At 51.9% G+C, this 51,010-nt stretch overlaps 2 protein-coding genes across 2 annotated transcripts in view; one reads left to right on the top strand and one right to left on the bottom strand.

The window, feature by feature from the left end:
* Window positions 1-4,578, top strand: part of PSME3IP1 (proteasome activator subunit 3 interacting protein 1) — a 17,226-nt gene extending 12,648 nt beyond the window's left edge. Inside the window, exon 6 of the mRNA XM_007947395.2 lies at window positions 4,361-4,578. Coding sequence (XP_007945586.1) covers window positions 4,361-4,578 — 218 coding nt within the window. The remainder of the gene's footprint in view (window positions 1-4,360) is intronic.
* Window positions 4,579-12,077: 7,499 nt separating this feature from the next.
* On the bottom strand, window positions 12,078-47,996 carry CPNE2 (copine 2). The gene is made up of 15 exons (XM_007947379.2): window positions 47,817-47,996; window positions 44,204-44,383; window positions 42,266-42,340; window positions 39,320-39,391; window positions 38,158-38,241; window positions 37,794-37,883; window positions 36,538-36,636; window positions 35,906-35,992; window positions 33,901-33,960; window positions 32,727-32,860; window positions 30,519-30,573; window positions 23,554-23,605; window positions 21,868-22,001; window positions 13,123-13,359; window positions 12,078-12,185 (listed from the first exon to the last, which is right to left on the bottom strand). Exons 1-15 carry the CDS (start codon window positions 47,994-47,996, stop codon window positions 12,078-12,080), a joined length of 1,647 nt encoding a protein of 548 aa, XP_007945570.2.
* Between the last annotated feature and the right edge of the window lie 3,014 nt (window positions 47,997-51,010).

The raw sequence follows: 51,010 nt of genomic DNA, 5'->3' as shown, positions 1-51,010 counted from the left end.
CTTTGATTTCCCTTTCTTGCCTTATGGCCCTGGCTAGGACTTCCAGTACAATGTTGAATAGAAGTGGTGATAGCGGGCATCCTTGTCTAGTTTCTTCTGCAGTTTTTAACACATGTGAAAACTAGGAAACCCACTGCCATCCAATTGATTCTGACTCATAGCAACCCCGTAGGACAGAGTAGAACTACTCCCTAGGGTTTCCAAGGCTGTAAATTTTTATAGAAGCCGACTGTGTCACATCTTTCTCCCGTGGAGCTGCCAATGGGTTTAAACTACCAACCTTTTGGTTGGCAGCTGAGCACTTTAGCCACTATGCCACCAGGATTCTTTTTAAATACATATACAGTTTAGTTTATACCTCCTCAGCTAGAATACTTTGAGGCAAACTCCAGATACCAACATCAAATTGTTTGATCCATAATTCTTTCCTTCCATTCTTGCAGCAGATACTGGGCAAGAAATAACTTTCTTTGCCAGGTACTAAGGCCCTCCTAGGAGCTCTGGTAGCATAGTGGCTAAGGCATTTGCCTGCCAACCAGATGGCTGGTGGTTCAAACCCACCAGCCACTCCTCGGAAGGAAGGTTGGGCAATCCTACTTCCGTAGTGATACTGCCTTGGAAACCCAAGGAGGGGTCGCTATGAGTCGGGTTTGACTCGATGGCACATAACAACAACAACAAGAAGGCCCTCCTAGGAACTCTTCGTAGCATAATGCCTAAGGCACTTGACTGCTAACCAGAAGGCTGGCGGTTCAAACCCACCAGCCACTCCTTGGAAGGAAGATGGGGCAATCTACTTCCGTAGTGATACTGCCTCGGAAACTCAAGGAGGGGTCGCTCTGAGTCAGGTACGGCTCGATGGCACATAACAACAGCAAGACCCTCCAAGAATAATGCCCCCATAACTTGTGTCAGAGTCTTTTTGTTTTAGCAGTAGAAAGATTGTCACCATGGTCCCCCAGAAAATAGTTCCGTGGCTCTGGTGGGGGATTCAGCCTTCTCCCAGTGAGGGCTCTGGACCGTAGCTCTGAGCAGAGCCAGTGAATGCACACATCGGTCCCTTCCACTCCCAAGTCACACATTTGTCTGAATCTCAAGAACACTTTCCCTTGTTAGTAGTTTCCGGTATTAATTTGGTGTGGCAGTGTGGGCCTGCACGTGCAGAAGAACACTTTCCCTTGTTAGTAGTTTCCGGTGTGATAGTAATTTGGTATGACTGTGGGACTGCACATGCAGAAATTGGCAGGAAACTTTTCCAAGTGACTGAGATCAGAGAGCACCGTTTTGTTCTCTCTGGCCAATTAACTGTTTTTGGAATGAAACTGGTCAGAAATGCAGTCCTTTTTCTTTCTTGAAACCTCCTAGATAATTGGGAGATTTGGGCTTTGCCTTAAAGTCTGCTGATGGTTCAGTGGTCCAGATTCCTTGGTTGCATTTTTTGGCTGGCTTCTATCCCCTCTCTTAGGTCAACTCTCGTCCTCTGTAAGTGCTCTGGACTTTAGTCACCTTTTCTGTCTAAGTAGATCCTAAAATGCACCTTTGAAATACTCGATACAATGATATACCTTGCTGATCAGCTTCACATAAATTGTCTAACTGATCTATACCTTATAAGCTGTCAGTTTTTAAAAAAACAACCAAGTTTTCCAACAAAATACTGCAAGTACCATTCTGTATTCTTAAAAATACAGTGTTCAAGTAATGAATGATATACAGTTTGATGTAAAACCCCCAAATTTTAAAAGAGCCCTAAATTTTCATTCCTCCAAAATTAGCTATTTGTAGTGAAACTCTTTGTAAATATCTTTTACACATTTTCCTATGTTGTCATACGTTGAGGATACTGACTTTCTTTGTGCTGAGCGTGCTGGTAATGGAATGGTGAAGAAGAAGGGGCCCTTGCCATCAAGGGCCTTATGGTTAGTTAAGTAGAGACATGGAGCCCCTCTGACATGGCGATTGCCAAGTCTTCTGTACCCTCTTAGCTTTAAGGGATGCACTTGGGACTCTAGAACTATGTGGGGCTGACCTCCCTAGTTTAAGAGGCCCAGCGTGCTTTTTGAACTTTTGCATTTAGCTTTTTTTTTTTTTTTTAATTGTCTGGATGGGTAGTATATGCATGTACTAGAAAATCCAAAAGGACCGGAAGAACGTGGAGAAAAAAGTAAGTCCCCTCGGTTCCCTGACTAACCAGTTTCTTTTCCCCGTTATTACCAGTTTCTTTCTTTTTTTTCCCCCCAGATGTTGTCATGTGTATGCATAGGCATTTTCCCTACCCACGTATTATAACTCAGACACGCTGTTCTGCCCCTTGCCCTTTTCATTTAGCAAAGTCTCCTGGAGATCTTTCAGTATCAATACATACGCAGCTGGTTCATTCTTTTTAATGATAGTTGTCCATGATTTAGCTAACTCACTGCTTTTGAGTCGGTCCCAACTCATACTGACCCCTTCTTAGGTTTCTCAGGTGGTATCTATGGAAGTAGATTGCCCAGTCTTCCTTCCGAGGAGTGGCTGGTAGGTTTGAACCGCTAGCCTTCTGGTTAGCAGTCAAGTGCCTTAGGTACTACATCACCAGAGCTCCTGTGATTTAGCTAGTCTTCTGTTAGTAGACATTTAGGTTATTGCCAGTTTTTCAGAGCTGCTATACACAGTGCTGCAGTGACTAGTCTCATATGAACACCATCTGAAAGTCCGGAGGACATTGCCAAAGTGCCCTCCACCCCCAGCCACAGAATAAAGACGCCGGTCCTTTGGGTTTTCTCTCCTTATATATTACATTTATTCTCCTATGTTTAAAACTTGTTTTTCTTTTTCTGTGAACTGTTTGCATCTTCTGTCCACTTTTCTATTCAGCTGTTGTCTTTTTTTAAAACAGATTTGGAAGAACTCTTTGTATCCAAAAGAAATTAGCTTTTTTGATACTCATTACCAATGCTTGCCTGTGCTGTCTTGGGGCCTCGTTATGTTGTCTCTGCAGTCACTCTCTGCTCTGGTTACGTTTCTTTGTCTCTGCGTTTTGATGTTGCTTAACTTTGGCAGCTGCTTTCTGTCTTATCAGAACTTCCTGTGAAGACAAGCAGATACACTGAGCTCCTGAAGTCTATGTACTGGCCTTTTGATACCTCTTTTAACTTCTTAGTGGTATTTTTTGCTTACTCTTGATTGATACACTTGTGTATTCTTTTCACATTTAGTTTTGTCTGGATAAGTGAGGTGTTAGTGAATCTAAGGCAAAACCTTAGAAGGCAATGTGCTTGTCACCCTGAGGCAGTGAGCTTTGAATGCCCGTCTTCCCTTGCTGTAAGCACTGGTATCATTTTAGTACATTAGCTTTTGATTCAGGTTTATTTTAACATTTTCTGCTCATAAGTGGCCTATAACCTTAGTTAAATCGTTTAACCTCCTTAGTCAAATGGCAATAATGCCTGTCATAACAGGTTATTATAATGATTAAATGAGGTTGGAAATGTGTAGAGGGAAGAAGGAAGGGCAGAGTAGAGTTGTGAAATTTTCCCTGATATTTAGGCCCTGCATTGTTTACATCGAGGCTTTTTCTGCTGTTGATGTGGCAGAGTAACTGGGTTTCCCAGGGTGAAAAGTGCCCCAGCTCCTTGTTTACATTCTGCATGGTCTTGCTGTGCTGGCTGACAGTGGTTCCAGCACCCTCAATTGCAAAAGAATACAGCTGCAGGTAAAGGTTGTGTTAAATTGTTTCTGACTTCCTATCTCTGCCATCAGGGAAGGCAGCTTTTCTTAGTAAAGAGTGTGACTTCTGTGTCTGACATTCGGCCTTGAGAATGTATCGGTGCTGGCTGGCATGTTGGTCAATACATCTGAAGTGGTAAATTGTGCTGAGAACTGCATAGGATAGAGTTGCTAACATTACTCATGTCTTTTTTCCTGTGGTTTTGTCCCTGCTGTTGAGAGCGTATGGAAGCCCTTTTATCTCCCTGTGTTTGTTTCCTGCTCCCTGCTCTGGGAGTGGGTACGGAACGGTGTTAGTTCTCCCTGTAATACTGTGACTGTTTGAGTACGGGGAATTCAAACTGTGACAGGCTACACTCCAAGGCAGTTTGTCCTCCATTTCAGAAATGATAGAGGGCAAGAGAGTACAGTAGGCCTTGGGTTAAGTCCTGGTTTTGTCTCTTTATCTTGAGTAAGTCATTTTACCTGCTGGAGCCTGGTTCCTTCCTTAGGTTCCCAGTCTGTAAAATGAGGATGACAACAGCATAGGGTTGTTATGAGCCTTCTATGGGCTTCTGTGGGTACAGGCATTAGCACAGGGCTTGGCCCGTGGTAAATGCACCATATACCTTGAAAGGGTGATGATATAAAAATCCTTCCTCCTCTTTTGCAGAGGCCCCATCCTGTCTGTCTCTTGGAAGCACCTCCCTGAGCGGCCCCTCCATCCACTGCCCCTCCGCTGCAGTCTGTATTGGCATCCTCCCAGGCTTGGGCGCCTACTCTGGGAGCAGTGACTCGGAATCCAGCTCAGACAGTGAAGGCACCATCAATGCCACCGGGAAGATCGTTTCCTCTATCTTCCGAACCAACACCTTCCTCGAGGCCCCCTAGCTTCTCTGTCCTGACCACAGGTGACTTCTCCCCAGGAGTAGATTGGACGGTTTATTCTGCCTACAGGCATTACCTCCCTCAACAAAACTCCTTTGCCTGCTCCCTGTGCATCCCATGACATCTCTAACCCAATCTAAAATGTGCTGGAATCCACTTGTGGCCCAGATTTGTGTTTGGTTTCTCTTTCCACTCCAGTGCAGATGGCCAAACCTGTCCCACGTCTCTTCACTCACTGATGTGGCAGGGTGAGGGGCAGGCCCAGCAGAAATGCCACTAAAAATGCCCTGGAAGCAGAGACACCACCAGCTGGCTTGCTAAGGGTTTTGGTTTTATTGCTTGCTTTCTTTTTCCTTTCCCAGAGGCACAAAAAGGCCAGAGCGGTTATTGGGCAGGTATGACCACGTGGTTAGTTACACTGGGATTGCAGAGTGTGCAGGGGATGAGAACTGACCCAGGTGATGAAATGGAGCACTCCCCGGGAACTAACCATTCCTGACGCTGTGTGACTGAGTAGAGATGGTGAACTGTTTCTGCAGGGGTGCTGCTTAACATTTGCCCTTCACTGTGACTATTTTCCTTGTTCTTGGCCATCCTTCTCCTCCCTCCACCTAATCCCATCACTGTGGCCGATGGAGAAGGACTGGTTACAAGCCTGCTTCCATTGTCTAACACCTTTGCTCTGCCTGGCAAATTGTTTTGTTTTGTTTTTTTTAAATAAAGGATTTAGTTTAAGACTCTAAACTTTAGAAGAAAAATACATAGGCCTTATTTAGTCATGGCCAGAGGTCAGAACTGCAGGCGGATGTGCTGACAAGATGACTTGTTTATGGTGGCTCTTGGAATCCTCAGATTGCAAACCAGTGGGAAACACCTGCATATTCTGACTGTGCTCTGTACTCTGCCGAGACCCTTCTCTGTTTGGTACACAGTATAGTTAGAGCTTTTAACTATGGCTAAAGCTATTTCTAGCCTAAAAGTACTGCCCTAGTCCTTTCCTCTGCTCTTACCTGCTGTCCCTACAGCCCTGTTTCCTACCCGAACAGGGCAGCTCTGCGGCTCTGAGCAGCCAAGACCTAGAGGTACTGCTCCATCTCTTTGTCTAGTCCTCCAGGGATACAAAGGAGCACTGGTGGCACTGTGGTTAAAGCTTTGGGCTGCTAACCAAAAGATCGGTGGTTCAAATCTATTTTCCACTCCATGGGAGAAAGATGAGGCAGTCTGCTTCTGTAAAGATTTACAACCTTGGAAACCCTATAGGGCAGTTCATTCTATCCTATAGCAGCACAATGAGTCAGAATCGACCCAAAGGCAGTGATTTGACAAGGATACAGGGGCTCATCCCTTTGATTATAATAGAGGGAGGGAGGGAGGGAGAAACGGCATGGAGGCCTCAAGGACAGAGGTAGGCGTGGACTTAAAAACAAATCTACAGACTCCCCCTCCTTCAGGAAAATGAACCTGTAACCACTCTTTTCTAACCTGGTTTCTACATCAATTGTTTCTACTTCCTGGAGTGTGAGACTGAGAGAGACACACACAGAATGTGTTGACACTGTGATGCTGGCAGGCAGAGAAGCTACTCAGTTCTAACGTGGGCAGAGAGGCCCCTGGATCTCATCCAGCCTACTCCTTTTCCCCTTCAATGCAGTGACATTCTTGTGCCCGTTGGCAGATGGTGACTTCCCTTCACCCATAACTGATGGCTTGTGAATTCTTCCTCCTTTTCAGAACGACTCTGTGCTAATTGTTCCTGACTGTCAGTACAGGCACGTCAGCTCCAGCCTAACAAACAAGACGTTTAGGTGACTGTGTAGGCACCTTCTGCTTCCCTGCCTCATTGTTCCTGTGACTGTGCTGTCATTATTCCAGCACGTACCAAAGCAACCTCAGAGCATTTCAGGAGGCAGACCAAGTGATCAAAGTCACCATCATTATGGGGTTTGACTTTGAAGAGGCCATTACTGTATCTGGTGGCCATTGTGGATGCTAGAAGAAGGTGACAGAGGGCTGAAGGGATTAAAAATATACATTAACTTGAAAGCTAATAAACCTGTTGGAGAACAAGATCTTGTTTTTCCTATGCTGAGTTCACTCTCCAGCTGCTAAAACATGTAAATTTTGTTGAGAAGGTTAGGACTCTTTGGGCTGAAATTCTGGTTTTTGGTGTCTTGGGAGAGATTGAAAATCACTAGTAATTCTTTCATAGTATTCTGTTGTATCCATTAGTGAAGAGCCCTGAGACAGTGATCCAGTTTCTGTAGAAACCATTAATAGCAAAGCAGGATCTGCTCTGACCAAGAGATAAGCAGCCTTGGAAAACATCCAGCATAGACCTTGTGGTTCAAATCCAAAGGATAGAAGAACAGGGATAGAATGAAGCACTGCTTTAAACCATAAAATGGAGCACGCCTGCCTTAATGAATAATCGGGACTCTATAGCTAGGTCAGAAAGGATCAAAATCAAGTTTGGGAGTTTCTTTAAACCTGCTTATAACTCTTGAACTGTGCTAGAGAGCAAGCTAGTGTATAAAGAGTTCTATTGCCAGTTCTACGTGGGGTGGAGTATCCAGCTTGTATCACCTACCTTCAAGCCATTTCCTGCTAGCCATCTCCCTCTGGCCCTGTTACCTGTCAGCATGGGGAGAATGGGAGCAAGACAATCATAGCATCCATTTTTCCATCTGTTGAAAGCAGAGAGGCTGATGTGACTGGACCCAAAGAGGAGACTGTTTATTTATATGTGTTTATATGTGTCTTCCCTGGACTCCGGGACCCAGAAAAAAGGGAACTAGTTCCTGAAATCTAGCGAGTAGGAGACTTCAGCTATTTTCTGCAACATTCTAGACTGAGAGTCAGGAGCTTCTAACTCTAGGCTGGTCCCCTGCATCCTCAATTCTTTGATTCTCTAGAATTAAGAATTAGCTCTTTAGAATTTATTGCTACCTTCTTTCCACCCAAGTGAGAAGTTTTGTTTCCTTAAGACCTTCCCATTGCTTTGGCTTCTCCTCCCCAGGAACTGTGCCCAGTTCTGTCTTCCTTGGATCTTCCATAATGGTTATGAGCTTACAGTTAATAGCTCTTATCACTCTAGCAAGGTCCTTAACTTCTCTGGCTGTCAGTTTCTTCCTCAGTGAATAAGAATAACAGCGCCTGCTTCCTAACAAGGTAAAAGGTAATCTAGATTGTAGTTACTTGGTGTGGTATCTAGCAGTAAATGGTAGGGAGGCTCATTAGTAAGCATCAGGCCTCATCCTGTTTTGGGGTGGGGTGTCCAGAGCTTCCATTAGTGGTAGTTTATGGAATCCTATTGGCATTCCCCAGTTGCAGCTAGAACACTGGCATGATGAAGGGTCGGATTTGGTCGCCAAGGCTCGCAACTACCAGCTTCTGCTGTATGCTTTCCGCTTAGCTAAATGTTAATTGGTTAGGCACACCCGGTTCCTTGGCTCGGGTGGCCTAGCCGTGGGTATGTAGCTCAGCTGTTGGCTTACACCCCTCCAGAAAAACAAAAAAGGAGAGCTCAGTGGCAGTGCTGAGTCCAATCATTTGGACTTGGGTGTTTTCTTGATTTCCTGGCATGCACAGCCACTTACACATAGCAGCATGGAATGTAAGTTCTGCTCAGTGGGAGGCTAGAATCTTGGCAACACTTTAGTAGTCACAGGTTGGACACAAGAAGCCAGTCCCATATTCATGCCTTAGTGATGCTGCTAGGCTGGCATTCTGCTCCTCTACCTGCTGGAGCACTTGTTAGGGAGGAGGAAGTTTTGATTTACAGCAACCACAGGCAGAACAGGCCTTCAGCATTGGAGCTTTGCAGAAGAGACAGGCAGAAAAACCCAGAGAGCTAGCCCTCCTTCCCGAGCTGTGTTCCTTACGTCAGTTTGTTTCATTCATGAGCATATACCGAGGGCCTGCTGTGTAGGTGCCCGCCCGTCTGGGCCACTTGCTGAGTGTAGCATGGACTTCGGTGTATTTCCTTCTGAGGGAAGTCCTGGCGAGCAACCCTTGTCTACGTTGTGCAGAGGAAATTGAAATTCCTGGTGGTTCAGTGACTTGCCGGAGGTTGCACAACCAGGTGGCAGAACCAGAATTTGAATTTCAGCCTTTAACACTATGCCTGCCTTTCTGTGGGTCAATGAAGCTCTTAAACAAATGCCAGTGCCCAGCCCTTGGTGGCAGGATTCAGAGGTGAAGGAGTCCGATTTCCCACTTCACTTTTCAACTTGCCATCTGTGTACATGAGTAAAGTATCAGCACCAAACGTATCCCAGATGTGGACTTTTGTTTTTCAAGTGGCCCTTGGCAGGAGTTTAGGGGGTTGTCAGTCTCTTAGCCTTTTACTCCCTGAACTTTAACAGACATGAACAGGCATAAAAAAAGATGGCCGAATACCAGCTTTACTTCTCAGAGTAAAGAGCTCCCTAGTAAAGCTGCATTGGTCCTGAGACGCATGCTTCTTTACCCTGTGAATTGCAGCCAGCTAGGCATAAAGGGCCAATGACTGGCCACCCAGTCTCAGGCAGAGAAGGGGGCACAGAGAACACAAATGGCTTGATCTGCTCACCACATGAATCCTGCAGTTGGGGACCACCACACTTGAAGTACATTGTCCCCAAGAGTGCCAGCATTTGGGATGGACCCTCAGTGCAAAGTAGAAATGCTGCCTTACCATGGCCCAGTAGGTTTCATCGATATGGAAAGTTACTCCCATAGAGAGTTAGGGGGAGGGGGAGAGATGGCTGCCTGAAAAGTGGTCACCTCAATATGCTTTTTAGTCCCTTGGGGACTAAGGAGGGACTGTAGGGCTGGGAGAAGGCTCTTCTCCTGTTTAGGGGGGCTCTTGTGAATCAGAGTAGCCCTAGTGGTGCAGTGGTTTAAAGTGCTAGGCTGCTAACCTAAAGGACAGTGGTTTGAATCCACCAGCCACTTGAAGAGAGAAAGATTTACAACCTTGGAAACCCTCTGGGGGCAGTTCTGCTCTGTCCTGTAGGATCACGATGAGTCAGAATTAAATCAGTGGCAGTGGGTTGGGTTTGCTTTGGTGAATCTGAACTTCACAGATTTTTCCCATGCTAGGGTGGGTACAAAATTACCTGGGTGTGACACCCAGCTAGACTGTTCTGGTTACCTAGTACTACTCTGACAAGAATATACCACAAATGGGATGGCCTTAACAAACAGGAGTTTATTCTTACAATTTGGAGGCTTTAAGTCCAAGTTCAAAGTGCCAGCTCTAGGAGCTGAGTGAAAGCCCCTCAACTTTGGGGTCCAGCTCTGCTTCCTCCTCCCGACCCACTGGAGCTAGAGGCATTTCTGAAGTCCCAAGGTTGACAAGTAAAGGCACAGTCCCGATGTTACCAAACCACACGGCAGGCCATTAACTTAAGTCCGTTGTAAGTCCCAGGGTTGGCAGAGCATGGCAGGCTGCTGAGCAACAACACAGCTACATGTGTGCCAAAGGCTAGAGACCGTGCCCAAAGCTTCTCCTTATACACAGGAAGCAGACCACATACCCAAAGGCAGCTACTCAGCTGCTCACAGTAGATTCCACCATGGAGTTGATTACCAGTGTCATCATGGGGAATACTACATCCAGCTGCCCAGCCACTCAACCAGGACTAGCCAAGTTGACACACAAACATAACCATCACATAGGCCTACTTGAACTACAGAGGGCGAGGATACACAGGCAGTCTTGTGCTCACAGTTTGACTGATACCATTGCAGCTGGCCTGAGCAAGGGCTTGGCACAAAGCAAAGGAGACAGATGTGCTAGTCCCTGGGTTCCACCCATGTTGCCAGGCTGGCCAGGGGGTGGGGAGCTGTGCTTTTGTGACGGACCCTCCACAAATCAGGGCCATCCTATGTCCCTCTCCACTGAAGGGAAGGGGGCCCTGAAGCATATTTCTTCTGACTTGTGGTGGTCACAGGATCAGCAGAGGCGCTGGAAGCTCAGGAGGAAGCGCTTTGACCCCCCCGCCAGATAAGCTGAGCTCGCTGGGCACCTGGTAGGGCTTGCCTGGTGTGCTGCCCACTTCTAGCAGGCCGGTAGGAGGAATGCTGACCTGGGAGAGCAGGTCGAGATTGCTGAATTCCCAGTTCCAGTAGTAAGGAATGGCCAATCCATTAGCAGCTTGAGCAGGGCCAGGGGCTGCACTGGAACAAGCGTGGGCCCTGGAGTCAGCCAGACTTGGAAATGAATTCTGGCTCTGCCCCTAACTTGATTAGCTTCTCGGTGCTTGTTTTCTCATCTCTGAGTGGTCAAAATAAGGAGCTGTGGGAGGGCTTATGAAGATAACACATGTAAAGCACTTAATGCAGTGTCGGAAACGTAGTTCTTCATGTAAATGTTAGCTGTTAACTGGTCACACATAAGCCGAATGGGCTGACTGGAACCTCAAGGAGGAGATGCATGAAAGAGGTATTATGTAGAAGGAGAGAGGGAACTGGGGGGACCACTGGTGTTTCAGAGTGGTCCTCTGCCTGGTTTCATGGTGTTGGGCCTGCACCTGGAGAGGGGGATGAGGTAGAAGCTAACAGGCTGCTGTCAGCAGGGATCCCGGAATATGGAGCCAAAGCAGGGCTACTTAGGATCCCAGAGCCAAAGAGGCTTCCACACACCACAGGCCATAGGGAGTACCCCAATGCCTGCGAGACCTGGAGGAGCAAAGGGGGGCAGCACTGCTGTCCTTTGGGGTGCCACAGGATGGAGTGTGGACCAGGAGGGTGGGACCGTGAGGCTGGGCTTGAGTCCCCCGGGGTTGGCAGGTAGGGCCTCCCACAAATCCTGGTGTGAAGTGTGGGGTGTGCAGGGACCCTAGGAGACCTACGAATGGTGGGGACCAGCGCATTCCACCAGGGCATATACAGTACACTAGGTTCTGTGCAGTGCATGTCCCCAAGTGGTGACATCACCTCACAGGCTGGCTGGGGGCAAGGGGTTTTCATGCTTCATATTCTTTCCCAGTCTTCCTGGGATCAGTGAGTCCCACTGGGTCCCAGCTGAGGAAGGAGCTGACACGGGGACATCTGAAACTCCTGTATTACCCTGAGTAGAACCAACAGAATATGGTCACAGTATAAGAAACCAGAGCAGGAATGAGGTGGAGGCTACAATACAATAGACGTACCAGGACACCTTCCAGAGTCTGCAGCTAGTTATGTGGAAAAAGCCAGCTATGATTGTAAAAATTTTATTCTCTTTAATAACAATAATAATTCCACGAAAATTATACAAAGTACATTCATTACTTAAGAGTGGTGGGGTGGGGAGAGGAGGAGAGGAAGCCAGTCTGGCCTGGAAGCATCTTGGTTGACTCCAACAAAGGAAGCCCAGCTGGGCTGGGGGAGGTTGGGGGTGGAGGTCCAGTTGTAAAAAATAAAAACGTAGATCGGTAAAAAAAAGGCCACCCACGAGGAAGCAGGGTGAACGTGCATGTTCCTGGGGGAGGGAGGGTGGCTCAGGCGGCATGCTGCTGCTGGGCACAGGCTGGCGCTCAGGCGAGCTCCGAGTTGGTGGGGGGCAGGTTTTTATGCTTGAAATACTGCACGACTTGTTGGGGCAGTTCCGCCAGCACGGCTTTGGCCAAGGTCTCCTTTGCCGCCTGCAGGGGGGATGTGAGGTGGAAAGAGGAGAGAATAGGGATTAATGGTGGGAACCTGTGAGGGGCACCATGCCTACAGAAGGTGTCCTTGGAGGACAGGATCAGAGCTGAGGGCCAGGCTGTCTAAAACCAGCAGCCCTCATCCCAGTCCCTGCCTGAAATGCCCCCATTAGCAGTGTCTGCCTTGTGGTTAAGTGTAACTCTTACCTTGAGCACTAGAGAAGTCTGGAGCAACACTGAAGGATGGATTTGTCTGTGGGAGGCTTTTCAGGGAAGACAGTGAGGTGAGCCGCACAGCCCACTCATGTGGCAAACAGGGACCGAGCACCTCCTCGCCCGGTGGAAAATGGCTGGGGATGTGGAGCTGCATGGTATGTGTCCCATGCAGGACGGAGTGACCAGTGACCAGCATTTGTCCCCAAGAAGCTAATGCCCCAGAGGAGGGGCTCAACCCACCACAGGCACAGCTGTGAACACCATTGAGTACAAAACAGTGGGGTCACTCTCACTGGGACTGACTCCCCGAATCAGCCACAAGGGGCCTTGAGCAATCCTGACAGCCTCCATGGACACCATCGCTGGGGCCTCAGGGATCATAGTCAGGGGAGCTGAGGGTGAAAGAGCCTAGGAATGGGCCACACAATCCCAAGACTTCATCCTTGACTATCATCTCTGGTGGATGGGATCTTTCCTTGTCCCCATGTTAGTCAAAGGAGCTCTGGTGGCACAGTGCCTAAGGCATTTGACTACTAACCAGATGGTTGGTGGTTCAAACCTACCAGCTGCTTGGCAGAAGGAAGATGGGGCACTCTACTTCCGTAAAGATTTACCATCTCAGAAGCCCAATGGGGTGTTGGTGTAATTTTTTTTTTTTTTTTTTGGCGCCAGTCAAGAACGGTCCCTACCCCACCCACTGCCCGTCTTGGCCCATACTCACGTTTCGGAACTCTCGAAAGGGCACAAACTGCACAATGTCGCGGGCTGCCTCCTCACCCGTGTGGGAGCGCAGCGTGCGGCTGTCCCCGTCCAGGAACTCCATGGCAGCGAAGTCGGCATTGCCCACGCCCACAATGATGATGGACATGGGCAGCTTGGAGGCCTGCACCACGGCGTGCCGTGTCTCCTCCATGTCACTAATGACACCGTCCGTAATGATGAGGAGGATGAAGTACTGCTGCAGGGAGAGGGTCAGATGGGTACTCAGCAGGGTCCTGAGGTCCTGGCACCCTCCCTCCCTCATGCCTCTAAAACCTCTCTGACCCCTGGGAGGAGGGCAGCTCTTCTCCAGCTGCAGCCAAATCCCAGCCACCTCCCTGGGCAGGCTGCTCCCTGGGTCTTCTGTCATTGCAGGACTTGCATCTGTCTGAACACTGCCCTGGTCACAGCCTAGGACACATACTGCCTCTTGCTCCTTCCTTAAGTGTCATCTTAGACTCCCTGGGATCCTGGAAGCCCTGGACGCAGGGCCTGGCTCTGCCAGTCACTGCACTGTCAGACTCTGGGCAACTCACTTAACTTAATGGGCCTGAGTTTCTTCACCTGCACAGCGGGAGCTAGGGCACCCATCTCATGAACAGCTAATGAACCTGATTTGTGGCAGCAGGTCCCTGATAGGCTCACCACTGGTGAAGGAAGACACAGCCTGGCTGCTGAATACCAGCTGCCCCCTTTCGGCTGCACCTGGGCATGAATACCTATGTTCCACTCCCTACCCTGAGACACCAACCCCTACGGGAGCTAAGAGCAGGTCCTCTGGGCCAGTGTGTCTGGAGTGTGGGACTGTGCAGGTAAACAAGCAGATGTGGGGTCATAAACCAGATAGCACTGAGCCCCACTGAGTCACAGCATTTGTTTTGCAATGTTCTTTCAGTTCTAAGAACCGTCTGCCCAGGAGTCTTAGTTGCTGCTCATGAAAACAAAACTCACTGCCGTCAAGTCAGATCCAATTCATAGAGACCCCTCCTTAGGCTTACGAGGCGGTATCTCTACAGAAGTAGATCGCCCAATCTTCTTTCCAAGAAGTGGCTGGTGGGTTTGAACCACCAGTCTTCTGGTTAGGAGTCAGATAAATGCCTTAGGCACTATGCCACCAGAGCTCCCTAACTGCTGCTAAACCCACTGCTTTCGAGTCGGATCCAACTCATAGTGACCCTTCCTTGGGATTCCAAGGTGGTATCACTATGGAAATAGATTGACCAACCTTCCTTCCAAGGAGTGGCTGGTGGGTTTGAACAGCCAGCCTTCTGGTTAGCAGTCAGATGCCTTAGGCACCTACTTCCTGGTTAGCAGTCAGATGCCTTAGGCACCTACTTCCTTTAACAAAGACAGCAGGCAGGAAGCTCAGAACTTCAGAAACAATAGTCTAGCTAGACTTTAATACATTGTACAGTTTTTGTTGTGTTTATTTTTATTGTTACCCTCTACGGCAGATGATATTGACTTTTCACTTGCACTAGAATATAAAGTTTCCTTCATAAAATCTATTTAAGTGAAAAAACACTGAATAATTAGTATGGGTGATACATGGATGTGGTATGATCTGTGAAGGTGGGGCGGTGAATGAACGAAGTTCCAGAAAGCCATTCCACGGTCCCTGGAGCCCCAACTTCCAAGCAGCTAAGATTTAACTTTTAACCCAGCTCTGCCATAGCACCTTCTGGCTTCTTTTTTAGGGAACTCAATTTTCCCTATCCATAAAATAAACTTGGATACGTTTATTTGTGGCTTTTGTTCTCAAGTCTGACTTCTTGATTCTCAGAAGAAATTAGGGTCGAGATGACTCCAAGGCCCTGGAGCCAAGGAGGGCAGCACTCAGCCAGACCCCAGCCCACCCTCTTATCCAGCAAAGCCATTTGCTCCCTGAGGGCAGGGCCCCCAGAGTGCCTTGCTCCCTTACCCGTACCCCATGCACAGACTGGAAGAAAGGAGCCAGGTAGGCCACTTGGAGGCACGCACCCTGCCATCCTAACCCCCGGCTCCAGGCAGTGGTGATCCAGCTCCTGCTCTGTGCCTTTAAGAGGCCAATCCTTTGGCTGGGGATACCTGTTGCCATGGTGATGGCAGCCTGACTCCCCACAGTGGAGAGCTGTTGCTGCCAGCCCCCCATCCCTGAGGTGAGGAAAGCCTCAGAAGCCCATCTAGACTCTTGTTCCCCACAGTGTTCCACCATTTTTCCAGCACCCCTTAGCCCCACCACCACCTCACCAGAAATAGTCCAGGGCAGTATTTCTGGGGCACCTAGGCTGCCAGGTGGGAGGGCACTGAGAGGCCTGGCAATAAGGAAAGAAAGACCGCTTGGCCTTGGTTTCAGATGCCCCCCCACCACTTGGTGGGTGGGGCTTGACTTCCAGCTCCTTCAGCTCAGACACATAGCCAACTCAGATATGTGGCTCCCCAACCCATGCTCTCCACAGGGCTCTCCTGTTTTTATCAGCCACACATCTGGATTAGGAGACTTCCTGGAGGCCTGGCCTCCTGGCTTATCCTTGCAACCTCCTCCCGACGGAGATGGGGAAGTCAAGACAGGGCTGGGAGTCCTTAGTGACACACAGTGACAGTATCCACACAGATACTACCTGTCACCCCCACATTGTGATTCCTGCTTTAAAGATGAAGGGATGGGCTCAGACAGATGAAGTGACTTGCTCAAGGCCCCATAGCTGGGAACTGGCACTGTCTAGATCAGACCAAGTCTGGTGGACTCGGAAGTTTGGGCTCTCTCCACAATATCCCATCTCTCTCCCAGTAGCATCAGTGGCCTGCACTTATCTCCCCAACAAAGAAAGATGTGGTGGAAGAGGCTTCCTACCCCCTTTCACCCAGCACCCCAGTGTCCAAGGGCTTGAATGAACAGGACAGCAGCCCAGGTGTGGTCTGAGAACCACTGCACTGGACTTCAGCCTTCACTCCTGTGTGCCAGCCCGCCATCCACAATGCCCACACCCAGGTGTCTGGCTCCAGCCTCTGCCCACTGGGGCCAAAGGGCCAGCAGCCTGGACCAGCCTTTCAGGAGAAGTGTAGTTGGCCTGTCCTGAGCTTCTTGCCCAGCCTGGCAGAGCTGGGGCTGTCCAGGAGCTTTCAAGGTCCAGTACAACCCCTGGGCCCACCCTCCCACGCAAGGCAAACCAGAGGGAAGGCCGTGGAAGGGGAGAATGGAGGCAGAACAGGGTGGGAGAGGTAGAAGGGTGCTCCAGACTCTGCAGACCTGCACACAGGCCTGACTCCCCACAGTCTGCCCTACCCCAGGCTTTCCCACCTCCACGTCTTGCTTTCCTTCCATTCCTTCTGCTCGGCATACCTTCCCAGCCATAATTCCAAGATCCACCTTAGCATCCCATCCTTCCTCCCAGGCAAAGCGCAGCTCTCCCCAGCCCTCAACGCTGCTTCCCCTCCCAGTCATTGTCTCTGGGGAGGGCTCCTTGGGACGCTTTCTCACCCTACCTCCTGCACTCTCCTCAGGGTTCTCCTCTCCAGCTCTCTGCACCTCACAGGCCCATCACAGGGCATGGCATCCTGCCGGTGCTCCAGAGACACAGGCCAATCACAGTCTATTGGATCCCAAATCCATGCTCCCAACACGTCCACGATGGAGGATCTATCTCTTGCCTTTACCCAAAGGTTCTTCAGGTTTCTAGGGCTTTAAATAGCCACTTCCCCTAATGCATTTACTGTGATTTATGAGAAACTGACTTTCCACAACAGTTCCAGGCAGAGTCCAGGGCAGCGGCACTCACCCCCAGCTTGTTTCTGAGAAATTGGCTGCTGAGGGCTCTGGAGGACACAGTGGGATTTCCAGGGTGTCAGCTGCTTCCCCAGCTCCCCTTTCACTGGGACAGAGCCTCTCAGGTGGCCAACCAGGAATGGACCATGGATGGAGGGAAGGATGGACGCCCCATGGTGGAAAGCCAGGCATTTCCTGCTTAATGCCTGTCAGGGGTTCCCAAATGCCTCCTGGAGAAAATTCAGACTCATCGGTGGCCTCCAGGGCCCTGTGGGACCCAGTCTACCTTTTCAAACTCACCTACCCACGACTTGAAGGAGCCCTGGTGGCACAGCAGTTAAGCAGTTGGCTGCTAACCAAAAGGTCGGCAGTTTAAACCCACCAGCTGCTCCATGAAAGAAAGATGTGGCCGTCTGCTCGTCACAATTAAGCTTTGTTAACCCTATGGGAGGGAGCTCTGGTAGCATAGTGGCTAAGACACTTGCCTGCTAACCAGACGGCTGGCGGTTCAAACCCACCAGCCACTCCTCGGAAGGAAGGTTGGGCAATCCTACTTCCGTAGTGATAACTGCCTCGGAAACCCAAGGAGGGGTCGCTATGAGTCGGGGCCGACTCGACGGCACATAACAACAACAACAACAACAACAACCCTATGGGACAGTTCTACTCTGTCCAGTAGGGTTGTTATGAGCCAGAATCCACTCAGCAGCAACGGCTGCAGGCAGTCCTTCAGTTACTTGCACTCACCATGCCTTCAGGCCGTTGCATCTACTGCTCTCTGTTCTGGAAAACACACACGTACCCTTTGTGAGGCTAACTCATAAGCACCCTGCAAGTCTTAGCATGGGCTTCACTTTCCAAGAAGCTGTTCCTGACAACCCCCATCTGAGTTGTTGTTAGGTGCCACTGAGTCGGTTTTCAACTCATAGAGACTCTGGGTGACAGATCAGAACTTCCCATAGGGTTTTCCAAGCTGTACTTCTTTATGGGAGAAGATCACCAGCTCTTCCTCCCGTGGAACTGCTGAGTGGGTTCAAACAACCAACCTCTCAGCAGCCAAGTGCTTAACCATTGTGCCCCCAGGGCTGGGCTAGGCATCCGGCGCCCGACTTTCTGATCCTGGGCTCTCCTTATCACAGGCTTAGTCGTGGTGCATCGCTGCTGCTCTGCCTGGTCTGGCTCCCCCTAGACTGTCAGCTCTGGAAGGCAGAGCCTGTCTCTGGTTCATCAGGGTCTCCCTGGTGCAACACGCTCGAACGGGAGCGTTGCAGGCACGCCTGGAGATGCTTTGCACCACCTGCTCTCCATTTCCTGTATGTGGGTGTGCATGTATCTGTGCCTGTGTCTGGGGACAATGAGGGTGAAGCCATACCTAATATTCTCCAGAGAGCAACTCAACAAAAGCACCAGCTAGTCCACTAATTGTTCCCCTTTGCCTTGGACCTCAATGTCTCAGCACCAGCAAATGCTGGCCCAAGACGTGTCCTTAGACTCAACAGCCAACATTTCTCGAGTGCTCTGTGTGCCAGGGACCATGCAGAGCAATTTACATGCCTGTCTGGTTGGATGCTCACAAGGCTTCTAGAAGGCAGGCACTATTTCCATCATTCCCATTGGACCGGTAAGGAAACTAAGGCTCAGAGAGCTTAAGTGACCCGTTCCAGGGCACACGGCCAGGAAATGGGGGAGCTGGGATTTGAACCAGGTGCTAAGACTCCTGAACCTGTGGCTGAGCCACCAGGTAACCCCACCTCTCTCACCTTTGGGGTCCTGGGAGACAGGGATAATGCAAAGGTTGGAGGCAGAGACGTGGTTGTATCGGTTGTTGGACTTCAGAACAGGGGGGGCTGATCGAGATCCCCCAACCTCACCCCTGAAGCCTCGATCATGCAGCTGGGGTGGGTGGCAGAGTTGGGGTCACCAAAGCAGCTTCCCAAGCGTATGGAAGCCAGGAAGAGGCCACTTCACCCAGGTTAGGAGGACCAGGTCAAGACAAAGTGCCAGGGCTGTCAAGAGGCCAGGACTCGACAGATCTTACTTGAGTCTCAGGTCTGTGTACCCTTGAGAAGGGGCCAGGTTCTTCCCTCTGAGGACCTGCAACAGCTTTCTCCAAAACACAGGCACCCTTCCTAGCCCCTGCTCCGCCCCAGGCCTGGGGTCTACCTCTCCCCAGGACCCCATCTCTGGCCCAAGGTTGTCCCCTGCTCCGGACTCCGCAGGTGCAGGAAGTGAAAAAGCACAGCCCCAATGCTGGGTTCTGCTCCTCCTATACCCGCCTCCCCCCAGTTCCTATCCCCTACCCTGTGCTTTTTTCCCTTAAACAAAAACCAGACCTTTTTTCCATCCCTTTGAAAGCCAGCCTCAGATGGATAATAGACCGAGCAGGACAATGGCAGGCTAGCATCCAAGATCCAAGCGGGCGCTCCAGCTGAAGAACTGTCTCTCTCTCTCATCCCACCCCCTTCAGGAATTAAAGAAGAAAAAAGTCCCTCCCAGTTACTGCCCCATTCAGCTGGTCCCAGACCCTCCCAGGGCCCCTGGAGCTTTTAAGACTCCCATTTCATAAGAAGGCTCGGAACTCACTGCCGGGCCGGGCCTACAGCAGTGATGACCAGCACCCCCTCCTTCCCTGCTGATCCTCTGCCACACTGCCCTTCTCCTGCTCACCCCCATTCAGTGCCTTGAATGTGCTGTGCCTCAGCCTGGGATGATCTTCCCTGACATCTGCTGGCCTGTCCTGCCTTACCCTTCAGGCCTCTTTGGGTGCTGCGTTAGCTCACTTAATCCTAATACCACTTGCTCAAGGTAGGGCCGAGTGTACCGATGAGGAAACTGGCCCCAGAGGTTCAGTGGTTTGCCCAAGACACACAGTGAGGAAGGGGCGAGGGCACCCGGTGGCTTGGCTCCAGGGCTCCTGCCCCAGCCTGAGCGTCATTGGCCTCCTGAACATGCAGAACATGCCCTGCCCCTCCCCCGGCTGGTCCTTGGCTCCTCGTCTCTCTCTTTCTCGTAACTTCACCTCCCTGGTGACCAGGTGTTCCCTTCTCTGGGTGGTCCCAATGGTGCCCTGACTGAGGCACCTCCTCACACCTCCAGAGCCTCACATGGTGCTCGGCCCAGGGTAGGTGCCATCTTGAATGCACCCATTACTAGAGCACGTCTGAGCACCTGCCACACACCAGGCCTGGGCGAGGCAGAAGGTATGATGGTGAACACCCAGTTCTGGCCCCGTGGGGCTGAGAGTAGGGGTCATGATATATAAGGAAACACGTAGGATGTGAACGAGACATTCCCAACTGTCACCAGAGTCAAGACAGAAGTAAGCAGACAAAGCAGGGGCAGAGGGGCAATCTCCTTCCGATGGGTGGTCAAGAAAGGCCACCCTGAGAGGTGGCATTAGAGCTTGGCACTGAGGGGCTGCTGGCAATCGCCATGCGTGTGGAGAGTCTGGGGAGACTCTTCAGGCAGTGTGAGCAGCAAGGGCAAAGACCCCATGGAACAAGGTTGGTGTGTTTGAGGGACAGGATGGAGGATGGAGGTGGGGTGGTGGGATCTTCCTAAGTGAGGGGAGGGGAGGGGCGGGGGAGAGAGGGAGAGGAGGGGCCTGGGAGGACTTAGTCTGAAAGTGGAGGGGTTTCAGTAGGAAGTCATGGGATCTGATATTTACTGTCAAAAGGACTCCTCCGTGGGAGGAGGATTACACCAGAGGGGGCACAGTGGCCGCAGGAACCCAGTGAGGGGTGGCTGCAGTGTCCAGTGAGGCACAGTGGTGGCTGTGACTATGGGGAAGCAGACGCATTCAGGATAACACTTTGGAGGTAGAGTGAGAAGAGCAGTGTGGGAAGGACTTCCACTGAAACGCAGCCCCTCTTCCCTTTCAGCCAAGGTGGCGGCTGGGGGCAGGGCTTGTCACGTGCACGCACACTCCCAGGGAGCTGTGGCCAGGTGGCAATGGAACCCGACCTCCTCAGTCCCAGTCCAGCATGGGTCAGGCCCCTAGGGCTGGATTCCAGCCACAGCTGAAGGCTGCGCAGTGGAACTGGGGAGAAGGGTGGGGAAGTCCCACCCTTCGCAGACACTCAGGCTCCTGAGTTGCTTGCCACTCACGGATTTCTACCAGGCTTCTCGTTTCCTGACTGGCCTGTTCAGTCAAGCCCAGTCTGGAGTCCAGAGTCAGGGTGAGAAGACAGAGGGGATGTCAGAGAACATGTAGAGAGAGAGTCACTGTCCCAGGACAGGGGGGAAGATTCCTCAACCCTCCTTGTAGAGCCAGGTAGGGAGGGTCACGGTTAGACAGCAGAGGAGGTGGGCTAGGTGACCTTTAGTGACCCGGACACTGGCCCCAGGTCCTCCCTGTGGAGTCAGCCTAGAGCTGGGAAGGGAGAAGGGGTAAGGACCAGGATAGGAGACACCCAGGATAGTCATTTGCCATACATCCCAGAGGCCTTGCAGCACCGTGGCCTTGACAGTCTCAGGCCGATGTCCCATTCCTTCTGGCCTTCTCACTTCACATGCCCCCTGTCTCATTGCTGAGCACAGGGCAGGGCCAGACAGTTCTGCAGCCCTCAGCAGGGCGGCCTGAGGTAGGGGCTGCTCTAACTGTAGCTAGGTGGCCCAGAAGGTCAGCTTTAGGACCACAGGTATCACCTCTTCTTGACTCTGAGGAGACTTCTCCCATGGATCACAGTCCTATTTCCTGCTGACCATGAACAAAATTGCTGTGTCCTTCTCAAGTCTGTGTTCCAGGAAGCAAAGCTGAGTCCGTCCAACCCCTTCATGATACTCGCAGGTAAACTGAGGCCCAGGAAGCGATAGGGATATCAGAGCAAGCAGAAGGCAGAGAACCCTGCTGCCCAGACTCATGAGGGGTGGGGTGGGGTATAAAGGACAGACCTCGGTCTACACTCCCCGGACAGCCAGGCCTGGCCCTCCTCATGCCCACACTTGTGGCCACCTACTCACCGTGGCTGTCTGCTGCTGTGTGGCCTGGGCCGCAAACCGGGCCACGTGGTTGACAATGGGCGAAAAATTGGTGGGACCGTAGAAACGGATGTGGGGCAGGCAAGCTGAGTACGCCTGGGCAATGCCATCCACACCTGTCTCAGGGAGAAGAGTTAGGGTCAGCCCAGTCCCACTGACCCATGGCCTCAATGAGGTCACACTAGCCCTACCCCCACTCATCTAAACTGTTGACAAAGCATCTACTTCCTGCTCACCCAAAATGCCCCTCCCATGGCCAGGGTGGGCACCATGAGAGTGAGACATCCCAGACTGCAGGGACAGAGTAGCATAAAGCAAACGGCTCTGAATTTCCAGCCAGCCAGACCTGAGTTCGAATTCTGCCTTTGCCACTGCTTAGCTTGGGGCAAGTTGTTACTCCTTCTGAGTCTGAGTTTCCTTGTCTGTCTGTGGGGCAGATATTTCCTACTCTTGGGCAGCGGGCAGGAGGGAGATCCAGCAGGCCCTTCACTGAGAAGGGGCTTGCAAAGCCTGCAGTGATGCTTTGGGCCCATAGGGGGCTCCAGGAGGCCTGTTCTGGACACTTCTTACCAGCGTGATGTGGGATTAAGTGAGATGCTTATACAGCCCCTGCACACTGCTCTCTGTAAATAAACAGCTGCCATCATGAGAAAAGGAGATCCCCACTGCCCTATGGTCCTGCCCAGAAGGGCTCTGGCCAGGATAGTCAACCAGCCAGAAGCTGGACACAAAGTCTCTGGATCCCTGCTCCAAACCAGACAGCCCCCACTAGGAGCACAGGCCACACCTCCAGCTGACTGACGCCCAGGTCTCTGGGTCACAGCATCATTTGGGGACTCCAGGGGAGGCTGATACACTCTCAAGCCAAATCCTAGGCAATCCTCAAAGGCCAAAACAGACCCAGAGGGGCAGGGGCCTGTTCGTGGTCTCATCGTGGGGGGGCTCCCCTCCTCTAGGCGCAACTGGATCCCCCTCCCCTCCTCCAATAGTTTCTGAATTGTTCCTAGGAAGCTCAGAAATTCACTCAGGCCTGGGGCTAGGGGTGAGGCAGATGCCACTCCTACTTCCCAGTCACTCCCCCACCCAACCCCAGGCAACCCTCAGTCCTTCCAGACAAGCAAGGAAGGCTCTTCGTGGAGGGAGGAGAGCAGGGTGAGATGGGGTAGAGCTGTGCTCCTCCCAGTCTCCTTGCAGGACAGGGTTGTTGTTGTTGTTGTTGTTATGTGCCATCGTCATTGAGTCTCCCCGACTCATAGCGACCCCTCCTTGGGTTTCCGAGGCAGTATCACTACGGAAGTAGGGCAGACATGTAACGGTGGAGCCCTCACCACCTCCTTTCTACACATGGCTTCCTGCCCTTCTCACCAGATCATGCCTTGAGGTGAGCTAAACAGGTATCATTCCTCCCTAAGGCAGGTAAGGAGGCAAAGGCCCAGAGAGGAGCAGTGACCTCCTCAAGGTCCCACAGCCAGGAAAGGGCGCTGAGCCCAGGGCTGTCTGGCTTCAAACTCTAGCTCTTCCCCACCTGTCATTTTGAGAAGGTGTGAGGAAGAAAGGAGGGGAGAAAGGGACAGACACCTGCACTTCCCTGTTTCATCCTCACACACCTGGGGAGATAGCCGGGTGTGGTGCAAACCTAGGGCAGGTGCAGGTAGGCTTGACACTCACCTGAGCAGAAGGGGTTGGTGGGGTTGAAGTTGATGGCAAACTCATGGGAGACCTGAAATACAGAGAAAATGCTGAGCTGGCAGCTTCCTGTCCCCAAACCTGGGCCAGGCCCTCCCCCTGCCAGGAAAGGTCTCTCTCTGAGGGGATATGGCTTTTTCCCCTGGTTTGGGCTATTACACATCTCCTTTCACCCCACTGTGGGGTTGACCACATGGAGAGAGGCTGCCATCCTCAGTTCGTAGTGGGGAAAACAGAAACCTCCCACATCACCCTCATTTCTCCTGGGAATCCAGGGCTGTCTATGCCTCTGCCCAGTTCAGCATCCTCTGTCATCCTGAGTGGGACAGAGGTGCCTCTGAGGGCAGTGGATTCAAGGAGTCCTTGGAATGGCCCCTCTGTCACTGTCACAGAGGCCCCTTTCTTTGTGTCTTGAAGGCTTTTCCCACTTTAATCATAGACAGACATGCTAGGAAGGAAGCCCACCTCATGCTAGCTATGCACATGAGGGGTTAGTGGCCACTCGTCCAGAAGGGGGATCAGGAAGAGTCATGGTGGGGGGCTGTCACAGTCCCCCAGGGATTGGCCCTGCCTCTCTGCCTCTAGGCCCAGTGCCCCAGCCCAGGTGGATACCAAAGTCCAGTTTCATTTCACACACTCCAGATGCTCTGGGCCAAGAGCAGTTGGTTGATGATGTTCACCTGGCCCTGGGAACACAGAGGGGCCAATAACAAAACCCAGGGCCTCAGAAGAGGCCAGAGCTCTCAGACAGGGACTCAGACAGCTTTCCCCGTCCCTCCCTCACAGTCTAAAATCCCCACCCAGACCCCTTCCCTACCGCATGCCATGCCCCGTGTCAGAGCTCTGCAGGCATCGCCCCACTCCTTCCTCCTAACAACCCCATGTGGAGGGCCTGGTATCACCCTATTTTACAGACGAGGAAACCGACACTTGGGATGGACTGGGATATTCCCAGCATCTCAGTAGAACCGAGGCCGCCAGGGCTCCAGCTGCATGAACCCACTGACTTCAGAAGGTGCTCCTCTCTCAAAGCTCTAGGTACAGAGTGGAGGGGAGACAGCTGCAGACCTCAGCAGCTGTGGGGGAGCTTCAGCCTGGGCACAAACAATCCCAGACAGACCCTTTAGCTCTGAGATGCTACAATGGGGGTGCTAGAAGGCCCTACCAAGTCCCAAAGAACAAACAGGCCCAGGGAAAGCATATGCCAAAGCCACACAGCAGACCAGGCCTGAGAGCCCCCGGCCTCTGGAGCCTCACCAGGGGCTGGACCACTGGCCTTCCTGAGCCCCCCTGGGCAGGGGTGTGACTTAGTCACAGATGTTTACTCCAACACTGCCCAGGGCCTATGGGGCAGGGGTGGGGGGAGAGAGACCCAGCCTGCCCTGTGCCTATTTGCCAGGAGGGAGAGTTTGCAGAATAGGGTTTTCTGCCTTTGCTGTGTCAGTCCCAGCATGCAGCCGGTCCTCTGATGTCCCTCCTGGGACTATCCCTTCCCAGGGGTCCCCTTCACTCTGTCCCCCAGTCTGGGCTCCAGGTGTGGGGGACAGAGGTCCTCGTTGCCATGGATACCTGATGAGCCTCTATAGAGATTAAGAGGGGGGCTTGTATGGAGGGGGTTAAGAGAGGAAATGGTTGCCAAGGAAACAGGCCTCCCTTGGACCAACGACTTCCCACAAAATCAGATTTTGGAAGAGTTGAGAGACTGAGGGGGAAACGCCCCTCTTGAGAGATAGGGATAAATATCCTGCTATCTCAGCCCCCAGCCTCATCTCCCCTCTCTATGGGGGGGTGGGCCTGGCCTGGTGGTCAGGTGGGTGGGGTTCTGAGAGGTGATCCATCCACCCCAGAGGCCCGTGAGGTCACCTCCTCCAGCAGTTCCACTGCACAGGTGGAAAAACAGGTTCAGAAAGGGCGTGGGAGTATCCCAGTCACATGAGTGAAACACAGCCCTGGAGGTGGGGGAGAAGCTGTCCTTGATGCCCCTGGAGGGTCTGTCTGGGATTGTTTGTGCCCAGGCTGAAGCTCCCCCACAGCTGCTGAGGTCTGCAGCTGTCTCCCCTCCACTCTGTACCTAGAGCTTTGAGAGAGGAGCACCTTCTGAAGTCAGTGGGTTCATGCAGCTGGAGCCCTGGCGGCCTCGGTTCTACTGAGATGCTGGGAATATCCCCTCACATGCTCCCCTGCCCTGGTTTGCCAGAGAAACACCAGTAAACATAGCTAGTTCCTGGCAGCCACACCAAGCTGATTAGGGGCCCCTGGGGACCAGCTGGCCACAGGTCTTTGTCCTAGGGACCTCCTGCTGCCTCTGATTATCACTGGCCAAGTTTACCCTGCCTGGCCCACCCCAACCCCACAGTCAGTGAGTTACTAAGACTCTGCTCCCTGCAGCCCTGGCCAAGGCGAGGGCAGTGGAGGGAGGCATGAAGAGAACTGCAGGGAACTCCGAGTCTTCTCTGAGCCTCAGTTTTCCCATCTGTAAAGTGGGGTAGTCGTAAGCAGTGTTCTCCCTGCCCAGACATTTGCACAATTGTTGCTTCTTTCATGCTTCTGAACATGGGTCATGGCATCTGACAAACTTCATCTGACAAACTCATCACTAAGGTCCCAGCCTTCATGCCATCTCTCCAGGAGGAAAGGAGGGGAGAAGGCCCTATCAAGGCAAGGGTGTTCTGTGGGCTCACCTGGCCCAGCCCTGAGGGCAGGTAGCAGGCTCCTTCCAGCTCCTTCCCACCAGCTCTGCACCCTCAGCCAGCACCTCGTTTGCTCAGGCCGCTGAGCTGAGCCCCAAATACAGGGCTGACAAGCACATCTGCCTCTGTGCTAGGTGCTGGGACACAGCAAGAAGTCAGGGAGCCCAGGGAGGGACATGCAGCAAGGAAACCAACAGGCAAGTAACTGGAATGGCCTTTCTCAATTGGTCAAGTGACTCCTACAAAATGACTGGGAGGGACTATGCAAATAAGGTGTTTGTGGCCCACCAAGGAGACTGGACAGCCTGCTAAGAATGCAAATAAGGTTCTTGAAACCCTAATGGGGCGAGACCCGTTTTGCCACCCCAGAGGCAGCAAGGGGAGACCCTGCTACAATCAAGGAGAGCCAAGAGTGGAGCACATCCTTTGGACCCATGGTTCCTGTGCTGAGAACCTTGTAGGCCCCGGAGCTAGAGAGAGCGAGAGAGCTGTACCACCAGTGACCGCACGAGACAGCGAGAAGGAGTAGTGGAGAACGGCGGGAGCAGAACCCGAAGACTGGCGTGAAATGGCACGGTGGGCTTCCCAGCCTGCGAACCAAGGTGGGTATAGTGGGCATGGTGACCCCCGGAGCAAGAGAGAGCTGAGCTCCTTCAGGCCAAGGCCTCTGGGCACTTACTGGCAGAGCTGAAGAATTCTCTAACACTTGCCTGAGCAGGGGCCGAGGGCCAAAGAGAAGTCTGCCTATGGGCACAGCTGAGAAGAAACGATGCTACCAAAGACCTGTATCCTGAGTCTGAACTGTAACCTGTTACTTCCTGAATAAGCCCCATAATCTTGAGTGTGGTCTGTGAGTCGTGGCCACTGGAATGAATTACTGAATCTATCAGAGGAGTCAAGAATGCTGTGGGAGGGATGGCGGCATCAAAACTGGCACAAAGGTTGGAAGGGTAGAGGTACGTTTGACCCCCACCCACAGGAATGAGCCATGGGCTGGAGCTAACGGTGATTCTTCCCCCGCCGTGTGCAGTTAGAGGAGGTCTGACACCCATTTTCACAGTAACTGATCAGAAAGCTCTGGGAGTTAAGTACAAGTCCATGGGGCCGGGAGGAAGGGCAGGCAAGGCCTCCAAAGGGTGAGCTCTCAGCTGAGAAGCTGCGGTTGGAGAGTCAGGGAAAGCGAGCAACAGGTAGCAGGAGGCCACAGGCCAGGCTCAGGAGTGCAGAGCACAAGGAAGAGACTGGTGGCAGGGAGGGGTTGGGGTGCCAGCAGATCAGGTTCCCAGGACAGGGCAGGTTGGACGGAGCACGTGCCCGTCCCCAGCTCGGTCCAGCATCCCTCCTGGCACCGCCCAGTGCTGCAGCCTGGCCAGCCCCAGCCTCCCCAGAGTTGCCCTGTGACATTTCCAAGGAGGCTTTTGCACAAGAAAACATCTCATTCAGTGAGTTCTTTGAAAGCTGGCTGGTGTCCTAGCAACAGGCTCACACTGGGCCTGACCTCACCAGCCTGCCCTGCCCCCCAGAGTGGCATCACTGTGTCTGCCCAGAGCCCCAGCGTTGGTCCTGTAGGACCCTGCCCACACCATCCGATGGCTGCGATGCTCACCTCTCCCAGCCTGGGCCCAGAGCCACTCTCTGGGAATCTATGTGAACCCTGCCTCCCCAGAGAGGCCAGGAGAGGAGGCTCACCCTGGAAACAGTACGGGGGCACAGCCAGACAGACTAGAGGTGAGAGAGACATGCAGACTCGAGCCCTCTGTGCCTGTACCCCCACCAGCTGCTTCTTAGGGAGGCAGCAGACCCTGAGCATAAACTTTAAATCCACCTGCCCAGGTTGGAACCCAGGCTGCCGGCTATAGCATAACCTTGGGCAAGTCCTTCAAGGCTCTGAGCCTTGGCTGTTTTTCATTTTCACCTGTAAAATGGGACGACCTTCCCTGCCTCGTGGAGCCTCCGTGCCTCACTGACTTTTCTCACCACCGCCCCATTGGGCTCCTCCAGCTTCTTGGCTGCTGCCCTGGGGGCCTCAGGGATGCCGGTACCAAATACTCACTCTCTAGGCCACCAAACCACCCCACGGGCGTCCGCTCCTCATGCCCCTGGATTATGGGTGGAGACCGCCCTTTTCCTGCACCAGGCCTCTCCCCAGCCATACCTCAGGGGCCCCCACTCATCCATAAAAAGCCAGTTGCCCTGTGCTCCATCCGGCTTCCAATGGCGATCAGAGGTCGACTGCCAGGCCTTTCCTCCAAGGCCTCTCTGGATGGACTCAAACCCAAACCTCTAACTTTGTGGTTAGCAGCTGAGCATGCTGTTTGCAACACCCAGAGTCTCTACACTCATCAAAGAGTCATAGATGACTCTTTTCACCTTGACCTCTCTCTTCTGGCTTCTTCCCATCATCTTTTGACCTGCCTAACATGCCTTCTCCCCTTTCCCACAGCCAAGGATTGTCCACACCTCCACATCCCACTTCCTCCCCTCTTGCTTCCTCCTTAGCATCTTACCTCCACTCACTCCCCCACATCCCACTATAATGAATCTCACTGTTGTTGTTATGTGCCACTCGAGTCAGACCACACTCATAGCAACCCCTCATTGGGTTTCTGAGGCACTATTACTATGGAAGTAGATTGCCCAACCTTCCTTCCGAGGAGTGGCTGGTGGGTTTGAACCGCCAGCCTTCTGGTTAGCAGTCAAGTCCCTTTAGGCACTACTACCAGAGCTCCTATGAGTCTCAATAGGGCCAGTGAAGTGAATAGTCACTTCCCAGGCCACACCCCACCCAGCCTGCAGGCAGCCTGGATTCTGCTCACTCCTTCTCACTGAAACTACTCCTCAGCTTCCCGACTGGTGGGAATTAAGCAAAGCTGCTAAAGCAGGTGGAGCTGTGTCCAGCACATTCTAAGGGCCCAATAAATTGGTTTGTTTTCCAAGGGCTTCCACTCTGCCCCTCTCTCTCGGTTCCTCCCCTACCCTGGGTACTGGGCTCAGTTGACGCGTCTTTTGCCCAGCTCTTACACGTGGAGGTTTCTCATTCCACTCACCTCCCTGGTGATCCAGCCCACCCAGAGTCTGCACCCTAGCCCTGGCCAAGGAGGCCATCCCTACCCCTTGAGCTCCTGACCCATGGACACCTGGACCTCCCACCTACCTCACCATCCCCCTGCCCAGCCCACCTTCATCCTCTTCTTCACCTCGGTACAGTACATGGCACCATCCCACACCAATGCCTAGCTGGAAATCTGGGTGCATACTTGGCCCACATCCACTTGGTCACCCAGCCAGTCCTAGCTACTGCCCAAGTCTTCCTGCCATTGTCTCTGCTCTCCACACCACCTCCTCCAACTGGGCCATGGTAGCTCTCGCCTGCAGCCTATGGTCTCCTCCTTGGGGTTCCTCAGCCTCCATCCTGCCTTCCCTCCACCCTGGGCAGTCTCCACTCTGAAGCCAGACACCCAGCGTACACCCTGCAGTGGCTCCCCACTCTGCTTTAATATGCTTTTGAGCCCCTGCATGGCTGGCCCCAACCCTCCAGTTCCATCTCTCTCCATCCCACCGATCTTCAGTGGGGGCCTAGTCATCCCGTTTTCCTTCAGTTCCTCAAGCTCACCCTGCTTCCTTTCTCTCCCAGCCTTTGTTTGCACAGGCTGTTCTCTCTGTCCTCTTCCTCTCTCCCCCAGCCACTCTGCAAACTCCCACTTATCCTTCCCATCTCCGCTTAACCTCACCTCTTCCAGAAAGCCTTCCTTGATGCCCACAAGCTGGGCTGGGCTCCCCCAGGTCCTGTTGCCTCCATCTCAGCACTGATGGTACACTGCCTGTTTTTAGGGTTTCCAGATAAAATACAGGATGCCCAGCTGAATTTGTAGTTCAGAGAAACAACAAATACTATTTTAGTATAAGTATGTCCCATGCAATATTTGGGACATACTTAGACTAAACAATAATTCATTCTTTCTCTAAAATTCCAATTTAACTTGGTGTCCTATATTTTATTTGCTAAATCTGGTGACCTTACTTGTCTTCCCCACCTGATACAGGTTACAGGTGGCAGAGGCTGTAACTCTTTTACCTCTTATTACACCTCAGTGCCTACGTGAGGTTCAGCAGGAGAAAGGAGCAGGGGTTTGGGGTAAACACAGAGAAAGCAGGGTAATTGAGCCTCCAGCCCAAGATCTTTGCAAAGTGGATTGTGGAGAGGCCACATACAAATCCTAACGTCTCAACCAAGAGGCACGAGTCTGCATCACTTACCTTCCAGTCTGGAGGTAACTGGGCTCCAAACCCCAGAGCTGGAAACATCTTATCACTAATCAGAGAGAAGAGAAAAACATACCATGAGACAACTGGACAGGGGCCTCCACCTGCCCATCTTGACCTCTTCCAACCTCCTACCCAGGGGTGAGCCTACTGCCTTGTATACTTCAAAGAAGAGACAGCTCACCACCTCTGGAAGAGGCCTCGTTAGAATGATCTACTGAACCCACACTTATCTCCAGTCTACAACTGTGGCAGACACTGCTAATCAACCACAGCACTTCTATCTAGTAGGTCTGGGTGACAGCTTCTAGATCCTTCTCAACCCAGGCCCTGGACAACCAATACAGCACAGTGTCATGATGGAAGATGGAGTGTACTAACTGTTGCTCAACCTCCCATTTTATAGCTGGGGAAAACTCTACTAAAATGAGAAGCCTGGTGTGGCATTCAAGGCCCTTCAGTACTGGGCCTCAGGACCACTTGCTGTTCCCCAAATGCACAGGGCACCTTCACATCTCAAATCTGTTGTGCCCTCTCCAGTCTTCTCCCCCTGCAAAACTCCTACTCATACTCTGAGGCCCAATTCAAATGGCCCCTTCTCTCTGTGAGTTTCCCTGGTATCCCAGAATGCCTCTCTCTTGTGCTCCCATAGCTCCTGCCTCACATGGAAACTGGTCACAGAGCTCCAGTGATTTCTTCCCTATCTTCCCCATCGACTGGGAGCTTCCTGAGGGCCGAGGGTTTGTCTCATTTCTTGATTTCTTCAGCATATATTTATTGCGGATCCCTCTGGCTGCTGTGTGAAGAACAAACTGTCAGGGGCCAGAGTAGAGGCAGGGATACCAGTGAGGAGGCTACTGGAATAATCTAGGTAGCAGGTGATGGTTCAAACTGGGATGGTAGCAGTCAGGGTAGGGAGAAGAGATTGAATTCAAGTGTCATTTGCAAAGATTTTCAGAGAAAGAGGATGTGGGATATGAAAAAACAAACGAAGTGGAGGTTTGGGAGTGAGTGGTGGTGCCTCACTGAGATGTGACAGAGGAGCAGGACGGGATTTGAGGAGCTCTGGTGGCATAGTGCCTAAGGCACTTGACTGCTAAGCAGAAGGCTGGCAGTTCAAACCCACTAGCCACTCCTCGGAACGAAGTTTGGGCAATCTACTTCCATAGTGATACTGCCTGGGAAACCCAAGGAGGGGTCGCTATGAGTCGGGGCCGACTCGACGACACGTAACAACAACAACAACAGCGTTCCTGTGGCCCTGCTAAGTCTGAACGTCCATCAGAAGGCTGCATACAAGATCCTCTGGGGCAGCAAAACCAGGCTCCTCCACTCGACCGCCCAGATGGGAGGCTTCCACCTCCCTTGCTGTGAGCACCATATTTCTCTTGATGTGACCTGTGGTCACAGTCACCCTTTAAGCCCTGAGTCCCCTTGGAGTCAGGCTGGCCCTCAGCCCTCCTGTCGGAAGGTCGGGTACACACAAGGATGATTCTTGAGCTGCCCTTGTCCTTGCCAAGTCAGCACCTGACGTGCGGGCCTCCTGGTGGTCCTGACCATTGATCTGGGGACCCACCAAGCGCCATCTGTGACAATGAGCCCTCAAGTGGGTTCTGGATCCCCCAAGGCTCCCTGGACTTGGCATTTGGCCCATCCTATTGGTGGCCACACTTGCTCTACTCTCTGTATGGCTTTCCTTCACTGACCCTCCACAGTCCCACCCCACCCAACAATCCCCAGAAACAAGATCCATGGAAGGCAGGGTTGACACATACTGATTGTTTCTTAGAAGTTCTCAAAGGAGTGAGGCTTTTGGGCCACTTAGTGCTGGGCCCAGGAATCAGAGGGTCTGGGTTCCAGTTCCCCTGACCTGTGTGACTGGACAAAGTCTCCACCCCCAACCCAGACCTCCATTTCCTCAGCTCTTTTTAAAAGGGGAGGTTGTAGTAATAGCATCTTCCATCCTGCCTCACTGCCTTAGTGGTGACTTGGTTACTGGGTGGAGAAGGCCCCAAGTTGAGTCAATAGGGAAGAGCACAGCAATCAATTAGCAGTGTCTGCCACAGATGCAGAAAGGGGGCACAACCATATGCATGCCACACACTGACCCTTCCTGGATATGATGATCTTTGGGTCCCTTCATGCTTTGCAAGCTGGTCTTCTCAGCCCCAGGAGATCTTCAGAGCCCCTCCCCAAACTTACCTGTCATAGTCCTGAATGATCTGTCCCACAGCCCAGATGGCTGACAGGTACTCGTTGGTGCCCATGGGGTTGATATAGTGCAAAGAGGAAGGGTCAAGGGGGTTCCCATTGGAGGCCGTGAAGTCTATCCCAACCTCCAAAAAAACAAAACAAAACAAACCAGTTGCTACTGAGTCGATTCTGATTCAGTGACCCTATAGGACAGACTAGAACTGCTACATCTTTCTCCCAGAGTGGCTCATGGGTTCAAATTGCCGACCTTTGGGTTGGCAGCTGAGCACTTAACTGCCGTGCCACCAGGGCTCCTTCCAACCTGCAGAGTGGGCCTGAGGTGCCCCTTGGCATGAGGAAGAAAAGATGAGGTGAACACGACAGACATCTGTGAGGTAGACGGGCCAGGCCATGGGCAGTCCCAGCCATTAGTTTCAGTAAGTATTTATTGAGCACTTACTATGTGCCAGGCCCTAAGTAACACACTGAGATTAGTAGAGCAGCAACAAAATATAAAATGTCTCTGTCTTTACAGCACTCACAGTCCAGTGGTGGGCTCAATAGAGACAAGCAAAAAATATATAAGGTAATTTCAGAGAGTGGCACATGTCATGAAGATATTAAAATAGGGAGATGTGGCAAAGAAAAATAGGAAGGGGGCACAGAGGCATCAGGGAGGGCCTCCCTGAGGAGGTGACATTTGCACCAAGGCCTGGAAGGGAAGGAGCCAGACTTGCAAAGTTTCTAGGAAGAGCATTCCAGGCAGAAGGAATAACAAATGCAGACCTCTAAGATGAAACCGAGCTTAGTGTGTTTGGGAAACAGTGAGGAAGCCCGTGTGAGCAAGGAAGAGGGTGCTAGCACGTGAGGCAGGTGGAGGCCAGATCATAGAAGCCTTGTGGACACTGGGAAGGAATCTGCCTTTCTTTCTCTCTGAAGGAGTATGGCGGTCAGACCCGCTGGGACTGTGCAGTGATGCCATGACACGCAGCTAAGCCCTGACTCAGGGCAGTCCTGTAGGAGCAAACACCTGTACCTTCTCCTCTGGGGCAAGAAATACCTCTTGCCCTGGGGAAGTCCTTCCTATAGTCTATCCCAAGCCCCTCCTGCTGCAGCAGTGGCCAAATCCCTCATGGAGGATGCTCACTGAGGTGGGAGTGCGGGAGTGAGGGGAGAGCCTTACAGTGAACATCAGCTGGCAGCCTCCCAGGATGTAGTCCAGGAAGGAGTAGTCCCGGTTTATCTGGAAGGAACCAAGTGAGTTAGTGGGTCCCTGGCCTGCATTGGGGTCACCTCTTGACTTGGCTGCACTCTCCAAAAATGACCTTAAGGAAGCTGCTGCTCTGTGTCCTGATACCTCACTGGCATCAAGGAACACTCCCCACCAAAGGCTTGATCTGATTACAACAAAACAAATCTCTCTATAACCAAGTCCTCAGAGCAATGGTTCCTAATAGGTGGAGGACACAGACATGGACACACACATAAAGGAACAAGGATTCCAAGCAGGGACCTAGGACCGAGCACCAAATACCAAAAACCCAAAACCAAACCCATTGCCATCAAGTTGAATTCTGACACCTATCGACCCTATAGGTCAGCGTAGAACTGCCCCAGAGGGTTTCCAAGGCTGTAACTCTTTACAGAAGCAGACTGTCACATTTCTCTCCTGTGGCGTGGTTGATGGGTTTGAACTACCAACCTTTCAGTTACCAGCTGAGCACTTAACCACTGCACCACCCAATTACACCTCCCAATTTCATGATAGAGAATCTTGATTTGTTGCTGTTAGGTCTTTAACACCTCATTAGCTGTTACTAATCTCCATTTTTAACAAAGAGAGAAAATATAAATGAATATGTTTATATTAATTAATATACTATAAATATAAAACAATAATCATTATTAGTAAAATTGCTAAAACACTGTATTTGTTTTGATGGCCTTTGCCACTTTTTGGCAAAGGATACTGGCCTTCCAAATTTAGTGGAGTTCTAAATTAGGTTCCTTTCGAATAAGTGTATTTAAGTGATAAAAAAAGAAAGGAAAAATAGTAAGTGAGGCAGGTACCAAAAATCCTGACAGGAATATGTGAATGACAAAAACAAAATCAAAACCAAACTCCCTGCCACCCAGTTGATTCTGACTCACCGTGCCCCCCACTGGGTTTCCAAGGCTGTAAATCTTTACGGAAGCAGATGCTTATCTTTCTTCTGTGGAGTGGCTGGTGGGTTCGAATCACTAAGCTCTTGGTTAGTAGCCAAATGCCTTAACCACCGGAACTCCTTTAGAAACAAACCCAGAGCCAAAACCACTGCCATTGAGTCAATTCTGACTCATATCGACCATTATTGGGTTTCTGAGGCTGTAAATCTTTACAGAAGTAGATTGCCTCCAGGAGCAGTTGGTGGGTTTGAACCACCAATCTTCTGGTTAACAAAGACCCTCAACTAACAATGCTGCAACCTGACAGCCTTGTCTTTTATGGAGCACTTGTGGGCCGTGACCTCTGGCTACTCATACACATTAGCCTGACAGCCAGTTCTCCAGCCAAGGAAATGGAGGCCAGTGGCCTGGGATCTGCCAGCTGGTGGAGTGCAGTGCCGGGAACCTCCAAACCACCAGGCCCCGAGGCCAGTGTCCTCTGTGTCCTGCTCCAGGCCGCCTCCCTTAATATCCTGCCGATTCCAGCAGACACTCTGCCACCCCGGTATGCAGAGGGCCTGGCCCCTGACCTCAGCCTCAGCCACTGCTGGTGTGAGACTTCTTGGCTTCCTGGGCTTCCGTGGCCCTGGCTCCACCACGCAGGGCAGTCATCCGAGCCACTCGGTGATGCTGCTGGGAAAGACAGGTGTTCCTCCCCGATGCTGAACACGTAATGGGTGAGCTGCCCATGTGGGAAACAGCAACTGCCTGCAGTGACCCTCCAACGCAGAGAGGCCCTGGAAGGTGAGCCTAACCCTCCACACGTCTCACCTCACTGACATCCCCATTCTACAGAAGGGAGACCGAGACCCAGAGAGATTAAGCTCAGACAGTCACGGAGCTAGGACTTGGCAGAGCTAGGATCTGAGCGCAGCCCTCTTTGGCTCCAGACCCAATGCTCTCTCTGCCCCCTATGCAGTGGAGCCTCCCTGTGTGACTCCAAGCCTGGATCCCACCCTGTGCCCAGCCCACTGCCAGCACACCTTGCAGGAGCGCAGGATAATGATGCCCGAGTTTTTATAGTTCTTCTTCTTCTTTTGCTTCTTGGGGTTGATGCACTCGAACTCCAGCTGGGCAACGCAGGAGCAGAGAAGACAAGATCAGCTTGGGGCTTCCACAGGCATAAGCCCTCCCCCCAGAGCCCTAGAATCCCCTCCATGGCTTTGATGTGGGGGCAGCAGGACTCCTCCAGGAAGCCTTCCTGATGTCCACACCTAGAAATAGTTCCAGACACCTCAGGCTTCCACAGGCTGCATCTACAGGTAGAAGGCTCTGCACCTGCTCTTGCAGACAGCTTGTCCACATCATGTTCACGTCAGGCACCCAGAACGTCACTCAAGGCCCCACCTCTGAGTAATAAACAGCTTCTGAGTGCTCACAATACACAATACGCTATCAGTGTCCATATCAGCACATTTAATTCCTATCCTAATCCTTTGCATCCACTGATAGATGTGGAAATTAAGGCTCAGAGAGGTTGAATGCCTTGCTCAAGGTCACACAGCTGGAAGAGCTGGAGCTGGGATCTGAGCCCCAGGCTGTCTGATTCAGACCCCATCTCCCTTCTCTGATGCCTGCAGAGGTCATGGGGTCATGGCCCACTCGCCTATCTCACCGGGATGCCGTCGCGAGCCTCACACATCTGTGACACTGAGGTCTGGAACTCGCCAATGAAGTCGTGGCCTCCATCGTTGTCATAGTCGTAGCACATCACCTGGAGGCAGGCGCAGCAAGGTCACCCCAGGGCTGCTCCCCAACAGGTGTTTTCTAGCCTTTTTCAACTCCCTGAGCAAACCTTCTATCTTCATTTTGGGTGGTACCTCCCTCTCCCCTCAGTGGCTGCCCAGTGCCCTGGGATGAACCTGGCCACTCCTGCACTGCCTCCCACAGGAAGCTTCTGTGACCGCCGAGAAAAGGGAGACAGTCTGCCGGATGCAGTGATGGGGGCTACGCTCTCTGCAGGAAGCATGGTTCACACTACTCACATTCGCTCCTCACACTCGGCCCCTCGCCTGTCTTGGGTTACGACCCCTCTGGGCTTGTGGGCCAGGCCTGGAACCCTGTCTACACTGTGGGTTTTTCTTCCCTGAGATGGACACAAAAATCCTAGCTTTATATTCTCTTAACTGGCACAAGATTCCTAGGAAGAAGGTAGAAGTTACTGTATTCATCCTACTGATGGGTAAACTGAGGCTCGGAGAGCAAAGCAGTTGCCTGGAGTTTCACAGCAGCAGACCCAGGACGAGAAGCCAGGTGACCTGGTACCCTGCTTGGGGATCCCTGCCCTGACCTGGCTGACCCACCATCCCATCTACCCTCAGACATGGCCCCTGAGGGCTGAGGGCTTTTATAGACTAGTGATCCTTGTCCTCCTCATGCAATAACATCGGAGTCGTTTCCAAGGTGTTAACCAAAAACCAAACTCACTGACATCAAGTCAATTCTGACTCAGTGACCCCTCCTTGGGTTTCCAAGGCAGTTTCTCTATGGAAGTAGATCCGAGGAGTGGCTGGTGGGTTAGAACCACCAGCCTTCTGGTTAGCAGTCAAATGCCTTAGGTACTACGCCACCAGAGCTCCCAAGGTGTTGTACAATCATTATCCTAGCCGGAAGCCGCCCAGTAGAGCTAAAGCAGGATAGGCATCCTGTTCTTGTTTTAGAGAGGGGGGCTTAGAGGGGTCCTGCCCAGGTCATTCAGACGGCCAGGTAGACCTGGGATAACGACCAGGTCTCCTGTTGCCCAGGTGGGCTCTCTTTCCATGTCACCTCGAATCTTATGGAGAAAGAGCATTGCCAGGCACCCCAGCTAGCCTCAAGTAGACTGGGAGGCCAGAGCTGGCAGGGTGGGGAGCAGGGCCCGCAGGCCCTCACCTGGATAGGCTTCTCCATGTCCCCATCACATAGGGACACCAGCGGCACAGTGAAGGGTTTCCACACAGGGTCCAGCGTGTACTTGATCACCTGCAGGACAGTGAGGGGATGAGGTGAACTCAGCCCAGGGAGGTGGGCCAGCCCAACAGGGATGGGGGGGGGGAAGATGGAAAGACCCCCAGCCATATTTTAGGGGTACAAGCCTGCCTGTGGTGGGGGGTTGGCAAAAACAAGTCCTCCTGGCCCCATCACAGGGCTTCCTGCACACTGCATGGCTGGGACAGAATGGTCCCGTCCTCAGCCACTGAGGACGGTCGGACTGCAGACCCTCTGCCTCAGAGACCCCTGGGCCCCAAGCACTCACCTCAGTCCTGTGGACCAGCATCCACTTGCCATCATCTTCCGGCTTATAGAACTCAAGAAATGGGTCTGATTTCCCAAAGAGGTCCTAGTGGGGAGACAAGGGCGTGCTGGTGAGGGAGCCAGGAAGCCCACTGGATTCAGGCGGGGTGGGAGTGTGTCAGGGGTGGGAGCTGTGGGCAGAGCCACATGGCCTCTCTCCCCTCAGCCTCCACAGGGCTCAGCACGAGGTCCAGGCAACTGCAGCTCCCCCATCCTGAGGTGAGCGGAGCTTGTGCTCAGAAATGCTGAGAGCCCCAGCGCCAGCAGAGTTAGGAGCCCGGCATCTTAGATGGGGCAGAACTTCAAGGGGGATTGTTGCCAAGGCAGGGTGAATCTTCTAGCAGCACAGGGTTCTAAGTTATCCCAGTGGGAAAAACTGAAGGGATGCCACAGCCTTGCAAAATCCATGGACTGAAGCATTAAAAATTGTCACTTGAAGGAGGTTACATTCACTGAAAGTGAACAGCACTTACTAATGGTCAAAGACTACAGCCTTCAGTGTGGCTTACAGCTCAACATCAAGAAAACAAAAATCCTCACAACTGGATCAATAAGCAACATCATGTTGAGTGGGAGAGACAGAAAATAAAACAACTAAGGAAATAACACGTTAGAGAGTAACGTGGTAAGGGGAGAAGGGGAGAAGCGGAGCAGGGGAGGGTGGGAGATGTGGGACCACCGCAATCTCAGGAACAGCCCTGCTGAGGAGCTCATGGACAGGCGAAGGCTTGAGGGAGGTGAGCACCTGCCGTGAGAATCCTTCCAGGCAGCGGGAACAGCAAGTACAAAGGTCCTGGGGCACCAGGGTGACTCAGCTGAGGCTGAGTGAGAGAGGGGAGATCAGGGGGCGGGGAGACATAACAGGAGGACTTTGTAGGGACACTAGCATTTACTCTAAGTGAGGTGGGGTGCTCCAGTGAGTGCTTTTCCATGTGTTTTGGATACTCCTAAGTGATGAGATGCTTACTCCCTCAATGGTGAGGGGGTCCTTGTTTGGCGTGGCCAGTGGGGCTTTGTGCTGTGGGTCTTGTCCCTAGGGGTCCCAGGGCTGGGCCACACAACCAACCCTGATGTGGGGAGAATACTGCCCACTGACGAAGAACCCTCTCCTCTCCCCAGTTCACCTTCTTGTCCAGCTTCCTGCCGGCCAGACTCAGTGTGATGACGCGGTTGTCCGACAGCTCCTGGGCAGCAATCTGCGCAGGACAGAAGCCTGTGAGGGGTTGGGACCTGCTCCTGAAACTCCCCTCTCCCACCCAGGAAGGCAGACAGAGAGTGGCTCTCGGGTCACTTCTCTAGGGCTGTGAGGGAAAAGGAGGGCAGGAGCAGTGCATGTAAGTTCAGACAGGTCTCTTGCTGAAACCTCTGTTTCTATGTTCCAGAAGATTGGGGTTATACACTTCTGGCTATGCAGATGACACACCGGTGCTCACTGAAAGTGAACAGGACTTGAAGCACTTACTAATGATTAGAGACTGCAGCCTTCAGTATGGGTCACACCTCAACATCAAGAAAACAAAAATCCTCACAACTGGACCCAGGAGCAACCTCATGATAAATGGAGAAAAGATTGAAGTTGTCAGGGATTTCATTTTACTTGGAGCCACAATTAGCAGCCATGGAAGCAGCAGTGAAGAACTCCAATGACATATTGCATTGGGTAAATCTGCTGCAAAAGACCTCTTTAAAGTGTCAAAAAGCCAAGATGTCACTTTGAGGACTAAAGTGCACCTGACCCAAACCATGGTATTTTCAGTTGCCTCACATGCATGTGAAAGCTGGGCGAAGAATAAGGAGACTGAAGAAGAACTGATGCATAGGAATAATGGTGCTGGCAAAGGATAACGGCTGAATAGACCACGGACTGCCAGAAGAACAAACAAATCTGTCTCAGAAGAAGTACAGCCAGAATGCTCCTTAGAAGCAAGGATGGTGAGACTTCATCTCACATGCTTTGAACATGTTCTGAGGAGGGGCCAGTCCCTGGAGAATGACATCATGCTTGGTAAAGTAGGGGGCCAGTGAAAAAGACGAAGACCATCAGTGAGATGGGCTGACACAGTGGCTGCAACAATGGGCTCAAACACAGCAATGACTGTGAGGATCACACAGGCCCGGGCGGTGTTTCATTCGGCTGTGCACAGGGTCGCTATGAGCTGGCCCCAACTCAGTGGCACCTAACAACAACAACAACAACCCTTCCGTACGTGAGGAGTCAGGAAGTGACCCCATGTGGTTAAGGGACAGCCATGGATGGGATGGTAGGTGGAGATGAAGCAGGGACCAGACAGAGGGGTGGTCTAGAGCCTCGCGGAGAGGCCTGACAGGGCCTCTCATGACACCAGTGCAGAGTCAGAGAGCAGAGCCACCTCACAGCACTAAGATGCCAGTCAGTGTCTCAGCAAGCAGCTGGGGGAACGAGCCAAGGGCACGGGCAGGACCCACTTGAGCTCACATTGGGCTTCTCTGTCACCCTTGGCTTTCTGGTCCTGCCCCAGCCAGCGAATGATCCGCTGGGTGATCTGGCAGCTGCCATCCACCCTCTCTGGGGCTCCTTCTCTCCCCCTCCCCACCAAGGGACCGGGAAAGCTCCCTGGCCAATAGCAACACAAGTGGCCTGGGCCCTCTCTTGGCCAGAGGCGGCTTCTTCTCCCATGCCTCTGGGATGGCATCATCTAAAACAAGTTCATTTGGCCCTCCAGAACCACAGACAGAGGCCAGCCTGGATGGAGCAAGAGGGAACTTACTCAACAACCCTGCAGGGTAGGTCCTATTATTGTCCCCATTTCACAGAACTAGTTGATGTCAAGTCAGTTCCAACTCACAGCAACCCCATATGTGTCAGGGCAGAACTGTGCTCCCTCGGGTTTTCAGTGCCTGGTTTTTCAGGAGCAGATGACCAGGTCTTTCTTCCGTGGGACCTCTGGGTGGACGTGAACCCTAACCTTTGCATTAGCAGCTGAACATGTTAACCATTCGCTCTACTCAGGGACTTGTAAGAAAAGCAATCATTAAGAAAATCCTGTGGAGCACAGTTCTACTCTGACACACATGGGGTCGCCATGGATAGAAGCCAACCGCATAGCAACTAGTGGTTCACAGAGGGACCTGCCGGAAATGCTTGGGGAATGGTGTGACCACTCTGTGAGGTGCATCTGGGTTGGCTTCCTGGAGAAGGAGAGAGGCTTGTGAAGACTTTTCGATGGTGAGGACTGGAACACAAGGGGGTAGTTGGGAGAGGACATTGCAGGCAGCAGGAACAGATAAAAGCCTGGAGTTATGTTCAGGGTATGCTAAGAAGTCGCTTGCCTTGGACAAAGAGCATGTACGTGAAGGAAATAAAAATAGCTGAGGCAGGAAAGCAAGGATGGATCCCTCACAGCCTTGAATGCAGGGCTCTGCAGGCAATGGGGAGCCGTAGGAGGTTCTAGAGCAGGGGAGTAACAGCCCTGTGAACACATACAGGTATGATCCTCCTCCCTCCGTCAGGGCTAGCCCCCCTGGATCACACAGGCTCAGAAGCCAGAAGCCAGACAACCCCTGAGAGAATCTTGCTCACTGAACCATCCCAGGGAACTTGCTCCCTGAGCCTCAGCTCCCTCCTCTGTAAAATGGGGCTGCCCTGCCTCACACACACAGCCTGTGAAGATGAGGCACCCATGGACGCAAAGGGCCTGTGCATGCGTCACGGGAATCCTGCATTGCAGCCACAAGCTCCATGGGCTAGGCGCTTCGGGAAAGATCCTAAGGGAGGGCCAGCAGGGGCCAGCGTGCCAGGGAGGGGGTGCCAGGGAGGGGGTGCTGAGAGGGCTTTGGAGGCCTGAGGAGGAGCATCCCTGCCAGGGAGTGCCTTTGGGGCCTTCTGGCAGCCCCCCCACCAGCCTGGTGCTGTAAAGGCATCGTTCGCAGAGCCTGAGCCCGTTGCTAAGAGACCTGTTGCTAAGTTGTAAGTTGGGCCTTTTTACTCCAAACAAAGCTGGTGATTATCTGCCAGGGAAGCAGCCCATTGATGGGGGAGGGCGGCTGCGGCGGAGGCGAGGGGGCTGTGCAGAGCTCGGAGGGTCTGGTACCGTAATCAAGCCCTTCCCTGCAGGCTTGTCGTTCAGCAGCAGCAGAGGCCTTGTCATCTTCTTGCTGGAGACGATCTGGGAGGAGAGAGGGGAGGGAGGGGCTCAGGGGGTGTGGATGGGGTGGGCCCAGGAGGAAAATCTGGCAACCCACTGCGGGCTGCCCCCTCCGGGGATGGCTAAACCCTTCCCTGCAGGATCCCTGGAAGGCAGACTGCAACCCTGATCAGCCCCACAGGGCAGCCCAGAGAAGTTAAGACAGTCGTCCAAGGTCCCACAGCTGGGATGGAATCCAGGCAGCCCTGCTTCACATTCAGTAAAAGGCTCTTGGTTCACATTCTGGAGACAGCTGCAGAAAGGTCTGCCCCGCCCCGCCCTCTCCAGCCCATCCATAGACCCACCCTGCTCAGAGCCTGATCCCTGACTGAAAGGCTCAAACCCAAACTTCCAACGAATTTTAGTCCTGAATGGGTGATGCACTTACAGGTTCAAAAGCGGCAACAACACAGAAAGGAACCGTGGAACACACTGAGGTCACACACCATCTCCGTTCCACCCCCTTTTGGGCCAGCACGGTTATTGGTTTCTTATGAAAAATGCCAGTGTCCAGGAGCCCTGGTGGCACAACAGTTAAGCCCCCGGCTAATAAGCAAAAGGTTGACATGCGAACCCACCCTTGGGGGAAAGACCTGCTGACTGGTTCTCAGTAAAGATCACACCCTGGAAAACCCTGTGGGGCAGTTCAACCCTGCCACCGGGGGGCACTACGAGTTGGAATCCACTGACGGCACCTAGCGACACATGCAGACCTGAACATACACCTATTGCCCTGGACTGGTTATTCTCCCCATATGCACGCTCTGCCCTTCTCCACCTGCCCTGTGCCCTGGAGGTGGGCCTTGGGGACTGCAGTCCCCAGCTCCCTGCCCTCTGGCTTCTGGGGGTTCAGCCAGTGGGGCGTCAGTGGGAGAAGGGCGGGCAGGCGCAAAGAGCGGCTGGGAATGAGATTTGGCAGGAGCTGTGCTGCTGTCCTTGGCCTCAGCTCTGGTCTGCAGGCTGCCCTCCTTGGCCATGGTGCTCACAGGCGCTGGCAACACCACCCCTCACCTTTCCCACCCTCGAGGCCCAGAGGTGGTGGGTCAGTCCCTGGCTTGGTTTTCCACACCCCATTCCCTTGCCCCTGCTCCTTCTGAAGCCTCTCCTCAGTTCCCCTTTGAGGGAGCCGCAGAGACACAGTGGGGACCCTGGTGGACACCTCCTTCTCTGACGTAAAAGGTGAGTACCACATGCACCCTTCCGTCCTTGCCTTTCTCACTGAGCCTGGGAGGCCCAGGACATTTCAGTGTCTACTGGGACCTCTCAAAGCACTCTATTTTATCCCCTCACTGTTCCTGCAGGCTGGACAGGGTAGCATCATTCTCCCCAAATTTCATTTGGGGAAACGGAGGCCCCCAGATGTGGTGAGGCTTGCCCAAGGGCACAGAGTCACAGGACATGATTGGAACTTGTGTGCAGGGCTCCTAGCCCTGCCTCTCCCAACCTCCATGACCTCACCTAGAATGGAGACAGGTGGGGAAGAATAGTTAGAGAGGGATGGTTGCCCAGGGTTACACTGTGAGTCAGCCACCAAGTGGAGCTCACACAGGTTGCTGATCTGAGGCCCCTACAAACGAGAAGTCAACACCACACCTGATTACTTCTAACATTCAGAAGCTCTGGCCACACGGGGCCCCCTTCCTTTACAGGAACAAGCAGCTGGCACTGTGTTTGGCTGCCCCTTCAGATGGGGGCCCTGAGGGCAACTGCCCTTGTGATGCCACCTTGGAGGGCTGCCAGGAAGTGGGGGCCAGGGAAAGCAGGCTGCAGAGGGCGAGGCTGCCCCTGGGGGTTGTCTGGGGGACTGCCCTGCCCCATCCCACAGGAGGCACCCATCCTCCTCACCGTGCCCAGGCTGCAGGAGAACTGGCCCAGGAAGTCATGTTCGTCCAGCTGCATGCTGGACTTGTCCTGGTCAAACAGGGCAAACTTGAGCTTCTGCACTTCCTCAAAGTGGTAGTCGAGAACGAACTTCTTGGAGAACGCAGGATTGAGATTGTTGACCGCTGTTTCTGTCCTGTCGTACTGGCAGAAGGGCAGGGAAACGGGAGTCAGAGTCAAGCAGCTGTTCAACCCTTTTGGGCTACCAGAAGTCATTCTGCTGACCCACTGAACCTACTCTGTGCCAGGCACTCATGGCCGGTTACTGTGAGGCTGAAGCAACCATCACCCAGGTCACAGAAGAGGACACTGAAGCGCAAAGTTATGTGACTATCCCAAGGTTGAACAGCTAGTAGGTCAATGTCAAGATGTGAACCCAAGACTGACTCCAGACCCGCAGTCTTAACCCATCAATGCCGGCTCCATGCCTAGGTGCTGTGTGCTCAGGCTGCGTCCATGTCTGGGTCAGTGACAAGAGGACAAGGACCTTTCTTCAGCTGGGTCCCAGTCTCCACTTCTATGAAACAAAGGGATTTGACTACCTGTGCTCTTCACACTTTTTGAGTAGCATGCCTTTTTTTTTTTTTTCTTTAATAGTATTTTATTGAGTTTTTGGTGGAAGTTTACACAGCAAATTAGGTTCCCATTTGCTAATTTCTACACAAATTGTTCACTGGCATTAGTTACAGTTGTCACAATGTGTCAACATTCTCTTTAATTATGTTCAGTTTCTTCCCTTTCCAGTACTCTAGTTTCCCTGCCCCTTATCTCCTCATCTTTGCTATGGAGTCATTGTTGATCTCTTGGTGTCATACTGACCGCTTTTAAGTAGGGACTGATCTTACAGGTAATTATCTTTATTTTGTGTGCCACTCTGCAGTTTCACCAAAAGGTGACCTCAGAGGGTAGCCTTGGTTCTATGTTTAAAGAGTGTCTCAGGGCCATGGTCTCAGGGAGTCCTCTGTCCTCAATTGTTCCAGTTCGTCTGCCTCTTATTTTTTTTTCAATAAGAATTGAGTTCTGCTTCATTTAATTCTAACTGGAACCAACTACAGTAAGCCCGGTCAGAATGATCAGTGATGGGAGTCGGGCACCATGTAGTTCTTTTGGTCTCAGGGGAGATGAGGCTGTGGCTCGTGGAGACTTGTTTCTTCTCTGAGCTTTTGGTCACCTTCTTACTGTTTCGCTCCTGACAAACTGAGACCCCTAGTTGTATTTAGATGGCCCTCGTGAGGTTTTAAGACCCCAGATGCTGCTCACTTTACTAGAATGCAGATCATGATTTTTGTGAACTATTTTATGCCCACTGACTGAATTGTCCCATAGGCTTTGGTCCTTAGCCTTCAAACCCAGAAGACCAGTGTTGGAGAGTGTTTGGTTATGTCTGAGGAGTATCTGTTTGTGTTTTCGGTAAACATACGTGAGCAGGCCTTTTCTTCCAAAGCAAATGTTACACATGGAAATTGAGGGAAGAAACAGAGAGGAATAGGGGTATCTGAGGAGATGGTGTCAGGCACTCCCCATACCCCCTAGGAGGAGGTGTTGTATCTTTTACAGAATCCTGAATGTCAAAACCAGGAATTGTGCAGCCCAACCCCCCGCCACACAACGGTAGAACTGAGACCTGGGTGAGGAACAGAGCCTTATACTGTTGTAGGCCAGTGGTGCGGCTGGACCAGGAACCCACCTCCTAGCCTCTCAATGCTGAGGCCTTAACCACAGAGTCCCAGTCATGGTCTATTTTGGGGTCTGGGCTGTGTTGATTTTTCCTCCCACCCAGTCCGTTTCCAAAGGCTTGAACGGCAGGCACAGGAGAGGTCTTGGCCCTGAGCTATTTTTAGCCAGGGTGACTGGGTGGGAGCAGAGATTGTCAGGGAGGGTGTGGCATGCCATGAGTATGTGGGGGTGCAATGGGGAAGGATGCCACTCCCTGTGGAACAGGCAGGGGATCTGGAGGCCTGGCAGAGAGGCTTGGGGTGCCCCAGACATGCCAGTCACAAGCTTAGGGCTCCCCTGGGAATTCCTTGGCTGATCCTACGTCCCATCCCCCATACCAGGCTGCACTGCTGATATAAGGGGGGACAAGATAAGCCCTTGCCCTCTCTGGGCCCCACTTTCCCCAATGTGACATGAGTCAACAATCCCAGCCCTGCTTCCTCAACATCCCAAGAAGGAGCCAACATATGCAGAAACTCTGTAAACCACGGTATGTATCGTGGGATCCCACCTTGGTCAAGTTACGTATCTGCTGAAATAAGAAACCTGGTTTGGAAAATAACAGACATATATGACTGTGTGGAAGGCTGGCTACCAAACTGCTAACAGAGGTTCTCCCTGACAGATGGGTTCTCATTCATTTTGATTTTTGTCTTTAGGTTTATCTAGATCTTCTAAATTTACTCCAGTGAATATAGATTCCTTCCGGAGTTGGAAACAAAGCAATTTTTAAAACTTGAAAATGTTAACAGTTTGAGATTCTCAATATCCTTCTTCAAGCTATAGCTCTGCTTGCCCTCTTGACCAGAGTCCCCTAGGCTGGCTGGACTCAGAAATCGGCTGTGGCACCATCAATGTCCCCACTCTGGAGATCTCCATTTCACAGATGAGGAGACAGTCTCAGAGAGGGATAGCTGTGTGCCTGAGGCCACACAGCAGGCAGGAGCCGAGCTGGGCCATGGAGCCGCTCTAGGGCCAAAGCCTGTCCTCCCTGTTTCTCTCTCTGCTCCTCTCTGACTGTGTGTTTGTTTAGGAATGAGGAGGAAAAGCTTTTTAAAAGTGGAAGTAAACGTTTTGTAGAACTATGAGGGTTTAATGATATATTATGATAATTTAAAGTGGTATATAAAACAAAAAATTTAAAGTTGTATAATTATAAACCCACCAGCCACTCCTCGGAAGGAATGTTGGGCAATCTACTTCCGTAGTGATACTGCCTTGGAAACCCAAGGGGGTGGGGTTGCTGTGAGTCAGGTTTGACTCGATGGCACATAACAACAACAAAAGTAATTATAAATATAAATCTATGAATTATTAACATAATTTAAAAGCCCAGTTGCCATCAAGTCGATCCCAACGCACGAAACGCCATGTGTATCAGAGTAGAACTGGGCTCCAGGGGTTTTCAAAGCTGACTTTCCTTCTGAGGTGCCCCTGGGTAGGTTTGAACCACCAACCTTTTGGTTAGTAGTTGAGCTCTTAACTATTTGCACCACCCAGCAACTCTGTTATAACAATTTAAACAAAACATAATTATTTAAAAATAATACTTAAAAAAATTATTTTTAAAAAGAGTAATCATTTTCTTTACGTTTTATTTATTTTGCTGTCGAGGATGTACACAGCAGAACACACGCCAATTCAACAGTTTCTAGGTGAACTATTTAGTGACACTGATGAGATTCTTTGAGTTGTGCAGCCCATCTCACCTACTTTTCTAGAGTAACCATTTCCTAAACCCCTGCCGCTGACCCAGCAAACGCGAAAGCCCATTCTTGCCAGACCCAAAGGCCCTGGGACCAGTGGGAGCCCAGGGAGCTAGCCAGCCTACCCTCCACACACGCATACAAAGCAGCCTCACCTCCATCCACCTGCCATCATTCTCCATAAAGAGGACACAGAAGGGGTCGGACTTGGAGGTGACGTCCCGGTCCAGCAGGTTCTGGCCGCTCACCGACAGTTCCACCTTGCACACGCAATACTGGGAGCCCACAGGGGCTGCCCCTGCTGCTGGGGCACCCCCACCTGGCATGTAGGCCATGGGGGGCGGCGGTGGCAGCAACAATTCCAGGCAGTCTAAACAGACAAGAGTGGGGGTCAGAGAGTGGACAGACATTGGCTATACCACCCCAACCTGGGGAAGTGTCACCACCCCGCCCTGAAGGTGTGGGTGGAGAGAAAGAAGGAAAAGTGCAAATGATATGTGCAAAGCCCTGAAGGAAGGAAAGTGCAACAGAAAGCATGAAAAAGTTGCCTGGTAGGTTTTTCTAGTTTATCTTTGATGTTATTTGTCGCTGTGTCTTTACCTGTGAGACACACACAGTCCAAGTTGTCCCTGTCAGATCAACAGCAAATTCAGTGAACATAGAAATGCCAGGGGAATGTAGATTTCTGCAGAGTAACTGGTACATTTGCCTCTTGTGGCTGTTTCCCTTATTGCTTTTGGTCACGAGGAAGCTTGCATCTGGTCATTATTCTGAACTGGGTAAGTTCATTGCCTGTCTGTTCATCCTGCATCCCCAGGCCAAGCACAGTGATTGGTGCACTCAGTACATGTTTATTGAATGAAAAAACGATGAGTGAATAGATGAATACACAAACCCTAAAAACTGCTCAGATCCTGCTTAAGTTGGTCCTTATCTTTACCTCAACACAATACACTACCTTCTAAAATTCATGCACTGGGCTCTCCCGTATCTTTCCACTCTCAAGCAAGGAAGAAAGGCCTGGTGTTCTACTTCCAAAAGTTAGCAGTGAAAATCCTGTGGCTCAAAGCAGACCATGATCTGGTATAGTGCTGGAGGCTGTACCATGAGCTTAGAAGACCCTCAAAACACACAGTGGCTGCAACCATGGATGCCAGCATGCCAGTGGTCAAGGAGATGGTGCAGCATGGGGCAACTCTTCGTTCTGTTGTCCAGGGGGTGGCTGTCAGGCAGAGCTGACTCCATGGCAACTAGCAGCAATAACTAACAACAATCGCCAAGGCTAATTACTGGCATTTACTTGCTTTACACAATTGCTTTCCTTGTAACACACAGGACACGCTTGGAGCAAGTGTAGAGGAACCTATCTCAGAGACTGGAGGGGCACTCTGGCCCCTGCACTTCACAGGCCCTGTGGACAAGCCTCTGTGCCTCGTTTTCCCTATCTGCCCATGAGACAACATGACACAGTCCTTTGAGACTCCTGTGGTCAGAAATTCTTCTCATTGAAGTGTTTGCATTTAACACAGGCCCTGTTATGCAGGTGGACAAGCCCAACACCTAAACACTTAGCCCGTGTGGTAGTTAAATTTGTATGTCAACTTAGTTGGGCCTGGTTGAGTGGCTGGGAAGCTGGTGGTAGTTATTCCCCACAATGAGACTGGCAATCAACTCCATGGTGGGATCTACCACAAGAGCTGAGTAGCTGCCCTTGGGATGTGGTCTGCTTCCTGTATATAAGGAAAAGCATTGAGAATGGTCTCTAGCGTATGGCACGCTTGGACCCTCCATGTAGCTGTGTCATTGTTCAACAGCCTGCCATGCTCTGCCAACCTTGAGACTTTCAATGGACTTGAATTAAAGGCCTGTCGTGTGGTTTGGTAACATTGGGACTGTGCCATTTTATTTGTTGACCCTGGGCTTATTAGCCTCAGCAGCCAGCAGCTGCCTGAGTGAAGAGATCCCTGTAGCTTCAGTGGGCCGGGAGCAAGAGGCAGAGCTGAAGCCCAAGGTTGAGGGGCTTTCACCCAGCCCCTAGAGCCTGGTACTTTGAACTCGGACTTAAAGTCTCCAAACTGTAAGAGAATAAACTCCTGTTAGTCAAGCCATCCCATTTGTGGTATATTCTTGTCAGAGAGGCACTAGGGAACCAGAACAGTCCACAAAGGCTGGGTTCACACTCAACTAATATTTCATCCCTTCACAGTTGAGTGGGTAACTGACCCTACACCACCCAGAGGAGAGTGCTGAGAGGTGGGCGTTCCATCTGGGAACACAAATCCAAGTCATCAGGTTTGTGAGCATTAATGTTCATTACACACCGAGCGCACGCACACATTACACACTGTGCCCCCTTTCACAGAGGAGGAGACTGGCGCTCATTCATTCACTCCAGAGTGTTCACTGAGTATGATGTTCAAGGTCTAATCTCCAGGATCTGTGACTGTGACCTTAATGGGAAACATCATCGCTGCAGATGTAATTAGTCAACATGAGGTCATACTGCAGAGTAGGGTGGACCCTACTCCAATATGACTGATGTCCTTAAAGGAAGAGGAGAAGAGACGCACAGAGCCACAGAGGGAAGACGGCCATATGAAGATGAGGACAGACTGGAGTTATGCTGCCACAAGGGAAGGACTGCCTGGAGCCGTCAGAAACTAGGAAGCAAGCCCTGCCGACACCCTGATTACAGACTTCCAGACTCCAAAACCGAGAGACGATGGGTTGTTGTTTTAAGCCACTCACTTTGTGATAATTTGTTACTGGCACCCCCGGGAACACGGAACACCCACTAGGTCCCAGAACGGCCGGTGCTGGGGATGCTGCAGTCAGTGTCGGTCGCAGCCTCACAGGGCATCTGGGCTGGTCTGCTCAGAATGCACAGGGGAGGAGGGAGAGCAGTCAGGTCTGGGGGATACTACAGGCCCCGACAGGGAGTGTGGGTTTCAGTCTGAGAGAGATGGAAAGTCTTGGAGGGTTTTAAGCAGAGAAGTGACAAGATCTCATTTGGACTTTTAATCTTTTTCTTTTAAGTATGGTGACTGGTGGTGTACTGCCTAAAACATTTGACTGCTAACCCAGAAGTCTGGTGGTTCAAACCCACCAGCCGCTCCTCAGAAGGAAGACTGGGAGATCTATGTCTGTAGAGATACTGCCTCGGAAACCCAAGGAGGGGTCGCTATGAATTGCAATTGACTCGATGGCAGTGAGTATGTAACAAAACATTTGCCATTTCACGATTCCTTCAAAAGTTGGAATTAGAAATACCATTTGACCCAGCCATCCCATTACTAGATATATACCCTAGAGAAGTGAGAGCCATGACAAGAACAGATATATGCACGCC

Source organism: Orycteropus afer, unplaced genomic scaffold (assembly GCF_000298275.1).
Source record: "Orycteropus afer afer isolate SDZICR_OR568_19922 unplaced genomic scaffold, OryAfe1.0 scaffold00009, whole genome shotgun sequence".
NCBI classification, from domain to species: Eukaryota; Metazoa; Chordata; class Mammalia; order Tubulidentata; family Orycteropodidae; genus Orycteropus; species Orycteropus afer.
Note: the sequence above shows the minus strand (reverse complement) of the source record. Positions and strands in the feature narration are given on the sequence as shown.

Excerpts from the sequence above, each read along its gene's own strand:
- CPNE2 (XM_007947379.2), bottom strand. The coding sequence starts at position 47,996 with ATGGCCTACATGCCAGGTGGGGGTGCCCCAGCAGCAGGGGCAGCCCCT. Across the intron at positions 39,392-42,265 it reads CAGGGAAGGGCTTGATTACG|ATTGCTGCCCAGGAGCTGTC; the intron begins GTACCAGACCCT and ends TGTCCTGCGCAG. Across the intron at positions 38,242-39,319 it reads GCAGGAAGCTGGACAAGAAG|GACCTCTTTGGGAAATCAGA; the intron begins GTGAACTGGGGA and ends TCTCCCCACTAG.